This window comes from Macrotis lagotis, chromosome 1 (assembly GCF_037893015.1).
Source record: "Macrotis lagotis isolate mMagLag1 chromosome 1, bilby.v1.9.chrom.fasta, whole genome shotgun sequence".
NCBI classification, from domain to species: domain Eukaryota; kingdom Metazoa; phylum Chordata; class Mammalia; order Peramelemorphia; family Peramelidae; genus Macrotis; species Macrotis lagotis.
Window position 1 is genome coordinate 515260343 of NC_133658.1, and position 72089 is coordinate 515332431.

At 37.0% G+C, this 72089-nt stretch overlaps 1 long non-coding RNA gene across 1 annotated transcript; it reads left to right on the forward strand.

The window, feature by feature from the left end:
• The first annotated feature begins 16604 nt into the window (after positions 1-16604).
• Positions 16605-53202, forward strand: LOC141520851 (uncharacterized). The gene is made up of 3 exons (XR_012477773.1): positions 16605-16691; positions 20923-20999; positions 52757-53202. It is a non-coding gene; the product is annotated as an uncharacterized LOC141520851 (long non-coding RNA).
• The last annotated feature ends 18887 nt before the right edge of the window (positions 53203-72089 follow it).

The window sequence follows — 72089 nt, forward strand, 5'->3', positions numbered from 1 at the left end:
GAGAGGGACAAGCAGTATCTGTAACTGCTTCAGTTGGGTAATCTCCACTATCTCTATTAGTGATATTAAATGAGAATGGTATTTATCATCTACCACCACTTAAATAGTTTAGGGGGTTCAGAATGAAAGCTGCTTCCTTGACCACTTTCATGGATAATCATTAGCTTACACGTGACAGCTATCATCAAGTGCTGGTTACCTAAAAGATCATAATCAACAAACCTCTATATCAAAGAAAGTAGAAAAGAGAAATCATAGATGTTATGCAAATTAGAATATGCCAAAGAACACACAAGAGTAAATGAGCTCTGCAACTGGGAGTAAGAGAAAACCCCTTCAAGCTCAGTCAGGAAGAGAGAGAGAACAATCACAAAGAAGTCTGGCTTCAATATTCAAGGGAAATGATGGTGTTGATGACTTTCCCCATAGGTCTGAATTCTGGAGCTCCAGGTTACTACTCAATAACCTGTACATCATCTTTCTTTAACCATATCTCTCAAAATCCTCTCTTGATCTTTTCATCTCCAAATTCAATATCATGGCTCAACATTTTCTTTCCCAATCAGGTGGTATGCCTCTAAACACATACACATGGTGCAGCACTTTCAGGGCACTGTCCACAAAGTAGGTAGACATATTGCACATTAAAGTATAAACAAAATTAGTGCAGTTATTATTAGAAGGGAAACACCTGGGGAAAAATCTTTGTAATAAATATCTCTGATAAAGATAGGATATCCAAGATTTAAGATCTATAAGGTCAATAAACAAATGGTCAAAGGACATGAATAGGTTGTTCCCAAAAGAAGGGGAAGAAATAACAATCATGTAAATAACTAATAATGTAATAAGGGCCAATCAAAACAATTCAGGTTCTTCCTTACTCCCCTCAGATTAACAAAGATGACAAGGAAAATGACATTATTGGAGGGGTTGTTGATAGACAAAAACACTTATGCATTATTAGTGGAGTTATAGATTACTCCAATCATTACAGAAAGCAAATTGGAAGAATTCCACCCTACCCCCCCCAAATCATGGTAGTCTTCATACTATTTGACTTAATAATATGATGAATAGTCATAGACCTAAAAGAGATCAAAGAATGGAACAGGACATATATGTGCAGAAATTTTTGTGACCACATTGTTTTGTTGTAACAAAGAGAAATCAAAAAATTTAAGAGCTGAAGATGCCCTTAGCTGCCATCTTGAACCCAGTTCTTCCTAAAGCCCAGTCTGTAATTGACTATGCCACCTATCCCCTTCTGGGAACATAAAAACCAAATCCATTTCCTTCTCTATATAACAGTCCTTTAAATACTTGACCTCCTTTGTCTTCTCTTGACTAAAATATGGTCAACTTCTTCAACTGATCCTTATATACCTCTTACCTTCCTGTTTTCTCTCCTCTGGACAACTTCTAGATAAACAATGTCCTTCTTAAGTCATGTTGCCCAGATCTTAGTCTGACAAGGTCAGAGTATGATGGGACTATATCCTCCTATTCCTATGCCCCCCTTAATGTAGCCCAGGATTATATTAACTTATTGTTACTACTGTTGTTGCTGATTGATTGTAATCTCAATTCACTACCACCACCTGTATCCTTTTCAGAACAATTGCCATCTAACCATGCCTCTCTTATATTAAATTTATGAACTTATGTTTTTGTACTCTATTGCAAGACTCTGTATTTATCTATATTGAATTTCATTATATTAGATTCAGTCCAATGCTCTAGCCAGTCAAAATTCTTTTGGATCCTGAATCTAATGTCTAACATGTTACCTATCCCCTCCCAGCATGGTATCATCTGCAAATTTCATGATTACACTTTATCCAAGTTACTGATAATGTTAAGAAGCTCTGGATGAAGCATAAATCCCTAGGAGAACTTCACTAAAACATCCTGACAAGTTGATATTAAACCATTAACAACTATTTTTTGAGATTGGCTAATCTAACCAGTTCTAAATCCATCTGACTGTATTGCCATCTAACATATCTTTCCACCTTCTCCACAAGAATGCATAAGATTATCTTCCTAAACAAATGATGATTAGGTGTAAGGAGTATACTATGGAACCACTTTCTCAGGGCCAGCTTGCTACTTTTCCCCTCAGAATCTTAGGGTTACCCTGATTGTTTAAAGTATTCCTCTCCCCCCACTAGAAGTTCAACTTCTACTAACTATATGTTCAGTTTGTAAGGGATCAATGATTAGCACTCCAATATCATTCAGCCCTGTAACAAAGGGACAACTAAATGGTAACTTAAATAGAGTGCCAGACCAGGAGAATGAAAGACTCATCTTCTTGAATTCAACCTTGTTTGCCTCAGTCCTTTTCTGTAAAATGAGCTGAAGAAAATGGCAAACCACTCTAATATCTGCTAAGAAAACCTCAAATGGTTTAAAATTTATTTTGATTTGTTTCTCCCCCATCATGGTTTTTTCCCCTTTTGTTCTGATTCTTCTTTCACAACATGACTAATAAGGAAATATATTTAACATAGTTATATATGTATAACTTATATTGGATTATTCATTGTTAAGGGGAGGAAGGAGGGAAGGGAAGGGGAGAGGAAGAAAAATATGGAACTTAAAAATCATACAAAAATGAACATTGAAAACTATATTTGCATGTGGTTGGAAAAAATAAAAAATAAAATTATAGAAAAATAAATATTAAAGGATATGAACAGTAAAAAAAAGTAAGGAAGGAAAGAAGAAAGCCCCAAATGTGGTCACAAACAGTTGGATGTGACTGAATTGGCTGAACAATAAAAATAGCACATAGTAAGGAATATGATTCTGGAAGAATTGTATCATATTATGAAGGAAATGCCTTGAAAAGACTTGACTTTTTCCAAACAAGCATGATGGACTTTCTTTAATTGATTTCATCTGGTATTGTAAACATAAGTGATTAGGCTATGTAGTATTGTATATATTATCATATATGGTTCATGTATAGGATGAGATATTGAACTTTTTTCAAATTTTTCTTTTTAAAATCTTTATTACAAGGAGGGGCTTGCTAGGAATGGGTGGGACATATGGAAATGAATGTGATGTAAAAAGACAGCATCAATTAAAAATTTCTAAAAGAATTCCATATTGAAAATAAAAGGAAAAATAAGTGACAAGCATCTGACAGGTGCTCTTCTGAGCTAGGATTTTGTTCAAAATGTTCTTTAAGTATATATAATTGAAAAACAGACATTTTATCTAAAAAATCTGACAAATATTTGTGAAATTTTTTTCTTCCAGAATAATTTCTCTATTTCTTCCACCAAAAATTACTTCTATAGCAAATGCATTTTTAAAGATTTTGAATAGCCCTACTACTTTTAAATCTTAATGAATACTTGATAGGCAGGGGGCCTTACTGAAAGCTTCTTTAGTATCCAATTTTTTTTAAAATTAATGTAAGTAGGATACAAATTTAAATGGAAAAAACTGCTAAGAGAAATAGACAAAAAGTTTGACAAAAATACAGTTTAAACCAATGGAACATTTGTGCTTTTCTATGGGTTTTTTTTTTGGGGGGGGTCATATTTCCCAGTGCTATGGATATGAGGCAAAAGTTCAGAGTTGCTTAAGTTTGATTTTCTCCATATATTCATCATTTGAAGTAGTTTTTTCATAATCCTATAAAGTTTGTATTTCTTCCCTTGAAATTACCTATTCTTATCATTTCACCATTTTTATCTTGGGGAATTCTTAGGAAAATGATCTTATAAATGTGAATTAATTCCCTTATACATCCAAGAAAAAAGGCAGAAAAATTTGTAGTGGATTTTTCTCTTTTTTAACATTTCCTTCTCAACTTAACTTCTTTAGATTTGTTAATACCAAAAAACTTACAGTATTTTGTAATCAAAATTAATCATTTCATTGTTTATATATGAATTTTCCCCCAAGGATCCCAAAAGCAATCCCTCCCTTGTGCTACTTTGTTTTTGAAATCACTATTGATAGCTGAGTAATATATCCATTTGCCATATTAGTTTAAACATAATTTTTGCCAAACATTATCCTTCTCTCTTAACAATTATCTTTACCCTGGTATCTGGAGATCATTAAATACTATACTATATATAAAAAAAGAAATCTCTGACTTTATCCCACTCATTACTATATCCAGAAAACTTAAACTCTTGGGAGTCAGCAAACACACATCAACTGAATTAACTTATTTCTTATTAAAAAAACAAACTCAATGCTTTATTCTCCCTATTTTGCTACTATAATGCATGCATGCACAATACAGAGATAAAAATATATAGCACCAAGGACTCAATTGTGTTATAAAATATTAAGAATTACTATTATAATGTCTTCTAGGTCTGAATCCCTCATTCATAAAATCAAAATTCAAATGAATTTTGAATAAAAAGCTCAATAAAGTTCAGGGAAAGATTTATAATCCTTGAATAAGATTCTTAGACTTTGTCTTATTTATGGTGACCCAATTAAGAGTAGAAAAGGATGTGCTTTTTGATTTTTTTATTCCTACATTACTTGCTTAATTCAGTTAAGAAAGGTATCATTTTGTTCAGGATATTGTGTTTATCCTGAATTTAAAACACTCAAAGTTATTTTCATATAGAGAAAGCAGAAAAAGATTATTGAAAACTTTTTACAACTTACTTTTGTTTTCTTTTTTTGAGTGAGTCAATTGAGGTTAGATTACTTGACTAGGATCACACAACTAGTATACAATTTACTTTTTTTTAAATTTTTTTAGGTGTTTTTTTTTTTGCAAGGCAAATGGGGTTAAGTGGCTTGCCCAAGGCCACACAGCTAGGTAATTATTAAGTGTCTGAGACCGGATTTGAACCCAGGTACTCCTGACTTCAAGGCTGGTGCTTTATCCACTACGCCACCTAGCCACCCCTACAATTTACTTTTTAAAAAGTATATAATAAATGCAACATATTCCTTTCAAAAATAATTAATGTAAGTAGGAACAGACTAGTCTTTCATTACATTTCTATTGAAGACTCATCTTGTGCCTCTCATATGGATACTGGTATTTGTATCTGCACAGAGAAAGCTAATATAGAACCAAGAGAAACTTTATGAGTCTAGAGGAGTATGACTTTCATCTAGAAGTGTCTAAGGGAACCAATGGCAGATTTTGCAGCGCTCCCCATCAAAGTATCAACCAGGTGGAATTAATCTTTGTAATATAACTCATTCTTTGTTAAAATTCACCAGAATATACATAAATTTTGTACCTTTTAGTGGTGCAGAGGGTAATATTTATAATGTGACTATAAAATGTTTGCTGCTAAATGATGGGAGATGGATAAGAGAATCCAACTCCTGGAATTAACCCAACTCAATGAAAAACACAAGGACTGAATATCTTTGAATGAAGCTTCTAATCAGATCCTAAAGCAACAGAACCCACCAAAAAAAACCCCAGTGAATTAACTTTTCAAGGAAATATCTTGGAGGAATTTTGGAAAAGGTCTGTCAGGTGGGTCAAAGGGGAGTTTATCCCACTGTAGGTGGGAGTGCTAGGAAGTCAGCAAGAGCCTTTTAGCCATAGTGTAGCTAAGGCCCTGGTGCTGCCCTGCCAGCAGTAAGGGTCCCAACCCCAACTTGGAGAGCAAAGTTTCAAACCCTGAGAAACTGGTGATGTGCTACCCTAGAACAAGGAGCAAACCCGGAATACCAGAAATGCCAGAGCAGAAAGCCAGGAACCAGAACTCCTTGTCCTCAGGAAAAAAAAAAAAACTTAGGACTATACACCCTATACCTCAGAAATAGAGTTCAACTGGCAAAATGACTGGAAAAACAAAAAAGTGTGAACCATTGACAGCTACTATTTTAATAGGGATCTCTGCAAACCATCTCAGAAGAGGTTATCTCAATGACAAAATGCTTACATGTGAAGCCTTTAAGGGATTCTCAATTCCAAAAATGACCTCTTGAAAGAGCTTAAAAAGGATTTTAAAAACCAAAGAAGAGAGGAAGAAAAAAATGGAGAAAAGAAATGAGTCATGCAGAAAAATTATGAAAAATTAACTGAAGAAAGCAATAATTTTAAAAGTAAAATTAACCAGCTGGGGAAAAAATTGGAAAAGAAAATAAAAGCACTAAATGAAGAAACTAAAACCTTAATAACTATAATTGCACAAATGAAAATGAATGACTCTATGAGACACCAAAATTCCTTCAAAGAAAACCAAAAGGCTGGGGGGAAAAAGGAAAATGTAAAGTGCCTCTTAGGAAAAACTGACCTGGAAAATGGCTCAGGAGAGATCATTTATGAATTATTGGTCTGAAAGCCACAATCAGAAAAACAATTTGGACAATATCATGCAAGAAATTATCAGGGAAAACTGCCCTAATATCCTAGAAGGAAGATAAAAGTCCTTGAAAGAATCCAGCGATTATTCTCAGAAAGAGATCCTAAAATAAAAACTCCAAGGAATATTGTAGCCAAATTTCAGAATTCTCAGCTGAAGGAGAAAATACTTCAAGCAACCAAAAGAAACAATTTAAATATCAGGGAACTACAATTAGGATTATGAAGGACTTATCAACTTCAACATTAAAGGATCAGAGAACCTGAAATATGATAAGCATATTTCAGGAAAGCAAAGGACCTTGGATTATGACCAAGAATTGACTATCTTGCATAATTCAGCATATTATTTCAGGGAAAAAGATGACTTTTCAATGCAATGGAAGACTTTCAAACTTATATGATAAAAAGATTAGAACTGAACAGAAATTTTGATCTTCAAATACAAGACTCAAGAGATACATAAAAAGATAAATGGAAGGCAGGGGAGGAAAGTCAGTTAACTCTTGAGAACTTTATTTCTCTTAGGACAATTGAAAGGAACATATTTAGACAAAGTACTGTGATGTGATCAAACTTTAAGCTCTTAAGTAATTTTGCTTTACATGATACTTTAACTCATGAGGGTTGTATTTTTTTTTTTAGATTTTTCAAGGCAACGGGGTTAAGTGGCTTGCCCAAGGCCACACAGCTAGGTAATTATTAAGTGTCTGATGTCGGTTTTGAACCCAGGTCGTCCTGACTCCAAGGCTGATGCTCTATCCACTGCACCACCTAGCCACCCCAACAATTATATTTCTAATGGTACAGTTGAGGAGATTGTACTTGAACTGAGGTTGTAGATATAAAGTGACTCAATCAATCAACCCCTGAGAACTGTAATTCTGGGAGCAGCTGGGTGAAGCACAGGCCCTGGAGTCAGGAGGACCTGAGTTCAAACAGGACCTCAGACACTTAATTATCTAGCTGTGTGACTTTGGGCAAGTCACTTAACCCTTTTGCCTTGCAAACCCTACTTCTATCAGGACAGATAAAAGGAATACATTTTGTTATAGATTTTCTTCTGGGAGAAGACAAAGGATTAGGCACAAAGCAGAGGGAAAGAAGGGAGGATGTGAGCAATGAGTAAATCTTACTCTCAACAGATTTGACCCAAATATCATACATTCCCAATTGGATTTAAAAATTTGTCCAACCCTCTATAGGAACTAAGGGAGAAAGGGAAAGAAAGAAGAAGGAACCAATAAAAGAGAGAACAAAGGTAAAAGGTAAAGTTAAAATTAAAAAGAAAAGTAAAAAGGGGAAAAAAAGGATTAATAAAAAGGACTGAGATAGAGGTAGAAATCAGAAGCAAAACATTAGTAAGGAACATTGGTAAGAGAAAGGAAAGAAAAAAGCATAAACAAGGGAATGGAGGAAAATACAGAACTAATAATCATAACTGTAAATGTGAATGGGATATTTTGTTCTTTCTCACGGTTCCCCCTGCCTCTTTGCTCTAATTCCTTTTTCACAAATATGACTAATATGGAAATATGGTGAACAGGAATGTACACATTTAACTTTTGCCAGATTGTTTGCCCCCATGGGAAGAGGAGAGGGGAGGGAGGGTGGTAGAATTCATAAATTTGCAAATGGATGAATGTTGAAAATTATCTTTGATGTATTTGGAAAAATTAAATTAAATTAAAAAAAAAAAGGAAATCATGAGACCCCAGAAAGCCTAGCATGAACTGATCCTGAGTGAAATGAGCAGAATCTGAAAAATATTGTAAACATTAACAACAACATTGTGTGATGATCAACTGTGATGGACCTGCCTCCCAGTAGGTCAATAATCAAAGACAGTTCTAAGGGGCATGTGATGAAAAATACTATCCACATCCAGAGAAGAAACTATGGAGTCTGGATGCAGACCAAATCTTACTATTTTCAATTTTTTTCAATTTGTTTTGTTTATTATAAGTTTGGTTGATTCTACTCTCACAACATGATTGATATGAATATATGTTTAATATAGTTATATAAGTATAATCTATATTAGATTGCTTTCTATCAGAGGAAGGGGAGAGGTAAAGGGAGGGAGGGAGAAAATATGAATCTCAAAACCTTCCAAAAATAATTATTGAAAACTATCTATGCATGTAGTTGGAAAAATAAATAAATAAAACATAAATGATTATCCAAACAAAAAACAAAAATACAAGGAACATGACCTTAGAACTAGAAAGAAGTGAACAAAAAAGTCTAACAGTAATAGCCAAGTCAGTAAGAGAACATCTAGTTGTATTAAATAAATTCAAGACAAATTGACCAAGTGAACCCAAAGAATCTGCAGATATGATTGCTGAGCCACTGTCTATGATATTAGCAAAGAGGAATTTTTGAAAAAAGGGAAAAAGCAAAATATCTACAAACTATTGTGAGCTTGACTTTGATTACTGCAAAAATTCCAAAATGTATTAGAAGTAACAGGAAGAGCTTGTCCAGATTTCTTCTTTCCTCACAGATTATACAGAACATATTCACATATTCCTTGCCTAACTTCAATCTAATATCTGGAGCTTTGAGTTTCTGTCTATGGTATCTCTGGACTTTATATATAAAAACATGGATGATGATAAAAACAATTTTTTCTAATTGCTGTGGAGATGAAAGAATTAAAGATTCAGGAAGGAATTAGCCAAAACCTAGCTGTATATGAAAGATGCAAACACAGATAGTAACAGTACCTACTAGAATAGTGATGGCCAGCACAGAAGAAAGGTGTGAAGGGACTGTAATTCTAGGATGGCATCAGCTTCAGAAAGCATGAAAAGAGAAGGGCCAGCTAATCCAAAGCAGTTTGGAGGGAGAAGAGTCAGCTATAAATTTCTTTTCTTTTTTTTTTTTTAGGTTTTTGCAAGGCAAATGGGATTAAGTGGCTTGCCCAAGGCCACACAGCTAGGTAATTATTAAGTGTTTGAGACCAGATTTGAACCCAGGTACTCCTGACTCCAAGGCCGGTGCTTTATCCACTACACCACCTACCCGCTCCTAAGCTATGAACTTCAAAAAGGTGTCAATACTCAGCCCAGAAAAAGGATACTTTTTTTTAGGGGTTTTTTTCTCAAGGCAATGGGGTTAAGTAGCTTGGCCAAGGCCACACAACTAGGTAATTATTAAATGTCTGAGGCTGGTTTTGAACTCGGGTACTCCTGACTCCAGGGCCAGTGCTCTATCCACTGAGCTACTTAGCCACCCCTAAAAGGATACATTTAAGGGAAATTTCATAAGGATTCCATTTTGCCTCCCTAAGAAAGTGGGTGGGGGAAGACCTTCTGGCTTTAAGTCAAGAGGTATATTTTTGCCATTTATGTTCTCTGCATGTTAGTCTCACTAGTGTTGTATTTTGAATCCATTCCCTCAGGGATCTTGCATATGGAAGGAGAAAGTAAACTTCTGGTTTGGGAGGATTGTTTTGTCCCAACTGTTCTTACTATACCTTCTTAGTACATCCTTTTTCTAAAAGCATAGGACCTCTGAATCTCCTTAATTCACATGGTTGCCTGAGGACTTATTTTTTTATTAAGAAGATGATTATTTGGGACAGCTAGGTGGTGCAGTGGATAGAGTACCTACAATTTACTTAGATTGTAGCATAACATTTGAGAAAGTAATCTCTTCCTATGAAAAACATGGAGAAATATGGGCTAGGAAAATGATTTGGAATTGGTTAGATGAATGCAAAGAATAGTTATCCATGCTAACTTGTCAGGGTATGTCTAGGAAATGCTGTTAAACATTCTTACAAATGATTTTAATAAAGGCTTATTTAACAGTCTTATCAGATTTGAAGATGATGCAAAGCTGGGGTGGTATCCTGAAGAAAGGGTATCCTGAAAAAACTTTTTAGCCTCATGCCCTTGCCTAGTGATCTGTTTCATAAATTATAAGATATTTCCATGTATTAAGCATTATATAGAATTTTAAAATGATTTTTAAGTTGTAACTTTTCAAAATCATTCCAGTTTTAATATTTTAAAAAACATCTTTTCCCCTTTGCAATTTTCTATTAGCCATCACAGAATCAAGAAGAGGATTACTACGTACTTGAGAATACCACAAAATTAAATCCTTCTCTGTAAACTTTATTTTCATGAGAAACTCTGATGGTCAATAGGTAGTACATTAAGGGTAGAGAAGAATCATCACTTAAATAGGATTTAATTCTATAACCTATCTGTAGGCTTTTCCACCCACTCAAACAGGTACCTGAGTTGGAATGTAGAAGACCATATAAAGATGATAGAGTCTGACTTGGATTAGAACTGCTGTATGTAATAAGTAGGAAGTTAAAGAAGTGATCATTTAAACTGAACTGCTTCTTTTCCTCATCATCAGAAGGTGACGTGCCCTAGTAACTCAGTCTAAGCAATTCCCAAACATTCCTTCAAAGGAACAGAAAACGGAATGAATATACTGAAATAAATTTGTGTTTATCTGTTAAATATGATTTTGGATAATGCAACTAGAGGTCAGGATGAAGATTTAAGACCAACAGTTGTGTGTTTGCCATACTTTTGTAATTCTAAAGTTTTGGTAAGAAACAAAACACAGAAGCAACAGCAAATGCAAAAGTAGAAGTATGGTGTTGAAACAGAACCAAGAAAGAAAAGAAAAATTCAGACAATTGATTACTAATTTATTGTCTTGCAATATGTTCAGGTTAAGTGAATATAAAAAACAAAAAACTGAAGAAGACTTGAAATGGATAGATTCTCTTGGATGGATAGAATTCTCTTGATTTCAAATGGTATGATGACTACTATATGAAAGGGAGCAACAGAACTTCACCTGCTCAGTCATGTAAAGACAGAAGAACTCTCTTATCTGTAATAATTGTTTAGATGAATTCTCTTATCTGTAACAATTGCTTAGATACCTAAGTGACTCTGGATTGCATACCTCAAGGTGGTTGAAATAAAAGGGATTAACTCTAATTTAGCTTTTCCAAGGCAATCATACAGTATGTGGGTAGTAGGATGCTTTTCAAGATTTTTTACTAGGATTTCCCTTTAGCTACTAGAAAAGTGTTTATTCACTTCTGTATTTGTTCTTTATACTGCCACTTTGTAGATCTTGTTCTCATGATTTGAACTCAGTTTCTCTGCTGGCTACATGGAATATGTAAATGATAATTGAATTAGTTAAATTTTAGGTCATGATAAAAGTAGAAAATAAGAAAAAAACTTTCTATTATGTGGATTATTATATAAAAGCAAGAAAGATGCTGCCAACAAACTGCCACCCACTCTTCTCTCCTTTGCTTGTTCTTTAGTTCTATACACATGCTACATGTCAAATAATTCAATCTGTTTCTTTAGGTGAGAAAAATTATCACCCACTCCTCTATATAGCCACCAAAGTAGTTCCTAGGCAAATGTAAACAGATCAATGGACCATATTCTGCTTTCAAACATTCATATATATTCCTAGTTGTAGTCTTTGTGCTATCTGGGTTTTGAGGTTGAGAATGAAAATGAAAGGGAAATGTCATTCACTCCCTCCTCTGGTTTCTTGGAATATGACTCTTATTGGCCAGTTCCACATATTCCTTTTCTCCCCCATTCAGGCATAACCTGACTTCAACTTCAATCCTGCAGAGAGTTATCTCTGTGTGTGCATTTAGATAGGGAGGATACAACAGAGAAAGAAGAATAACTACCCAGTGATTATGGTGACTAACACACTTTACCACCAAAAACCTAGGTACAACTTTACCTACTTTAGAATGTATATAAAAATTAATAAATCAATATTATTTTATCTCATAGTGATCCTGAGCATGGAGTATTCATTTTATTGATGGGTCACATAATATTAATGCAAGCATTATTTCTTCCTTTCTGTAACACCTTTTTTATGAATAATGAAGCAGGCAAAATAGTTATGACAATCCAGAATAAAATAGCTTCAGAATATTAATTAAATCAATCAATTAAAAAAAGAAGACTAATTAAAGCAGGAATTATGAACTGACTTAAAAAAAACAGAAAAAACCCAAATAGGGTAAATGTCTACCATCTCAGGCACAAAGAACAGTCATTATTTTTCATCAGATCTCCCAGAAAGAAAAACTCTATGAATCTTAGACAGCTAGTCATGCCCCTTCCTAGAGTTCTGCCAGGTTGACAAGTGCTTGAGTGATGTAGTAGTGGCTGCCTACTCTGATACTGGCTATCCAACCAGATGCCTCAGTGCTTCCCTTCAATTTATCAATGCTTAATTCTTCAAGTATAAAATCACTGAGTACTAGGAGCACCAAATGAGATATTTGTAAAGTGCTTCTTTTCTTTCTCTTTCTCTCCTTCCCCTATCCCCAACTCCAGGCCTCAACTACAGTTTTTATTCCATCTCTTCAAACTCTCCCTGGTTTCTGGTACAAAGTTGGTGTTGGGTTTCTTCTCCAGTCTTTTTTTTTTAATTTTATTTTTATTTATTTAAGGTAATAGTGTTGAGTGACTTGCCCAAGGTCACACAACTAGGCAGTTATTATTAAGTGTCTGAGGCCAGATTTGAAATCAAGTCCTCCTGACTCCAGGGCTGGTGCTCTATCCACTGTGCCACCTAGCTGCCCTTCTTCTCCAGTCTTGACGGCAGAAAGATGCCCTGATGTCCTAGTGTGCTTCACCTGAGGCTAGCAAGTCAAAAGATTCATCTCTAGTCCAAAGAACTTCAGTTTTCAGAATCCAACTACTTGTAAGTCATGGCATCACCTAATCTTCTTCTAGAATGAAGGATAAACAACAACTACCACAATGAATAATAATGGCTGAGCTGTACCAGATGATAAAAAGGAATTTCAGGGAATCTGGAAACACTTTCTTCTGGACCACTTCTTGACTACTTTCCTACCCAGGAAAGTCTTAACCCAAATATGTAGGTTCTCCACTCTGCTAGGCATTTTACCTTCAGCCACAGCTGACACTTCAACCATCAGCTGACACTGTAGTGTTATCCCAGTATACATTCATAGACCAGTCAGTAATCCTCAAGAATGCAAATGAGGAACAATATTCAGGACATATTCATTGAGGCTGTGCTTAATGAAAGATCAAAAGGTGAACCACAAGGAGGACAGGTTACTAATAGAATTGAATGGAAAGCTATTTATTGAAAGTACCTTGGGCTGGGTCCAAGCAGACTCCAGCAGTGGTTAGTGGGGAAAGCAATCCTTTTTATAGGGTATTGGATATAGGAGGCAAGGTGGCATAGTTTCCATAGGAACTGAGAGCCATTTAGGGTCTCCATGGAGAATGCATGGGGGGGGGGGGTTCCAAGGTGAGATTGGTAGTTGTTTGAAGGAGGTGAGGATTCATGTCTTCAGGAAAGGATAATCAACAGGGCTCTACTGGATCCAGGCCTAGATCCAACATTCCAGCCTTTTTTGTTTCAATTTTACTAAGGGGGGGGGGGGGATTGGGGTCAGAAGTCAGTTCTTCTGGAGCTGCTTCTAACTGAATGGGGGCAATGATGTCTTCAGGTACAACAAAGAGTAAAGTGGTGGAACTGTTGGTATCCTTGGGCCAGAAGTAGTATCATGGATTTGCCATCTGGGATGTTGTAGCATCATGGATTTGCCATCTGAGATGTTGCAGTCTTTCGGATGTCTTTTGGATGAAGGAAGGACAAAGGTGGACCTAAGAAGAGTGCCAAAAAGATCATGATTAGTGGAAATAATATGAGAAGGAGCCAGGGGAGTATGTGGGAAGACTGAAATCATCTTGACCAGGTTTCAGCTGATTTTTCCCTAATATATTGAAGTTCTATCATTTTGCAGTATTCTGAACCACTCCAGACTGATTCACATAGAAAAAACATTCTTTGATCAGGGACAAACAGAGGATTCCCTTCTCAGTGGTTAGTAGGTCCAGGTTCCATCTGTTTTGTGAGGTCACAGTTGCTCGGGAATCCAGTTGCTCTTGAATCTGTGGAAGGCTTTTGGCTATGTCTTCAAGACTTTCCTGAAGGTCTTGTGATAGTTGCTGAAAGTAATACAGAGAAGTTGTGATGCCTCTTACCCCCTATACCCACTCCAGAAAGGATGCCTATAGCCACTAAGAAAGGAATGAGAGTGTGGGACTTCTTGCATGTGTCTTGTGGATGACAGGAAGGGACTGGTTGTTAGAGGTTACCTCAGTATGGGCCATTGTCAGCAACAGATGAAAGGTCAATGAGTGAACCCAAGATACAAGGAGAACAGGCTACTAATGGAAGTGAATGCTAAGCTATTTATTGAGGGAAAGTACAGTGGACTGGAGCAGTGGGTGGTGAAAGGAGCAATCCTTTTTATAGGGTATTGGATATAGGAAGTAGGGTGGGGCTGAGAGCCATTTGGGGTTTCCATGGAGAATATGTTTTGTTTAGGGGTCACCAAGGTGCAATTGGGAGTTGTTTGAAGTTTCTGTGGAGGTTAGGATTACTGTCCTCAGGAAAAGATGATCAGCAGGGCTTTGCTGGGCAAGAGTGGAACAGAGGCCTGGATCTAACACTCAGATCACTAAACTAGCCTGAACTTGGCTTTGTATATCTCTATTCTATATTCTGAACATTCTCTCTTTTGCTTCTCTCCTGCCTTTTATTGCAGAGACATATAGTGTAACCCAGCTGAAGGAATTATATTAATTCAGAATGTTATTTAAAACCTATGCACATACAATGATCAGATTTCATTTATCTAACAATAAGGCATACTGTAGCCTCAGGAGGGCTGAGGTAATCTTATTCCCTCTCCTTAAATATTCAGTCCTAGAGAACCTGACCTGGCAATGAATATACATTGACAACAATATAATCTAAATGTAGTGTTACAATTTATTGGGCAACTGAAACTTGAACTTTATCAGGACATAAAGCAATCTGACAAAAAGGCATTTTATATTTCATTTAAAATCCATGTCTTCAGGTAAGCCAGTTCAGGATCATGGGTTTCTTTAATTGTTCATAGTATTTTCTTCAATGTAAAGTTTTCCCTTACCACTAGTAAGGGAATCTCTAGGATCTCTCAAATTGAGTCTTTCAAACTTTATAAGCCTAGACTTGTGCAGCTTGAGAAAAATGTAGTTACCTACCTAGGAAAGGAAATAAAAAGCAGAGAAAGGCAGCCAAGGGCCAGGTTGAGTCCATGCTTTATATGGAAGCAGCTGGGAGGAAAAAGAGCAGCAATCATTCCCTCTCTGCCACCTTCATGGAGAGTCCAGAGAAAGTGGGTACTACTTGACCCATGGGAGAGTCAAAGGAAGAGAGTGAGTATCAAGTTCTCTTCTTTTTAAAGGTCCTCCAAGTGAGTCATTGGCTCTTCCAGCTCAGTAATTTTGAGGGGATTGCTTCATCATTTCAAAGTGCCCAAGTCTTCCAGGGTTGAGTCAGGTCATCCCCTAAGCTCACAAGAGCTGAGCTGGTGCATGTGGTTAACAAGAATATCGAAGGGCAACTTTGTGTCATCCTAGTGGGTGTGTGGGTGTGGATGTGTACACACAAATATAAACACACACACATATACTCACACATATACAGACAGGTTCCACTATAATTGCCTTGTATTATATAGGATTAAAAGAAGCATAAAATACAGTCCCTGCCCTAAGTGGGGTTAAAGTCTAATTAAGGAGACATGGTGCACACAGACATTGAAAAAGTGATGTGTTAATTTTGAGATAAAATGCTTCAAATACAAACCAGGTGATCAGCGGTCTTTTGAAAACCAGGCTAATCCATTGTCTCTTTGACAGATGATTGGGTACCATGCCTGTGCCATAGCAATTTATAATGCTATTAAATAAAGAATGGAGAGGTTGTAAAATCAGTGGTAATATTACCAGTGTAACCATACTTCTGGATGTATCCAATTATGATAAATAACAAATGAATTCTATAAACCAAAAAAGTGCTCAAAGAATGGAAGGGTTGAACTAAGATGACCTCTAAGATTCCTAAGAACTTCAAATCAAAGTATTTTAGAGCTACAAGAGACCTTTAGAGATAATTTATTTCATACAATACTCTTATGTGAGAATGAGGAAAGGGGAGAATCAGAGAGATGTGTGACTTACTAAATGCCATCCTGCTAGTGAGTGGTTGGCTGGTTGTTGTTGTTGTTGTTTGTCCTTCATTCTCAAAGAGGATCAATGACATCACAAATGTGATATCTTGAATTGTCTATGAATTGGATTCTAGAACTACACAAAGAACTACACAAAGCCATCAGCTTTGTTCTCTCCCCCAGAGTCATCAGGATTCAGTGGCAAGAAAAAGGTCAAGATGACTGGTGATGTCCAGGATATACTGGGTGACCTTGGCCTTTTAAAATTAAGGTCTTTCCCAGGTCTGTTTATTTGTCACAGAGCCTAAACCAAGAGCCCTGGTTTCTTGAGTCATATTTGAATGCTCTCTCCAATGCTACTTTTCTTAAGACTGTGAGATCCAGTCTATTGGGTGGGGTTTGAGAAGTCTTAGAGAAGATGGATTTTGAAGAATGCTTACAATTCTGATTCTCTAAAGAGGAAATGGGGAAAGATAGAGGCAATGTTTGGAGTAGCTAGGTAGCACATAAGTTAGTGGTGGATAGATCTTAATTCAGGAAAACATATTTGAGAATTAAAATTTGACCTCAGATTCTTAGTAGTTGTGTGACTTTGGGCAAGTCCCTTAACTCTAGTTGCCTTAGTTTCCTCATCTGTAAAATAAGCTGGATAAGGAAATGGTCAAGAAAACTCCAAAAGAGATCACAAAGAACCAGACATGACTGAAAGTTGAACAGCAACAGAGGCAGTGGTCAATGAGAAGATTCTGATTAAGATAAATATAAGAGTACCCAAGACATGTTTGGAGAAAAATAGTCCACTTTTAGTCTGACTAGAGTAAAAAGGTTTGTTTAGGGATGTAATTTCGGAGGGGAGATGGAAAACCTAAATTGAAACCAGATTAGGGAAAAATAGATATTTTAAACTTTATTTGGTAGATAGGAGATCATTGGAAGTTTGAGGTAAGGGAATGGCATAATGAAAACCCTATTTAAGAGAGCTTAAGCTAGCAGTAGTATTCTTTCTCTTTATAATATTTTTTAATCACAAAGGATGAGAAAAACTTGATGGAGTGCATTTTGTGGAGGAAGAAACCACCTTATACAAAATAAAGTAATTTGTCAGCAAGTATGTAAAATGAATTAAGACAAGAAAAGACTTGAGACAAGGAGATCAGTTCAGAAGTTATTGTAATTTAAGTATGATTCTAGTAATCTTTTATATGGAAATAAAATGAAATGACAATGGAATGGAAAGGAAAGATTGAAGATATAGGAAAACAGAGTTCTAGGATTTGGCACTTGATTATATGCTCCTATTCTATCCCTACCCCCAAAGGGAAACAAAGAGTCAAAGTGACTAACTCCAGGTTTAAGTCTAGAATATATATACATATATAATAAAAAATTATAATTGGTCCAATAACATCATACACTTTAAAAAATGAGATGGCAAAAACAGAAACCTAATAAAATGATTCAATCCTTTCTTCTCTAACAGGCACCTCCCTTTTGAGAGGAAATTCTTTTACTGGTTAGCTGAGAAGATCAAAAAGAAGGTCATATCTTTTTTGGAATATAGTGCACCCTGTATTAAATCTTATCTCTTTTCTTTGGAGAGGGGTGCTGTGAAGATTTGTGAGTCTATAACATTAATAAGTGCTTTAGGCTTTTCACAGGAAAGATATTGTATTAGAACCAAGAGCTGTTACCAAGATGATCTCTGTCCATTTTTCCTGATGGATCTCCTCCATCCTCCCAGGGTATATTGAATCACATGTTGATATTATATTAATGTAGAAAGATAATGATCTTTTGTTGGGCTTAAATCTAGATTAATTTACAAGAGTTCAAATCTGGTATTCTGTTTTTAGAAGTTTCTAGAATGTAACTGGGAGAGATGTCTCTGACTTCCATGGGGAAGAGGTTAACCCAGATGTTAGTAGAGTAGGGGTTTTTTTTTAAGGTTTTTGCAAGGCATTGGGGTTAAGTGGCTTGCCCAAGGCCACACAGCTAGGTAATTATTAAGTGTCTGAGACCAGATTTGAACTCAGGTACTCCTGACTCCAGGGCCGGTGCTTTTATCCACTGCGCCACCTAGCCGCCCCGAGTAGTTTTTATAATATGGTTTTGTGTGTTTGTTTCTTTGTTATTTTTAACTAGGCAATGGGGTTAGGTGACTTTGCCCAAGGTCACACAGCTCAGTAATTTTTAAGTGTCTGAGGTCAGATTTGAACTCATGTACTCCTGACTCCAGAGCTGTACTCTATCCACTGCACCACCTAGTTGCCTTCTGTGTGTTTATTTTTATAGCATTGCTATAGGGAGTTCTCAATGAGGTACTCTCCTTTAGCAGAATAATTCTACAAGATCATAGGGTCAGCATGTTTCAGAGGCAGCACTTGAGCTCAGATCTTCCTGGTTTTCTATTCATTATGTCATATTTCCTCTTGAAACCTGCTTGTAAATCTCATTAAACCATTTATTTTTCCCAGGAACAAGTTATACAGTGCTGTTATTTCATTTGATGCCTTCTCATTAATCTCTGTGATAGAAAACTATCACCTCCATTTTACAGATGCAGACACTGAAGCTAAGAGAAATTACATGATTTGCCCAGGAGCTCACTACTAATAAGAATCAGAGACAGGAGTGGAACCCTGTTCTCTGCACAACCCCACATGACTTTTCCATGATATTTGAGTTTTACAATTTGAACTTTTCAATGACACAAACCAATCCTGATTTAGTGTAATTTAGAAAAACAGTGTGATAGTGTTTTAGTTATTTTAATTTTAGTTTTTGTTTAGGTTTCTTCAAATATTTTTCTAATTTCTTGTATTACATAAATAATTAACATAATATTGAAGTTTACTGCATTTCCCCATATATAAGACGCACCTTAATTTGGGGGCCTGAAATTTGAACAAAAAAAGTGCAACAAAAAAGTATTGAACTCAAGTTTTATTCATCATAAAATTCATACAACTCCTCAACATTGTCAAAACTCCCATCTCTTAGCTTGTTCTCATCTGTGTTTGATGACAAATCACTGCCTTAGGAGAGACTCTTGACTGCTCTCCTGCCTGTGCTCTGGTCTGTGGTTGACCACAAGCACTCCCTGGGCAAATCTGGTGATGGACATACACTTAGTCCATTCTGTTTCAGGAACCTGAAGCAACATCAGTCACTTCTTTTTCATCAACAATTCTTCTTGCCTTCTGCTGAACCATCTTTGTGGACAAAGGAATTCCAATGGCCCTTTGCTCTTCCATCTATAGCTTCAATTCCTTCTAACTCAGGCCATTTGATTGATTTGCCTCTCATGGACTTTTGCCTAGACATTTTCAGTTGGATTTCTTCTTCCCACAACCAGTCTTGGATAGTTTTCTCAGTTGAAGGAAGACCAAAGTTAGGTTCAGCAGCATGATTTCCATTTACTTTTGCAAACTGGATCACTTTGAACTTGAATTCAGCATTGAACGAAAATCTTTTCTGAGCTATTTCTGGGAAGACCATAGCAAATCAACCTAATCAATATACTGGCAACAAATGCAGAAACAATGAATGAAAAGATAACAAGCTCGGAAAAGCAGGAAATGCAAGTAAAAAAAATCTATAACCACTGACTAAAGATGCTCCCAGTTTTTAGACCCAAAATTTTTTGAAAAAAGGCTGTGGCTTATACATGGGGAAATATGGTAAATTGGTCAATATAATATTGTTTCAGAACCTTTTTTTTTGAATAGTGTTTTCATCCAGGTCCAAATCAATACCTGTCTGGTGTTTCAGATTCAGAACTAAAATGAAATAAAACCATAATGGACCATATAACAGTTAACAAAAACCATAACAAGAAAAGGATATTTAGCAAAGAAACAGTGCTGATTCATATGGGCACAACTTCTCTGCTTTTGTTGACAATGAGGGTCTAGTTAAAAGCTGAAGGAGGGGGTTTTGACTCCTCAAGGAAGCTATGTCAATGTTTTGAGCCTTACTCCCTTGGACTCTTGGTGACAGTTTCAATTCTTTTTTGAGGGAAAATTAACCTTACCTATATGAAGTAGGCCCAAGAAGAGTCTAGGATATATGTATCTTTGGTCCGAATAGGGGGATAGGCAAAGCAGTATAATTGTTTTCCTTACTCTTAAAGATAAACTAGTCATATTTTATATTTATATTAATAATTATATTTTAAATTATATTGATAACTTGCTTTTTCCTTTTCTTTTGAAAATTTGCCTATGAAAGTTAGAGAGAAGCCTTGGGAGAAAGGAAGTTCTGCATTGTAGCAGGAGTGTTATCATGTTGCAATTTAAAGGGAAGTAGAATAGACATCTCTAGTTTCTTCTCTTTAGGACAGAAGTTATATCTCCAATATATCAATTAGAGAATGATTCTTTTTCTTATATATTTATATCAATATATATCTATATATAGATATATATTGAATAGGGAATGGCTTCATTGCTTTAGTGAATTCTTAGATGAGGAAAACTCTCTATCATTGAAGTTTTGTACCTTCTCTTCATAGCAGAGAATTGACCAATGATTGCTCAACCCTTCTGACCTCAAAGCAAGCCCTCTCTTGGACTTTTGGAACATGTGCAGGTAATTCTGTGATTGATTTCTGTCTGCTTATTATAGAGAGAGCTGATTTGATTGACTACTGAAATGAAATTAGTATACATATAAAGGTGTCTCTTGGGAGCAGCTTTTTTCCCCTTTTTCTTGGTGGTAATTGAGACAATAATAGTAACAATCTGCTAAGAGGGGAAATGGGGTACTAATAATGGTAGAAACAGCCTCCTGTTGCCAGCTGCTCGTCTCCCCACCAAAACTGACAAGGCACTATGAATATATAGTTCATCTGTTCTTTGTCTCTTTGCTTTTTCCCCCTTTTTCTCTGTTCCCCTCCTTTCCCCCTGCTCTCAAGTGAATGAGTATGGGAGATGAAATGGTCTAGCTTGTGGTCTTCTGAATTTTGAAAGGTTGGAAGAACTAACAGAGACAGAAATTTAAGTACATACCAGATTTGCCAAACTAGCCAAATCCACCCTTGCCATGAATCAGAAACAGTAGCCTACTTTCTGTAAGCAAGTGAACTTCATCAATTTTATTGCATTCCAGGTGAACCTGAGGGTTTATACTTAGTATCAGCCCTTTTAAGTTTGAACTCACTCTCCCCAAGGACTAAGGTGATAGGTAAATATATTATTATAGGATCTAATTGCTGTTGTTTTAATTAATTTGTTTTCAATGAACACATTTTATTCTTTCCCTCCCCATTTACCCTTATTGAAAAAAAAAGCCAACAATCATTTTAACAAATATGAGCAAAACAAAGTCCTTCATTGGCCATATGTGTCTCAATCTGTATAGCCTAAATCCATCACTCTCTACCAAGAGATGAGTAAAATGTTTAAAGTTAATTAATGTTAATTGCTTACATGATACTAAGGCATTAATCACTTGATTTAGCAATGATATAAAGGAGTACTAACTGTAACAGGCAACTGATATTGGTAATTCACCAGAATGGAGGCTCAAATCAATAGTATTAGAAATATTTCCCAATATCTCATGGGAACCTCATAGGGAGATATGATTAGCTTTGCTTTTAGGAAATCCAGCTTGTCAAAGTGAGTGTGACTTGGGTTAAGAATCTCCCAAATAGGGGCGGCTATTGGATAAAGCACCGGCCTTGGAGTCAGGAGTACCTGGGTTCAAATCCGATCTCAGACACTCAGACCTAGCTGTGTGGTCTTGGGCAAGCCACTTAACCCCGTTCGCCTTGCAAAAAAAAAAAACAACCTAAAAAACAAAAAGAATCCCCCAAATCCAAATGTGTTATAGTTGCTACTTGCAATTTTAGAGAGCTATTTAGAATACTGATACTTTTCCAAGGTCACACAGACAGTATACGTAAAAGATGGAACCTGAATCTAGATCTTTATCAGAAAAATCTGATGCAAACTTTTGGATTTTTTTATTCCCAATTAAGTATTTCCTTTCTAATCCTAACCATACTTCCTTTGGGCAAATCTAATCAATTTTATGGAATTAAAATTATCCCTTTTATCTTTTACAATCAGCTCTATTGTTTGGTAAAGAACTTTCCCTTATTGATAGTTGTGAAAAGTTATCTCCTTCCTTTGGTCTCTAATTTGTCCATCTGGATGGTGTTTACCTAACTTGTTTCACTAATGAACACTTAAATTTTTAAATCAGATATCAACCTTTTGTTCTACTAGTTGAATTTTGTTGAAATTTTTTAGCTCCATAAATAACCTTTTGGTAGTTTGATTGTTTTGGCACTAAATGTGAAATTAATTTAGACTTCTGTCATTTTATTACATCGGCATTTGCAAGCATAGACAATATTTCTAAAATTATTTGAATCTGTCTTTATGTCTTTAAATGTTATTTTGTAGTTGTATTCATATAATTCCTATGTATATCTTGGTAGCTGGAATCATAAATATTTTTATGCATTCTGTTCTTATTTCGCATATAATTTTTTTCTATTTCTTCCTGCTTGATTTTATTAGTAAGTAGAAAAGACAAATTATTTTTGTCATTTTATTTTATATCTTGCAGCTTTACTGAATTTATCAGTTTTTAAATTAATTTTAGTTTACTCTCTAGGGTTCTCCAACAAATCATATCATCTGGAAAAATGATCATTTTGTTTCTTCTTTGCTGTTACTTATTAATTCAATTTATGCTATCTTGTTGCAATAGCTAGTATTTCTAGAACTACAGCAAATAGTAGTAATAAAATTGGATTTTTTTCTTTAGCCTTGAACTTGTTGAAGAGCTGTAGTATTTTCCTTTTCCAGATGTCAACTTTTGCTTTTTCTGCATCTATGGATGTAATGATGTTATTTATTTTTTGCTTTTTCTATTAACACTGGCTATTAAATTTACAATTTTCCTGATATTGCAGTCATCCTGATATAAATCCAACCTGGTTTTGGGAAACAATTTTCTTGATTTTAATTTCCCTCTTTGCAAATGTTTTATTTAGTATTGTTACATCAATATTTATTAGAAATACTGATATATAGTTTTCTTTTCCCTGATCTCACTCTTCCCAGTTTAGGTATCAGAATTATACATCTCCTCTCTTTCATAAATAATATATAATTAGTTACCACTAATTCCTTTCTATATTCCTATAAACACCTAGGGTTTCCTTAATCCTACCAAAAAAAAACCCACTATATGCCCTGCTCCCTTACTAAAAAAAGAAAAACAAACAAATTGAACTTCCTAGGTACTATCCAGTATTACCCACCAGAAACAAGAAATTCTACTCTATATTTTCCCACCTGTCTTAAATAATAATCAAGCATTTGTCTTTTGTTCTTCAAAGTAATATACTATTTGTGTATTGCTTAATGCTGGAATATTTAGCCAATAACTTGTCTTCATTGGACTTTTCCTTTCCCTGGAATGATCTTATCATGCACTTTGATGCACTTTACCATTTCTTTCCAGATCTGTGCAAGATTTCTTTTTCCTCTTTCTTTCTTCTTTTTTTTTTTTTTTTAGTTTTTTTTTTGGTAAGGCAACGGGGTTAAGTGGCTTGCCCAAGGCCACACAGCTAGGTAATTATTAAGTGTCTGAGGTCAGATTTGAACTCAGGTACTCCTGACTCCAGGGCCAATGCTCTATCCACTGTGCCACCTAGCCACCCCTCTTTTTCCTCTTTCATGGTATTTTGTGTCATTGAGAGCTCTACTGAACTTGAAACAACAAAATTTGCATTTTCTATGAATTTATAATCTTATTCATGTGAGTACTCCTTTACCAGTTTAATTCACATTCTTTTGACACCTTGTCATCCAGTTCCATTTTTGTTCTAAGTTCTATCAATCCTTTGTAAAGCATTTACTCAATATATTGGATACTTTCATCTGCTTGGATACCATTGCAGCCCTTGGGTTGTTAATAGTCTGGAAAGTAGGTCAGAGTTAGGTTTTGAGAGACTTTAAATGAGCAAAAACAGTAGTTTGTATTATCTTAGGAGTGATAGGGAACCACTGGAGTTTATTGAGCAGGAGAGTTTTATGTAGGTATTTGGTAATATTTGGAGAATGAATTGGAGAAGGAAAGATAAGATAGGAAGACCAATTAGGAAGCTATTGCAAAAGTCCAAGTTGAAAGTGACAAGTTTCTAAATAGGATGGTGGCTATGTGACAGAAGAAAGAGTGGAGCAATAAAGGTGACAAGATTTGACAACTTATTGTGTATGTGAGGTGAGGAAGAGGGAGGATGCAAGGATGACACCTAGTATGTGAACCTGGGTTCCTAGAAGATAGTGATGCCCTTAATAGAATTAGGAAAGTTCAAAAGGTAGAGGGAGAGGGAAAAGATAAAATATTTTATATTGGATTTGTTGAATTTAGAAGCCTTTAAGACATTTAGATCAAATCATTCAATTGGCAATGAAGGATTGGAGATCAGGAAAGAACTTTTTTAAAAAATAATTCAGACTGATACTTGTACCTGAGTTTTTGATCTCACTCCCTCTCCACTTCTCTAGGACTTCGCCCCAGTCATCATCTCCTCTCTTTCATAAATAATATATAATTAGTTACCACTAATTCCTTTCTATATTTCTATAAACACCTAGGGTTTCCTTAATTCTACCAAAAAAAAGCAGTCCCTTAATCCTCATAGTTTACTAAGTTACTGTCTATTTACTCCTCTAATTCATGGCTAAACTTGAAATAATTATCTATACCCAGTGTTTTACTTTCTCATTACCAACTCTGTCTCTAAGTCCTTAGAATTTGAGTTTTCATCTTCACCACCCTATTAAAACTATCTCTCATCTTAAAAAAAGGAAAAGGACCTATATGTACAAAAATATAGCAGCTCTTTTTGTGATGGCAAAGAATTGGAAATTGAGGGGACATCCATCTTTTGAGGAATGACTAAACAAGTTGTAGTACATTATTGTGATGGAATACTACTGTGCCATAAGAAATGATGAGCAGGCAGATTTCAGAAAAACCTTGAAAGACTTATATGAATTGATGCTAAGTGAAGTGCACAGAATCAGGAGAACATTATTTATAGCAACAGCAACATTGTGCAATGATCAACTCATGATAGATTTAGCTTTTTTCAATAATACAATGATCCAAGACAATTCCAAAAGACTCATGCTGGAAAATGTTATCCACATCCAGAGAAAGACTATGGAATCTGAATACAAATCTAAGCATACTATTTTCCCTTTCTTTTGTTTTTTGGGGAATTTTCATGGTTTTCCCCTTTTGTTCTATTTCTCTTTTGATAACTAACTAATGTGAAAATATGTTTAACATGATTGCACATGTATCATTATATGAGATTTCTTGCCATATTGGGGAGGAGATGGGGAGGGATGAAGAAAAATTTAGAACTCAAAAGCTTATAAAAATGAATATTGAAAACTATATTTATTTGGAAAAAATACTATTTACAAAAAAAATCTATAGTAATATTTTCTGGGAGGCAATACAATGGGGTTAAATGACTTGCCCAAGGACACATAGTTAACTAAATATTAAGTATCTGAGGCTGGATTTGAACTTAGGTCCTTCTGATTCCAGGGCCTGTTCTCTATCCATTGCACCATCTAGCTGATCCTATAATAATACTTTTTTTAAAACTGTTCTCCACTTTCAGAGACTGAACTGATGAACTCTGGGTGCAAATTGAATGATAATTTCTCAATTTACACATATTTTGGCGGATGGAGTCAAGATAGTGACAGGAGAAGAGCCTCTCCTAGGTGTTCTCTCCAAAATATTTCAAAAATCTTAAAATTGTGACTCTAGCTAAATTTTCAAGAGGCAGAACCTACAGAAAGATCCAGTGAGGCAATTCTCTAGCCCAAGGTAACCTGGAAAATAGTGGAAAAACTCCGCTCCATGGGTTAGAGGGGTGGCCCCACCAGAGTGAAGGAACTTCAACCTCCTGGAAAAAGCTCCAGGATGCCTGGGAGCTGTGGTTCCCAGCAACAGAAGCAGTTTCCTGATTTGCACCCCAGGGAGCACTGGGCACAACTTGGAGGATCAGAGGGAAGACCTCTGCCAGAGCAAGTGCAAAGCCAAGGCCCTCAGGGAAGTTGCTGAGGCATGGAGGCAGTGACCATGGCAGCCTAGATACAGGAAACGGAAGCAGGTGCCTCCAGGCAGATACACCCTGAGTGCCCAGCCCACTGAAGAAGGTAAGGGAGTGGAGGGAGACTGACAAGGTCTGTCCTTTGTCCCTGGAACAGGACTCTGGGGCTTTGACCACATTCAAATCCTGATAGTAGTCTAGGCCCCCCATAGATCAGGATCTTCCCCCTTCCCAGCCCTGTGGCAGAGGGATACGCTTGTGGTCATTCACAGACCAGGAGAACAGTCAGAGCCTCACACACTGAGGTCCTTGTGGGGGTGTCCCAATTAAAACTCAAAAGTTCAGGAAGCACCACCAAGCCAGGCACAGCCGGGTGAAATGAGTAAACAGAGAAAAAAGAGGAACACCATTGAGAAATATTTTGTCTATCATCCCAAGAGGGATCAAAATACTCAATCTGAAGATGAGGAAGTACAAGCTTGTGCATCTAAAGACTCCAAGAAAAATGGTAGTTGGGCTCAGGCTATGATAGAGCTCAAAAAAAAATTTTGAAAATCAAATAAGGAAAATAGAAGAAAAATTGGGAAAAGAAATGAGAGAAATAGAGGAGAAAGATGAAAAAGAAGTCAGCAACTTAGTCAAGGAGATCCAAAAAAATGCTGAAGAAAATAACATGTTAAAAACCAGCTTAGTTCAAATGGATAAAACAGTTTGAAAAGTTATTGAGGAGAAGAATGCTTTAAAAAGCAGAGCTGGCCAGATGGAAAAGGAGATAAGAAAGCTCTCTGAGGAAAACAAATCCTTCAGACATAGAATGGAGCTAAAGGAAGCTGATGACTTTACAAGAAGTCAAGACATAGTACTTCAAAACCAAAAGAATGAAAAATTAGAAGAAAATGTGAAACATCTCTTTGAAAAAACAATTGATCTAGAAAACAGATTCAGGAAAGATAATTTAAAAGCAATTGGGATACCTGAAAGTCATGCTCAGGAAAAGAGCCATGACTTCATTTTTAAAGAATTCCTACAGGAAAATTACCCTGATATTCTAGAAGCATAAGGCAAAATAGAAATTGAGAAAATCCACCGATCTCCCCTGGAAAAAGATTTTAAAAAAACAAACCCCCAGGAATATTATAGCCAAGTTCCAGAACTCCCAAGTCAAAGAGAAAATATTACAAGCAGCCAGAAGGACACAATTCAAATATTGTGGAGCTGCAGTCAGGATCACACAGGACTTAGTAGCAACTATATTAAGGGCTTGTAGGGCTGGGAATATAATATTCCAGAAGGCAAGAGAGCTTGGAACACAAACACAAAACAACTGCCCAGAAAAACTGAACATCTTCCAGGGGAAAAGATAGACTTTTAATGAACCAGGGGAATTCAAATGTTCCTGTTGAAACGACCAGAGTTGAACAGAAAGTTTGACCTTCAAATACAGGGCTCAGGTGAAGCATAGAGAGTGGAGAAGGGCAAAATACGAGGGACTTAATGATGATGAACTGCAAGTATTCCTGCATAGAAAAATGATACTGTTAATACTCTTATGAAGCTTCTCATTTAATACAGCAGGTAGAAGGAGTTTTTATAGATGAAGCAAAGGAGAGAACTGAATTTGAAGATATAATATATTGTAAAAATGGAGTCAATGGCTAAAAGGGAAATGTACTGGGAGTAAGAGAAAGGAGAGGGGAATAGGCTAAGATATTTCATATAAAAGACATTTTTCTTCTTTTTACAATGAGCTTTTGCAATGAAATGGGAATAGGGAAGTCGAAGGGGAATGAGGGAACCTTCACTCTCATCAGAAATGGTTCAGAGAGGAAACAGCATACACACTCAATAGGGTATAGACATCTAGAGTAAAAAGGAGAGAAGGGGGAAAGGGGGAAGGGGTGGGGTGTGGGTGATAGAGGAGCGGGTAAATCATTGGAGAGAATAGTCAGATATATATCACATTTTCTTTTCCTTAATTTTTTACAAGGGAATGGGATCAGGTGGCCTGTCCAGGACCATGGGGTGGGGTGGTTGCTGGGTCTCAGGGGTGGTATGTGGACTTAGGGCCTCTTGGCCCCAGGACCAGTGCTCAGTCTGCTGAGCTACTCAGCTACCCTACAGCACATTTTAGAAGAGGGGCAGAGTGAAAGGAGAGAGAAAATATATATGATAGTGGGGAGAAATGGATGGAGGGAATTACAATCAGCAACAGCAACTGTGGAAAAATATGCAAATAACTTCTGTGATGGACTTATGATGAAGAATGTGATCCACCCAAGACAGAGCTGATGGTATCAGAACACAGACTGTTTGGTCATTTTTTTCTCTCTCTCTTTTACTTTATTTCTCATGAGGCTCTATATTTTTTTGGGGAAGGGGCATTATGTTTATTCTTAAACAAGAATATTTTAGCGATGTATTAAAAAGCCATTACCTTATTATATAATTTTTCTATCTCTTATACTTTATTTTTCTTTCTTAAGGATATGATTTCTCCCCATCACATTCAATTGAGATCAATGTATACAATGGAAACAATGTAAAGTCTAACAGACTACCTTCTGTTGGGGGGGGGAAGCAAGCTTAGGGGAAAATTTGTAAAAAAATTTAAGACAAGAAAAAAATTTATACATATTTTTTGCTATATGGTTAATAAGCAAATAAGTTTTACATGATTTCATAAATATAATTAATATAAATGGGTAGGAGAGGGATGAAAGGGAAGAAGAGAAGGTGGAACTCAAATAGAAAAAAATGTTTAAATAGAAAAAATTATTTAAAATAAGTAATATTTCTCCAGGGTTAACAATGACCTAATCATCAAATCCAATGGTCTTTGTAAAAATCCTTAATCTTCTTGATATTTCTGTAGCTTTCAATACTTTGACTATCCCTGGATATTGGATACTTTTTCTTTGTTCACATTCAGGAATATAGTATTTCCTTGGTTCTCTTTGCCACCTTTATACACTCATTTATTTCCTTTCATGCTTCCTCATACTCTTTTCTAACCCCTTCCTATGAATGTTTCTAAAGGTCTATCTTTGACTCCTTTCTTTTTTTCCCCTTTTTTGACAATCTCATTCATTCCTATATTCATCTACCCTATTTATGCATGTGGCTCCCAAATCGCTATCTCCAGAACTGAACTTTTTAAAATTATATAAATATTTTATTTGTTTTCCAATTATATACAATAGTAGTTTCTACCCATCATCCTTTGGAAAAGTTTTGAATTTTACACATTCTCCCCCCCCCCTTTTCCCCTCCCCCCCCACAAGGCAGTCTGATAAATCCTTACATTGTTTCCATGTTACACATTGCAGATCTGAACTTTCTTCTGATGTCCGCATCCACATTTCATCTGCCTCTAGGACAGTATTACTTGGTTTTCTTTTTTTTTTTTAAGTTTTTTGCTAGGCAATGGGGTTAAGTGACTTGCCCAAGGCCACACAGCTAGGTAATTATTAAGTGTCTGAGGCCAGATTTGAACTCAGGTACTCCTGACTCCAGGGCCCATGCTCTATCCACTGAGCCACCTAGCTGCCCCATATTACTTGATTTTCATGACTTTACCTTAGACTCACCATGCCCAAAACTTAATTCATCTTAATTTGCCTTAACTTTGTTTCTTTATCTATTTTTATGGTCCTGCCATTGTTCTTGTTCTTCATATTTATAATCACATTCAATTTGTCTCCCTTTCAATATCCAGGTCTTATCTAATCCATTTCTTATCATCTTTTGCATCTATTCCCATTATCTCCACTCCATCATAGGTCTTCATTGTTCTTGCTTGTACAATTGTAATAGATTTCTTAGAGGCTGTCAATCTCTATTCTCTCCCTCTTCCAGACTATCTTCACATCCTTGGCAGAATAACCCTTACTTTGACTAGATCTGACTATGTTACTTCCCTATTAAAAATAATCAGTGAGGCAATTTTAACAAGAAATGGAAAATGATGGATGATGGAGATACTGGGGAAACAGGTACATTAACTATTAGTGGATCTATGAACTGGTCCATCTATACTAAAAAGCAATTTGTAATTATGCCTGAAAAATTATTAAACTGTACATATCCTTTAACCCAAATAATACCACTATTCCAAGGAGATTAAAGAAATAGGTAAAAAGAACTATATTATAATATTAATAGCAACTCTTTTATGGTAGTAAAGAACTATAAAAGTAAGGGAGCCCCACAATTCAGGAATGGCTGAACAAATTAAAGTGAATGTGCCATATAATACTATTGTGTCAGAAAAACCTTATCTGAACTGATGCAGAGTGAAGTGAACAGTGAAGAGAACAATATAAACAGTAACAACAGCGTTGCAAAGACAAACACCTTTGAAAGGCTTAAGAACTCTGATTTAATACAATGACTAACTACAATTTCAGAGGACTCATGATGAAACATGCTATATACATCCTTTGACAAAGAGATGATGAATTCAGAGTACAGACAGACAGCTTTTTGCACACGAGCAATATGAAAATTTGTTTTGCTTAACTATGCATATTTGTTTCAAGGGTTTTGTTTTTCACTTTTTCAATGATAAGAGAGATTAGAAGGAGAGAAGGTAGATTTTTGTTAAGTAAAAATTTTTTTAAAAAATTTTCAGTTATTCTATATTGTCTCTAACTCATCTGATACAGTATTTAACGATTATTTGTGTTTATGTCTCAACCCACCACTAGACTATAAATTATTTGAAAATAGCTACCAAGTCTTACACATCCTGTGTACATCCTGTGAGTACTTTTAATAAAATATTTTTAAATTGTGGTAAAGGTTGCATTCTGTCTATATATACCTTGCTTCTTTCCAATGGCTTTGTATTACCTGTAATTTTGAGTCTGCTGATATCATGATATTCCATGAATTACAGTTGTATAGTTTTGTTAGAACTATACTGATTTTTTAAAATGGGTTTTTGTGGCAGTGAGAAGCTTGAAAATTGCAAGGCATTTTCCCATCAAACCCAATCTGATTCCATCAAACCCAATTTTCTCCTCCTATTTAGTCATGGACCAGGCTCATTTTCACCAGGAAGTATTTATCCAGGCATTATATACTGATGGACTAACTCCATAGACTTCCTATCAGTTCTAATGTTAGCAATACACATTTTTATTCATTTTGTTTTTTCCAATTTGTATCACTGGACCTGTCTCTTTTGAGTAGTCATTAACTTCATTGAGTAAGTCAGTGCTGGAGGACATGATGTCATCAGCAAAATGTCATCTGGAAACCTAAGTTTCTGGTAAACTTTGATTAGACATTTCCTTTTATTAGAACTATGCACAGGACATCCTCTATGATGATGACAAATATCTTATGTTCATGTGTCTCTGTTTTATACTTTGCTTGATATGGGTATTGAGTAGATCACTGAACAAAATGGTTTATTTGTCATTGAAAAATATATTATTTTTAATACATCTGGGGAAAGATGTCTTGTTTGAAGAAAATCTTAAAGACTATGTTCTGTTGCTGTTCAGTCGTTTCAGTTATGTCCAACTCTTCATGACCCCATTTGGGTTTTCTTGGCAATGATGCTTTTTTCCAAAACATTTTATAGATGAGGAAACTGAGGCAAACAGGCTTAAGAGACTTGCCCAGAGACACAGAGTTGGTAAGTATCTGAGGTCAGATTTGAACTCATGAAGATGAGTCTTCCTGATTCCTACTGTGCTACCTAGCTGTCCAAATGTGTTCTGTAAATTCAAAAATAGTTTTATGCCTAAACAGTACTCATGGAATCATATGGGTTTTTTTTTTTACTCCAGGATTCTCAGTATTCTGGGGTCTATATCTCCCCCCCAAATTCCAAGGGATAGTGTCACCCTCTCCTCCAAATGATGTCTTCCTTAAGCCTGGTTTGTGGTGCTTGTCTCAGAACAAAAATTCTTAATTTGAGTTTATAAATCCATACAAGTGCCACAGACAATAGATATTTAGAAGAGGAGCTCAATACTGGGGTGATTAGGGAGGAAATGGGGTGATTAGGGAGAAAATGAGTAGGATATGGACAAATGGTAAGGGGGGACATTTTACGAATAATGTTTATAAAGACAGAAAAGGATAAGAGTGAATCTTTAGGATATTTGGAGGCTTCTGAGGAGTGGGGGGGTAGAATGGCGAGGAGCTAAACTCAGAAAGTAGGCTTGGGGAGATAATAAAGCTCTGCATAGAGCTTATTCCTGCCCACACATTTATAACCAGGAACTGTAATGCTTTCCTGCTTTTGCCAAAGCAGACATCTTATTTGCAGCTTGATGGTAGATGGTGTTCAATACCAATCAGACAAATTACATCCAGACTATGTGATGCTGGGCAGGTCACATAAACTCTGTGTGCCTCAGTTTCCTCAACTATAAAATATTTATCATAATAGCCTCCATCTCACAAGGTTGTTGTGAGGATCAACTAAGATAATATTTGTGAAGTACTTAGCATGGTAGTTGCTATATAGTTATTGCTTAATAAATGCTTATCTCCTTCATTTCTTCCTTCCCTTAGAATAGAAAGGAAATATGGAACTTGTTTATTTCAGTATTAAAAAAGAAAAAGCAAAAGAAGTGGAATTAAAGTTCTGGTTTTCTTGACTGCCTCCTGTAATAAGATCATATATTCTGATTATGAATATGTAATCTGCTGTAGAAAATCAGTATGGGACACTTTCTTTTAATTTTTCATGCTCTTTTTTTTTTTTACCTTTAGTGCATACATGGTCCATTTCTACCATTTTTTTTCCTGAAAGAAGAAAGTTGGCAATATTTATGTAGTAGATGATATTTTTTTAGATTTTTCAAGGCAATAGGGTTAAAGTGGCTTGCCCAAGGCCACACAGCTAGGTAATTATTAAGTGTCTGAGACTGGATTTGAACCCATGTGCTCCTGACTCCAGGGCTGGTGCTTTATCCACTATGCCACCTAGCCGCCCCTCTGAGATCAGATTTGAACCCAGGTACTCCTGACTCCGAGCAACCCCTAGTAGATGATTTCTTAATCCCATTCTCAACCCACTATTTACCTCTGGGATATCTTGAACATTGATCCCTGAATGCCTTTTAAAATTGTGTCTCTACTAGCACAGACTTGTATATGCTTTTGGTTAGTACTCTGTCATTCATTTTTCCTCAAAAATTAAATAATTTACTATTAGTGTGGTAGTTGACCTTGATACCATTTTTTTCCTCATTGAAAGTGTCTGACAGCATTGCTGAAAACATTATGCTAGGAAAAAAAAATAGGAACAAGCACATAGCCCTGCTTCACTCCAATTGTGACTGGGAAAGCACAAGAGTATCATCCACCATCCAGAACCCATGCAAGCATGCCATAATGGAGCTAGTATACAGTACTGATGAGTCTCTCTCTGGATAACCAAATTTTGTCATGTTATTCCATAAGCCCTCATAACTGACAGTACCAAAGACTTGGTCAAATTAATAAATGCTATGCATCGGCCCTGGAGTCAGAAGTACCTGAGTTCAAATCCGGCCCCAGACACTTAATAATTACCTAGCTGTGTGGCCTTGGGCAAGCCACTTAACCCCATAGCCTTGCCAAAAAAAAAAACCCAAAATAAAATAATTGATAAATGCTATGAACAGACTTTGTTTCTGCTTCTGGTATTTCTCCTGGAATTGTTGGGCATCAAATATCCTATCAACCATTCCTCAGCCCTTTCAGAAGTCACTCTGGTTCTTGAGCTAATGAGCATCTTCCAAGTAAAGTATTAATTTATTAAGGATAAATATGGCATGAACTATGAAAGATACCACCTATGACGTCACAGGGTAGTCACTATTTCCTTTTTCTTTATATAGTCAGAAAATAATCATCCTTGATTTCCTGGGAAATAACTTCTTCTGGTCACATAACCCAGAAGATTTCCATTAGCTTTTGTATGAGCAATGGACCCCCTGTTTTGTAGATTTCTGTTGTAATGGAATCAGCAGTAGGTACTTTTGTCACATAAGAGGAACCTAATGGCATTCCAAACCTCTTCTTCAGATGGAAATTTTGATAGAGAGGTATTGTAAATGGTCAATGTAAATGAAATAAATGGTCAATGGCTTCAGAATGCTATGGAAGAATTTAGCCCTTCTCTCAGATCATGTCCTTATCACTAATTAGTGTGCCTCCATCAGTGTTAAGTAGCTGAAATGCACCAAAAATCTTTGACCTACAAATGACTATTTCAGGCATTGTTAAAAAATGTTTTGGGTTGTTACTATCTCTGAAGAACTGAATTTCATCTGCCTTCTTATTGAGTCAAGAATCCTGCATCTCTCTAAGCTTTACTTACACTTTCCTTTTGATAGAGTTAAATGCTGCAGGTAGACCCGTAGAGTTCTCATTTAGTAGCTTCTGAATTTCCCTGTAATTTTCATCAAACCAAACCTGATGTTTGCTAGTGCTCCAGCTCACAGGAGTAAATGTGGTACATTCACCAAATCTCTGAAAGCTGCCTATTCTTTTTTTTTAAAATTATTTATTTATTTTGAATTTTATAATTCTGCCTATTATTTTTTGCTCCACTGTTACCAAAAATGTTGGCTCAGCCTTCCCTCCAAGTTAGTGACTGTTCACACAGAGAGAAGTACTCTAATCTTTGGATGTTGAATCTTCTGATTAGTTGCCATGGCTTGGGGCCACCATTTTTGATGAATGTGAATGTTTATCCTGTAGAGGATATGTTTATGACTTGTCCAGCACTCTGTACCACACATTGCCTTCTTCACTCACATCCTGTCTGTCTTTTCTTATAATGACAAAGTCGATTAAATGTCAATGTTTGCCACAAGGGTGCATCCAAGAAGTTTTGTTGCATTTATGTAAATAGAACATAGTATTGGTGATGAGATCATGAGATATACAAGTCTTCAATAATTAGTGACCTTTGCTGTCACTGTTTTTTGCTTTTTTTAAAAAATTTATTTTTTATTCTCATTTTGTACAAATGTGTTTCTTTACATTAATAAAATATACTTGTTTACAAGTAAACAAAATACCCCTCCCCCCATGAATATAGCTAGACTTGCTTGGGCAAAAAAGTAAAGGGGGGAGAAAAAAAATTAAAATTAACAAAAATAATAGTAATAATTGTAGGTATGGCCAGGTGGTGCAATGGACGAAGCACCAGCCCTGGAGCCACAAGCACCCGAGTCCATATCCAGCCTCATAAACCCAATAATCACCCAGCTATGTGACATGCAAGCCATCTGATCCCCACTGCCCTGAAAAAACCAAAAAGAAGAAAAAAAAAGACGCAAAATAAAATAAAATAGTAATAATAGTAGGGGTGGCTGGGTGGCAGATAGAGCATTGGCCCTTGAGCCAGGAGCACCTGGGTCCAAATCTGGCCTCAGACACCCAATGATCACCCTGCTATGTGGCCCCAGGCAGGCCACCCAGCCCCACTTGCCCTGCACCCTCCCCCAAATAATAATAACAAAAAATGTGTTTCAGTCTTCATTCCAACACCATCAACTCTGTCGTGAGTAGATCACATTCTTTATAAGTCCATCACAAAAGTTACTTCCATATTTTTCCAACATTGCCATTGCTGATCGCAACTCCCTCCTTTCTTATTTCTCCACTACCATGTACTATATTTTCTCTCTCCTTTCACTCTGACTCTGCTGTAGGGTATCTGAGTGGCACAGCAGACAGATCCCTGGTCCTGGGGCCAAGAGGCCCTGAGCCCCCATACCACCCCTTAGGCCCAGAATCCACCTGGCCCTATGGTCCTGAGCAGGCCATCCAATTCCAGCCCCTTGAAAGAAGTAAAAAAAGAAAATGTGTTATATCTGACCACTCTCCCCCCATGATCCATCCTCTCCTCCTTTATTCACATCCCCACCCCTTCCCCCTGCTCCCCCCTCCTTCTTACTCCAGTTGTCTATACCCCATTGAGTATATTTGCTGTTTCCTCTCCTAGCCATCTCTGATGAGAGCAAAGGTTCCCTCATTTCCCCTTGCCTCCCCCCTTCCATATCATTGCAATAGCTCATTGTAATAAAAAAAATCTTATTATGTGAAATAGCTTGGACTATTCCCCCTCTCCTTTTTCTTTCTCCCATTCCATTTCCCTTATTTTCTTATTGACTCCATTTTTACACCATATTTTATCTTCGAATTCAGCTTTCTCCTGTGCTTCAACTATAAAAGCTCCCTCTACCTGCTCTATTAACTGAGATGGTTCATATGAATATTATCAGTATCATTTTTCTATACATGCAGTTCATCCTCATTAAGTCCCTCATATTTCCCCCCTCTCTTCCAATCTCCATGCTTCACCTGAGTCCTGTATCTGAAGATCAAACCTTCTGTTCAGCTCTGGCCATTCCAAAAGGAACCTTTGAAATTCCCCTGGTTCATTGAAAGTCCATCTTTTTCCCTGGAAGAGGACATTCAGCCTTGCTGGGTAGTTCATTCTTGGCTGCATTCTAAGCTCTTTTGCCTTCCGGTATATTATATTCCAAGCCCTATGAGCTTCCAATGTAGCTGCTGCTAAGTCCTGTGTGATCCTGACTGCAGCATCACGATATTTGAACTGTGTCCTTCTGGCTGCTTGTAATATTTTCTCTTTGACTTGGGAGTTCTGGAACTTGGCTATAATATTCCTGGGGGTTGGTTTTTTGGGATCTCTTTCTCGGGGGGATCGGTGGATTCTCTCCATTTCTATTTTGCCCTCTGCTTCTAGAATATCAGGGCAATTTTCCTGTAGTAATTCTTTGAAAATGATGTCAAGGCTCTTTTCCTGATCATGACTTTCAGGTATTCCAATAATTTTTAAATTATCTTTCCTAAGTCTGTTTTCCATATCAGTTGTTTTTTCAATGAGATATTTCACATTTTCTTCTAATTTTTCATTTTTTTGGTTTTGAAGTATTGATTCCTGATTTCTGGTAAATTCATCAATCTCCCTGAATTCTATTCTTTGTCTGAAGGATTTATTCTCCTCAGAGAGTTTTCTTATCTCTTTTTCCATCTGGCCAATTTTGCTTTTTAAGGCATTCTTCTCCTCAATAACTTTTGAACTGTTTTATCCATTTGACCTAAGCTGCTTTTTAGCATGCTATTTTCTTCAGCATTTTTTTGGATTTCTTTGACTAAGCTGCTGACTTCATTTTCAAGTTTTTCCTGTATCTCTCTCCTTTCTTTTCCCAGTTTTTCTTCCAACTCCCTCATTTGATTTTCAAAGTCTTTTTTGAGCTCTGTCATAGCCTGAGCCCAATTTCTGTTTTTCTTGGAGTCTTTAGATGCAGGAGCTTGTGCTTCCTCATCTTTAGACTGAGTATTTTGATCCTTCTTGGGCTCATTTGCAAAATATTTCTCAATGGTCTTCCTCTTGTTTCTTTGTTCATTTTCTCAGCCTAAGCCTGTTTTTGGGGGGTGCTTCCTGAGCTTTTGGGACACTCCCACAAGGGTCTCAGTGTGTGAGGTTCTGTTCTCCCTCCTGGTCTGTGAATGACCATAAGCGCCCCCCTCTGCCACGGGGCTGAGGTGGGGGGGTCCCTGCTGTTCTATATGGCGGGGCCTAGACTGCGATCAGGATCTGAATGTGGTCAGAGCTCCTGAGTCCTGTTCCAGGGGCAGAGGACAGAGCTCTGCAGTCTCTCTTCACTCCCCTCCCCTCAGCTCAATGGGCTCATGCCCTGGGGGCTCCTGCTTACTGGCTCTGCCTGCTTCTGTTTCCAGTTCTAGGCTGCTGAAAGACCAAGCTGTTCCCTGTGTGCCCTGAGTGCTGGGCTCCACGTGCTTGCTCTGGCAGAGGTCCCCCGCTGTTCCCCCACTTTGTGCTGGTGCTCCCCAGGGTGCAGCTCGGGAGACTCCCCCGCTGCTGTGAGCTGAGGCTCCCAGCACCCTGGGGCTGCCTCCAGGAGGCTGAAGTTCTTTGGCTCTGGCGGGCCACCCCTCTGGCAGGCCACCCCTCCAACCCCGGGGGGAGCAGAGCCTTTCTGCTCTTTTCCAGGTTACCTTGAGTAGGAGAACTGCCTCACTGGGTCCCTTTGTGGGTTCTGTCTCTCGAAAGTTAGTTAGAGTCCTTAGTTTATGAGTTTTTATCAGAGAGCTCCTAAGACTGGATCCCTTCATGTGGACATCTTGGCTCCGCCCTCCACTGTCACTGTTTCTGACTCCATTCCTCCCAGGGACTCCCTGCCATATCTAATAGTCTGTTCTTACTCTTTCATTAAAGTCATTCAATCACTTATCTTCTTTTGGCACATTGATGATGAGGGTCTCCAGGTCTTCATGAAATTGGGAGTGTATGTACTGAAGCTGGTGGCCTGGTGCTTTCCTGCAAATGGCAATTGCATTGTCATGAACCTGTCATTCACTGCTTTTGGGAGGCATACCAATTTCTTGACTAGATTATTTTTGATTGCAAAGTTTCATGGTGCTACCCAGCATCAAGGCTACTTGAGAAAAATGTGTATTCATAAACTAGTCTTACCAGCTTTGTTTCATTCAAGACAATTATTTGGCTGTGATACCGGTTGATTTTTCTTACAAGAGCTGTTCATCTTTCAGATCTGTTGGAATTTTTTGTTGTTCATAAGTGTGCATATGTTCCGTGTTAAGTTTTTGAACATGTTTTTGTGTTTTGACTTAGAACTTATATCTTCCTGTTATGGAAAGAAGGCCATGGACAGGTAAAGCAGAAAAATTTTAGGGCACCTTTTCTAGCCCCTTCCTTTCACTAGGAGGTGAGCTTTGTCCTTAAAAAAGACTGCTCAGGGGGCGGCTAGGTGGCACAGTGGATAGAGTACCAGCCCTGGAGTCAGGAGTACCTGAGTTCAAATCCAGTCTCAGACACTTATTATCTAGCTGTGTGGTCTTGGACAAGTCACTTAACCCCTTTGCCTTGCAAAAAAAAAAGACTGCTCAGATACCCAGGGACTTCCTAGTCCTATCACTGCTTCAAATAAAGCATGATCCTGGAGTCTGGGCCACCTGTAAGCAGGTTTTTCTACAGCATTCATTGTATTTGCACCTGCTGCTTTGTTACTAGCCAATCATCACAGAACTTTGAGGTTGGTAAAATGGGAAAAAAGGAATATAATGAATTGTAAAATATAAAATGATAAAATTATTAAATTATTGAGTAACAAAATAATTAAATAGTAAAGTAGGAAAAATGGTACGGGTTATGCCTTTTGACTTGTATGTAAAATAGATTTAAGTGAGACAGAGTTGCACAAAGTTGTCAGCCTAGTTCTCTCATGAGTTTTCCAGCATCATCGCTAGTGATTTTGAATACTAAATGATATAGTGAAACAAATGATATTCCTACTACTCAAGATCAAAAATAGCTCCCATGATATGCCTTCTAATTTGAAAGTCAAACAAGTACTCTCAATTTAATTTATTTATATACTTGGCCAGGCTAGTGAAGGGTGGTGTCTTTTTGTGGTTGATAGAAACAAACATCTTCCCTTAACTAAATTCAAGATAATTGAAAGATTTTGGGAAAGAGAAAAGAAGGTAAATAGAAAGGCATTAGAATAGTACCTTGTTTTCAGAGCAGAGCCATCAACTAAGAGGAACTTCCTCTGAGACTCTTTGGGAATCTTTCATGATCTTCCCTATAGGAAAAAAAAACCAGAACTTGGAGTTTGGCAGTGAACAGATGTGCCCTGGGTAAGCTCTGATTTAAACGAGGCCTTTAAACTTGGATTGCTGAGCTTGCACTGCTAAGAGCTCTAAAAATAAACATGCCAAATCAGAGGTGAGTAATTATTTTGACTACAGGGGTATCTGAAGGCTCTCACTAACTCCCAAGGATACAAACCCATAATCCATCCCCATTTTGGATCAAAACACACCCTATCACCAAAAATGCCAGGTTTCTTAACCTTTTTTTTGGGGGGGGGGGGTCATGGAATTATTATTAATGCACAAAGTTAAGGTTCAGGTTAATCGGACTATTTATCCACTAACCTATCTGGCAATAAGTAGTTTTGCACTTTTTTGGGGGCAGGGAAGCAGATGTTATCAGCCACTGAATATTCATGTCTTCCCCACCCTAACTTCACTCCTTGGCAAGGATAAGAGCAACTCACTTGTGAGTGGTGTTTAAAGGTTTCAAAGTACTTTCCTCAAAACAACCTCTGGGGGGACAGCTAGATGGCAGCCTGGGTAAGGCAACAGCCCTAGGAATCAGGAGGATCTGAGTTCAAATTCGACCTCAGACACTTAATAATTACTTAGCTATGTGACCTTGGTCAAATCACTTAACCCCATTGCCTTGCAAAAACAAAAACAAAACAAAAAACAAAACAAAACAAACCTTTAAGGATCATATGAGTTAACATATGAAAAGTGTTTTGTAAACCTAAAAGAGATAAATTAATTCTAATTAATTGATTGAAGCAGTGGATTATTAGTACTATTTTGAAGGTTCAGGAAACAGAGACTCAGAGAGGTAAAAGTAAGTTAGTGTCAGAGCTGAGATTTCTGGACTCCTAGTCAAAGTGGTCTTCAAATATTTCTCCCCACACTCCTCTTCTAATCCTATTGGATTATATTTGGTTTGTCCTAGTGCCAGAGAGAATATTGACCTGTTAAAGCCAAAATGTCTAACATCCCTTGGTTTACTCACTTCAGTGCTAGGAAATTTTTTTTTCAACTTTGAGATGACTTCTTTAAAGTTTGATTAATTTTTCTGGTGAAGCATAAGGTTCTATTAATCTTACTTAAAGTTCATTCTTGTCTAATTTATGAGTTAATTTTTCATTTGTAGTATAATAGAGAAAGGACAGCTAGGTGGCACAATGGAAGGAGTGCTGGGTCTGGAGTCAGGAAGATAGATCTTCCTCAGTTCAAATCTGACCTTAAACATTTACTAGCTCTTTGGGTAAGTCACTGAATCCTCTTTGTATCAGTTTCCTCATATGTCAAATGAGTTGGAGAAGGAAATGGCAACACACTCCAGTATCTTTGCCAATCCCCAAATCCTGAAGATACTGATACAACTGAAATGACTAAACAACAACGGTCATTAATAGAAGTTCCCAGATCCAAGTGTATTTCCCAGCTCATGTGTTCTGACAGAAAAATATCCATCTACAACAGAATTTTTTTGACCTTTTTAGAACATGAACCTTTTTCACTGTTTGGTGAAGCCTATTACAGACCCCTTATCAAAATGATGTTTTAAAATGCATAAAATAAAACATATTCTTTAAAAATAAATCTTTTGGGGAGCAGAGCCAAGATGGTGACAAGAAGGGATCCAGTCTTAGGCGCTCTCTGATAAAACTTGAAACTAAGGACTCTAACTAAGCTTTCGAGAGACAGAACCCACAAAGGGACCCAGTGAGGCAGTTCTCCTACTCAAGGTAACCTGGAAAAGAGCAAAAAGGCTCTTCTCCCCAGGGTTGGAGGGGCGGCCCACCAGACTGAAAGAACTTCAGCCTCCCAGAGGCAGCCCCAGGGCACTGGGAGCCGCGGCTCACAGCGGGGGGGAGTCTCCTGAGCTGCACCCCAGGGAGCACCGGGCACAAAGTGGGGGAACAGCGGGGGACCTCTGCCAGAGCAAGCACATGGAGCCCAGCCCTCAGGGCACAGAGCCAGCAGCTTGGTCTTTCTGCAGCCCACATACAGAAACAGAAGCAGGCAGAGCCAGTAAGCAGGAGCCCCCAGGGCATGAGCCCATTGAGCTGAGGGAGGGGAGTGCAGAGAGAGAGACTGCAGAGCTCTGTCATCTGCCCCTGGAACAGGACTCTGGGGCTCTGACCACATTCAGATCCTGATCTCAGTCTAGGCCCCCCCATAGAACAGCAGGCCCCCCCACCTCAGCCCCGTGGCAGAGGGGGGCGCTTATGGTCATTCACAGACCAGGAGGGAGGACAGAACCTCACACACTGAGACCCTTGTGGGAGTGTCCCAAAAGCTCAGGAAGCACCCCCAAAAAAAAGGCTTAGGCTGAGAAAATGAACAAAGAAACAAGAGGAAGACCACTGAGAAATATTTTGCATATGAGCCCAAGAAGGATCAAAATACTCAGTCTAAAGATGAGGAAGCACAAGCTCCTGCATCTAAAGACTCCAAGAAAAACAGAAATTGGGCTCAGGCTATGACAGAGCTCAAAAAAGACTTTGAAAATCAAATGAGGGAGTTGGAAGAAAAACTGGGAAAAGAAAGGAGAGAGATACAGGAAAAACATGAAAATGAAGTCAGCAGCTTAGTCAAGGAAATCCAAAAAAATGCTGAAGAAAATAGCATGCTAAAAAGCAGCTTAGGTCAAATGGATAAAACAGTTCAAAAGTTATTGAGGAGAAGAATGCCTTAAAAAGCAAAATTGGCCAGATGGAAAAAGAGATAAGAAAACTTTCTGAAGAGAACAAATCCTTCAGACAAAGAATAGAATTCAGGGAGATTGATGAATTTACCAGAAATCAGGAATCAATACTTCAAAACCAAAAAAAAATGAAAAATTAGAAGAAAATGTGAAATATCTCATTGAAAAAACAACTGATATGGAAAACAGACTTAGGAAAGATAATTTAAAAATTATTGGAATACCTGAAAGTCATGATCAGGAAAAGAGCCTTGACATCATTTTCAAAGAATTACTACAGGAAAATTGCCCTGATATTCTAGAAGCAGAGGGCAAAATAGAAATGGAAAGAATCCACCGATCCCCCTGAGAAAGAGATCCCAAAAAACCAACCCCTAGGAATACTATAGCCAAGTTCCAGAACTCCCAAGTCAAAGAGAAAATAATACAAGCAGCCAGAAGGACACAGTTCAAATATCGTGATGCTGCAGTCAGGATCACACAGGACTTAGCAGCAACTACTTTGGAAGCTTGTAGGGCTTGGAATATAATATACCAGAAGGCAAAAGAGCTTAGAATGCAGCCAAGAATGAACTACCCAGCGAAGCTGAATGTCCTCTTCCAGGGAAAAAGATGGACTTTCAATGAACCAGGGGAATTTCAAATGTTCCTTTTGGAATGGCCAGAGCTAAACAGAAGGTTTGATCTTCAGATACAGGACTCAGGTGAAGCATTGAGTTTGGAGAAGAAGGGGAAAATATGAGGGATTTAATGATGATGAACTGCATGTATTCCTGCATAGAAAAATGACACTGATAATACTCATATTAATCTTCTCAGTTAATAGAGCAGGTAGAGGGAGCTTTTATAGTTGAAGCACAGGAGAAAGCTGAATTCAAAGATAAAATATGGTGTAAAAATGGAGTCAATAGGAAAAAAGGGAAATGTAATGGAAGAAAGAAAAAGGAGAGGAGGAATAGGCCAAGATATTTCATATAATAAGTTTTTTTTCTTTATTACAATGAGCTATTGCAATGATATGGAAGGGGGGAGGCAAGGGGGAATGAAGGAACCTTTGCTCTCATCAGAGGTGGCTAGGAGAGGAAACAGCAAATATACTCAATGGGGTATAGACAACTGGAGTAAGAAGGAGGGGGGAGCAGGGGGAAGGGGTGGGGATGCGAATAAAGGAGGAGAGGATGGACCATGGGGGGACAGTGGTCAGATATAACACATTTTCTTTTTTACTTCTTGCAAGGGGCTGGGATTAGAAGGCCTGTCCAGGACCATAGGACCAGGTGGCTTCTGGGCCTAAGGGGTAGTATGGGGGCTCAGGGCTTCTTGGCCCCAGGACCAGGGATCTGTCTGCTGCACCACTCAGATACCCTACAGCAGAGTCAGAGTGAAAGGAGAGAGAAAATATAGTACATGGTAGTGGAGAAATAAGAAAGGAGGGAGTTGCGATCAGCAATGGCGACATTGGAAAAATATGGAAGTAACTTTTGCGATGGACTTACCATGAAGAATGCAATCCACCCATGACAGAGTTGTTGGTGTTGGAACAAAGACTGAAGCACATTTTTTATTATTATTTGGGGGAGGGTGCAGGGCAAATGGGGCTGGGTGGCCTGCCTAGGGCCACATAGCAGGGTGATCTTTGGGTGTCTGAGGCCAGATTTGGACCCGGGTGCTCCTGGCTCAAGGGCCAATGCTCTGTCCACCACCCAGCCACCCCTACTATGATTACTATTTTATTTTATTTTGGGTCTTTTTTTTTTCTTCTTTTTGGTTTTTGCAGGGCAGTGGGGATCGGGTAGCTTGCATGTCACACGGCGGGGTGATTGTTGGGTCTGCGGGGCTGGATGTGGGCTCCGGTGCTTGTGGCTCCAGGGCTGGTGCTTCATCCATTGCGCCACCTGGACATACCTACAATTATTACTATTATTTTTTTAATTTTAATTTTTTTTTCTTTCCCCTTTACTTTATCACCCAAGCAAGTCTATATTCATGGGGAGGAGGGGTATTTTGTTTACTCTTAAACAAGAATATTTTATTAATGTAAAAAAATTTGTACAAAATGAGAATTAAAAAAATAAAATTTAAAAAATTTAAAAAAATAAATCTTTTTAGTATATAAAAGGAAGAAATTCTATTGTAATATGCTTACTGATTTATATATGTGTGTGCACATTTGTTTAAAGCAGGTTCACAGATCCCAGTTGAAGGACTTCTGATGTACAGATCATTTAGAACTGGAAGAGATCTTAGAGATCATTTAGTCTAATATCCTGATTTTAATTTAATAATCAACTTGCCCAAGTTCACATATCAAAAAAGTTAAAGTTAAGATCTTTTCTTTCCAAATCCAGATTCTTCACACTGGCAACCTTCCTATATGTAATTGTTAATGTTTGTATAACCTCTAAACAGATAAGTTCATTAATGTATCTATTTTATCTTTACTTCTTCCATCTAGAGCTGTCCCTAGAACCATAGCATCTATCACCTCTCTTTGATGCTTAGGTTTCAGTTTCTAGAGTCAACTTCACTTTCCTTGCTGATTGTAAAACAAAATCCATTTCATTCAATTCAATTGAACCCATATTAATCAAGGTCCTGCTATGGACAAAGCACTGTGATAATTGCAAGAGCTATAAGGACAGAAATCAGACTGCCCCAGGAGTTTTCATTCCATTGGGGCATGTGATATATGAGCAGCTAAATAAATATAAGGTAATTTGGAGGAGAAATTAGCAGCTGGGAGACTCAGAAGAGCCTTCACAAAAAGTCCAGACTCCTTAACCAAAGGTTTAATAACTTGAGTTTCCCCTGGACCCAAAAACAGATAGTAGATAGATTTCAAGGGATTCATGAACATAAATGAGAAAATTTTATGCTTTTATTTTCTTTTATAAAATATAAAACTAGCATTTCTATAACATATAATAAAATAGATGACTGCACATGAAACTACAATTATATTATATAAAACTTGCTATTCCTTTTTTTTTTTGCAAGGTAATGGGGTTAAGTGGCTTGCCCAAGGCCACACAGCTAGGTAATTATTAAGTGTCTGAGGCTGGATTTGAACTCAGTATTCCTGACTCTAAGGCCAGTGCTCTATTCACTACACCACCTAGCCACCCCATTGGTATTACTTTTAAATAAAGGTATCATGTGGTGCAGTGGATAGAGCACTGGCCCTGGAGTCAGAAGTACCTGAGTTCAAATCCAGCCTCAGACACTTAATTATTACCTAGCTGTGTGGCCTTGGACAAGCTACTTAACCCCATTGCCTTGCCAAAAATCCCAACAAAATAAAAATAAATAAATAAAAGTATCATGTAAATTTCCTTTATTTTCCTTTTTTATTTCCTTTCCCCATCCCACACAAGCTAAGACTACCATTAGACACAAATAAGTATGTATTTATAAGTATTCTGTACATACTTCTGTTTATCAGTTCTTTCTCTAGATGCAGGTAGCTCTTTCTTCATATATATCTTTTTTCCTTTATTTTTAATTTGTGTATTTAGAATAGACAAAGTAACATATTCACTCAAAGTTGTTCTTAAAACATGAAAACAGTTGTAAACAAGTAACATTCTTATTTTCCCTAACCTTTGGTTTTCTTTGTTGTGCTATGTATTTTATCTTCTGCATTTAGAGGCACTATTCTGAGATTTCACCAAACTGCCAAAGGGATCCATGAAACACAAAAAAGTTTTAAGACCTCCTGACTTTTAAGGCCCTCTATTATCTGGTTCTAATCAATTATTGCAACATTGTTATCCACTCATCTCATATATTTTTCTTCCACTCCAACTGCCAACCATTCCCCTAACACATTATATGTTTTCTGTCTTGCCTCTTTGTCTCTGTTCTAGCCAGTATGCCCTCCCCACTTTCTAGAAAGCATACATCTTCTCTGTAACTTCCCTGGCTCTGGTACAAGAAGAGGGGGAACAAACTAAGAACACTACTAGCAAAGATCCTGCCTCTTCCTATCAAAACTTTGATATCCACTTTGCATTACTGAGCTCCCCTGTAAAGACAAGACCCAGTCTATTCACATGGAATAAGGAGGAGGGATAGGAACTTGGTTGTGGGTACAGGGGCAGCCACTCTCAGGATCACTTTCCCTCTTCATTATGCTTAGACCCAGATGCTCCTTGATTGATTGAGTTCGGGATCTTACCTGTCCTCTCTGACACCTGTACCCTGGTTGTATTCCTCTGGAGACTCTTAGTTCCCTCACTTTCCCTCCTGCCCCCAAACCCAAAACGTGTCCTAGTTCTCTCATCAAGGCCTCATGTCTTCTGTTTTCTAAGTTAAAATGTATCTTCTATCAAGACCTCTTGGTTTAGGTATCACTGGCTGATATAAAGATGAAAAATTATATAGTACTTCCCCTCAAAGAGCTTACAATTTATTGGGGAGAATAACACTTTCCATACATTGATATAATCCAAGGGAGAGTATAAAAAGGTAAAAGCAAGAGTCAGACCAAGCATAAAAAAGAAATTGGAGGAGGAAGAGATCACTTTCAACTGAGAGGTTTAGAGGAGGCTTCACAGAATGAATTTAAGTAATTTACTCCTTTCTTCTAAATTCTGCGGTCAGTAGGACAGTTGGATAGCATTCTTTACATCAAACAAGGCTCCTCCACCCCACCCCATTTTAATTTCTCTTCATCTGTTTAATCCAAAAGTACTGAAGAAATATTCCTCAACTGTTCCATTCATCAAACTACTTCCTTTCTCAACAACAAACCATGTTTACTCTCTTTCAGTGAATGCCCTCTCCCAAAATTCCTCCATAGAAGAGTCACCCAAAAGCTTCCAGTAGGTCATTTACTATTTAATGAGCGCTACTATAACAGTTTCATTATATGACCAGTTCTCTTCCTTTTCTGATCACACATGTCCTAGTGTTCTTGCACAAATCATCATTGGCAACATGCTACAGCCTTGTACTCACCCATCTTACCTAACTCCATGGCAGTTAGTACTGTATTCTGTATCTTGTCTTTGTTGTTCACTCATTTTTCAGTTGTGTTTGATTCTTCATGACCCTACTTGAGGTTTTCTTGGCAAAGATAATGGGGAAGTTTTTCCATTTACTTCTGCAGTTCATCTTATAGAAGAGGAAACTGAGGCAAACAGGGTAAAGTGACTTCCCCAGGAAAACACAGATAGTAAGTATTTGAGGTCAAATTTGAATTCAGATTATTTTTCTCTCTTCCAGACCTGATACTGTTTCCACTGCACTACCTTGGCTGATACTTATGTAGCCATGCATTTGTTTCTAAATCTTTTTTGTTTTTGCTTTTGTATCACTGGGGACTAACAGGCTTTGCACATACATAAAATAGCTGTGATTCTATTAGTGTAGGTAAGGAGCCCCCGTGTGGGAACTTGTTCCCCAATAGTAGATATTTAGTTCAACAATTATTTATTAAGTGTTTACCATGAGTCTGAGAGATATGTGCATACAAAAGCCTCTTTCCCCAAGAGATAAGTAAATACTAAATATTTGCAAAGTGATTTATAGAAATCAACAACTGTGGGGACTCACAAAGAGGCTAGAAAAAAACCAAGGCAAAGATCCAGTGAAATTACTGATGGAATAGATAGATTCCGGGGATACACAACTTGCTCAGGGTCATCCAGGAACAGGATCAATTAACAGAAGTGAGATCTAAGTAGTAATAATTTATATTTACAGATTACTCAGTCTGGTCTAAATTGTAGCAATTATCATCTCATTTGAACTCCACCACAACCTGGAAGATACGCGCTATTATTATTATTCCCATTTTGCAGATATGGAAACTGAGGCAGAGAGGTTAAATTATTTGCTCAGGTTCCGGCCATTGTAACACCTAGCTCAATTGTTCTGACTCTAAGCACAACACTGTTCATTGTTGCCATTCTATCTCTCACAGTATTATTCATTATTGCCCACTCATTTCTCCCCTTTTTGTCCTTTCAGTCCTATCAGACTCTTCAAAACTCCATTTACTGTGTTTTCTTGGGGTCTTCTTGACAAAGATACCATAGTGGTTTGCCATTTCTTTTTCCATTAGATTAAGGCAGGCAGAGATTAAGTGACTAATCCAGAGTCACCCAATTAAGTAAGTGTCTGAGGCTGGAATTGAACTCAGGTCTTCCTGCCTCCAGACCCACTTTTCTATCCTTTGAGCCATCTGCCTGCCCTTTATGCCTCACATTTTTAGCACTTAATTGACTTAAATTTTTATGTTTGTCTGTATTTTAAGTTTCCTGGAAGGCAAGATACCTGCCTGCTTAATTTCACTTTGCACCCATCACAGCATCTTTTGTTCACAAAAACTATAATGTGATGAAGGATTGATATGGTGGAAATATTCCAGAGGCCTCAAAATAAAGTCCTAGTCAAGTGACTGAAGGATGAAAATTCTCAGACTTTCCAAGCATTCTTTGCTCCCTGCTCCAGAACAAAGCAAGGTCCAATGAGCAAAGGAGGCATTAATAAGGATTTTTATGGTTATCAGTCACTAAACTTAAAGCTGATTCTAATCAGAGATTACCCAGATTTGGGGCATAAAACTTTCCCTTTTTCAGACTTCTATTCTGCAAAACAGCTGTTGGGGAAAATGACATCAGAGAATACTTTAAGAGGACTGGACTGTTTGAAATTAGAAATACTTTGAGTATTCCTAAAAAGGAAAAGTATCTCATTTCATTTGTGGGGTTGAAAAACTCAGAACTTCATAATTTAAAAAAATGCTGCTTCCCTAAGGATTAAGAAGAGGTATTATATAGACGAAATTACTGTGTTTGGGGGGGAAAATATGTGTGAAGGAAGTGTGCTTTATACTATTAAAAGAACATAAATGGGGGCAGCTGGCCCTTAAGTCAGGAGGAATTGAGTTCAAATTTGGTCTCAGACACTTATTAGCTATGTGACCCTGGGCAAGGCACTTAATCCCCTTGGGGAGAGACAGAGAGAGACAGTGAGAGACAGAAAGAGACAGAGACAGAGGAAAGAGAGCATAAAAAAAATCTTAATTTTAATTGAATCCAACTCAAGCATTTATACATAATCCTTTATATGCATAACACTATCCTAGGAACTTGAAATTCAAAGGAAAAAATGAAACAAGGCATACATTCAAAGATCTTATGTTCTATTAGAAGGCTATAAACTGTATTCAAATTGGAAAGGGAGGGGAGGGGAGGGAAGGAGAGGAGAAGAGCCCACAGGGATTCATTTCTAAGTTTGACATCACTGGGCTAGAGTAGGATAAGGAATTTATTCATTTATGTTTATTAATTATTTGTTTTATTATTTACATGTGCTAATATACTGTGTACATTATAAAACATTTATAAAATAAAAACTTAAAAGAATGAGCTGAAGTTAAATAAACAATAATTACACAATTATTTTATTAAGATACAAAAATATTTTTTTATGAGTGAAACCATTGAATAAGCTTCATTATTTTTGAAACTCTTGATTTCCCTGTGAAATAGCTATTGGAAGGTCTGGTTCTAAATACTGCTTATTTTATTTCTTTGTTGTTGTTGTTTTTTGCAAGGCTGTAGGGTTAAGTGGCTTGCCCAAGGCCACACAGCTAGGTAATTATTAAGTGTCTGAGGCTGAATTTGAACTCAGGTCCTCCTGACTCCAGGGTCAGTGTGCTATCCACTTTGCCACCTAGCTGCCCCTAAATTCTGCTTCTTTTAATTCTTAATTTCAACAACCGAGAGAGTTGAAAAAGGTACTTCAAAAAGATATACAGATTCAAATGATAGCTGGTCATGTTAAATTATATTACTCATTTTTCAACTCCGTCCATCAATTAAAGAAAGATTTTTGTTTGAAATTCACCTACCCTCCCTGATGTCAGTCAGTTCTTTAATGTTGTTTTATTTTATTTTTTCAATTACATAGCAAAGATAGTTTTCGACATTCATCTTTTTTTAAGCTTTTGAGTTACACATTTTTTTACCCTCCTTCCTTCCCCCCCTCCCCTGCCCCTAAGTGATACAGGTTATATATCTGATATAGGTTATCAGATATATATATCTGATCTGATGTAGGTTATATATGTACAATTATGTTTAACATATTTCCATTTTAGTCATATTGTGAAAGAAGAAGAATCAGAATTAAAGGGGAAAAAACATGAGAAAAAGAAATAAAAACAAAACAGATTTTAAAAAATAAAAATAGTTGGTCTACATTCAGACTTCATAGTTTTTTCTCTGTACGTGAATGCATTTTGCATCATAGATCTTTTAGAATTGTCCTTGTTCACTGAACAGATGAGAGGAATTAAGTTGCTCATCGTTGATCAATATTCAATGTTGCTGTTAATGTGTACAATATTCGCTACTCACTTCACTCAGCATCAGTTTGTTGTTGTTGTTGTTTTGTTTGTTTTTAGGTTTTTTCAAGGCAATGGGGTTAAGTGGCTTGCCCAAGGCCACACAGCTAGGTAATTATTAAGTGTCTGAGGCCGGATTTGAACTCAGGTCCTCCTGACTCCAGGGACGGTGCTCTATCCACTGTGGCACCTAGCCTCCCCATCAGCATCAGTTCTTGCAAGCTTTTCCAGCTTTTCTGTACTCAGTCAGTTCTTAAAAATATTCAGAGGGCATTGTAGTTTTCTGTCATTAACAATTAAGTTCAAAACCCACTGAAACTCATTTTAGAAGTTTTTTAAGTTGTTAGAAAATTCTGTTTTTAAGTTTTTAAAATTGTGCAAAAAGAGTTGTAATAGTAGAAACATTGTTTCCAAGAACAAAACCCCCAAATTTAGTTTTTAACTATCTTATTGATTGAGACAATTTCATACTATCATTAATTAACACCACAAGATACAATATATACTCTTAGGACAAGGGTCTTTATTAAGCAAGTAGAAGTGAATTCATAACCAACTTAATAAGTTTAAACATGTTTGTTCAAATTCTTATAAGATCTGTATAGATAAACTCTGAGGTACCACCACACATCTATCAGACTGGCCAATATGACAAAAAGGGAAAATGATAAATGTTGAAGGAAGTGTAGGAAAACTGGAGTTGTGAATGGATCCAACCATCTGGAGAGCAATTTGGAACAATGCCTAAAGGGCAATAATGTGCATACCCTTTGATTCGACATTACCACTATTAGATCTGAATCTCAAAGAGATGAAAAAGGGGAGATGTACATAAAAAAACTATTTATAGCAAGTTTTTTTGTAGTGGCAAAGAACTGGAAATTGAGGGGATACCCATCAATTTGGGAATGATTGAACAAATTGTGACATATAAATGTGAAGGAGTGCTATTGTTCTATAAGAAATCATGAATGGGTAGACTTCAGAAAAGCCTGAAGATTTGCATGAACTGATGCTGAGTGAAGAGAGCAGAACCAGGGGAATGTTGTACAATTAACAGTAACATTGTGTGATGATTAGCTATGATGGATTTGACTCTTCTCAGCAACACAATGATCAAAGACAATTCAAAAAGATTTGAAATGGAAAAATACTAGCCCCATCAAGAGAAGGAACTATGGAGTCTGAATACAGACCACAGCATACTATTTTCGATTTTTAGAATTTGTTTTATGCTTTATGGTTTTTCCCTCTTATAGTTTTCCTCTCTTTATTCTGATCTTCTTTCACAAAATGACTATTATGGAAATATGTTTAGCATAATTATACATGTATAATTTATATCAGATTATTTGTTATCAAGGGGGGGAGGGAAGGGAGGAACACAAAACCTTACCAAAAAAGTGAATGTTGAAAATTATCTTTGCATGTAATTAAAAAAATAAACAAATGAATAAATTAATAAAGATAAGATTAGATTAGATTATTTTCACCTCCTGATGCAACTGAATAAAAGTGTTAGCTCTGTCTTTTCCCTTGTCATCTGCTTATATGTTCAGGACATTGAAGACTGTTCTCTGGTTGTCTTTGATGGCTGTTTACATGAACTTCTGGGATGTACATCACTGAATCTGTACTTGAGAAGACTGAGGACTCTTCCATTCATCTTAGCAGGAGAAGGGAAGCCAAATTTTATAAAAGATGAAAAGTAAGCATGTGTTTGGAAAAGAACAGAATCCCTCTACTTCACAACTAAGAGAGAAAAATGTGGGGAGCCTCTGAGGAATCAATCAGCTGCCAGCAAGCCCAGGGCTACAACTAGGGGGAGAAGGTGAACAATGTGGAAACCAGATGGAATCCATACTGAAAAGATCAGTCATATCTGCCACAAATGACCATGGTAACATTTCCTCTCTCCCTTCTTTCCCCTCTTCCTCCCAAGGAGAGTCTTTCAAAGTTCATCTCTGTTTATTTAAAGTTTATTTTTTGAATTATTATTTACCTAGTCTCCCTAAAAAACTCTCGTTACAATAAAATCTGTTTTACCCAAAGAATTAGGTGTCTGTGTGTATTTTGTTTGCTCATACATACAAAAAAAGCATACTAGAAGCTCTCCTTCTAAATCACTTGGGGAGGGGTATAGGAGAGGGGGTTCCTTGATTAAGGGCTCAAAACTAGCTTATAAATAGTAAATAGTATCAGGGAAAAGATTGAGCTACTGAGAATCTGGATCAACAAAGATTACCTTGGGCAAAGAATATGGTAAACAGTTGTATTAAGGTAAAGGAAGCTTGGTAAGTAAAAGTTGGAGTCACTTCTCTAAGACTGAAAATCTTAGAAGGCTCCTATTGTTCTATTTCCCAAAGCAGGTTCAAAGGGCCACAGCTGCACTGAGGTTAGAGTGAAGGCATTGAATCAGGGAAAATCATGCCCTTGAAAACTAGAGCTGGGAAAGAGAATCTCTGTCTATATGAGCATGGTTGTTAGTCCTTTTGGTCTCACTCTTTGTGAGTTTAGTTTCCTTGGAAAAGATACTACAGTGGTTTACCATTTCCTTCTATAACTCATTTTACAAGTGAGAAACTGAGGCAAACAGGATTAAGTGACTTACCCAGGGTCAAAAGCTAGTGTCAAATGCTAGATTTGAACTCAAGAAAATGAGTTTTCCTCACTCCAGTTCTGATGCTCTATCCATTGTACCACCAAGCTGTCCCCCATATGAGGGTGGGGACCATCTAAGAGGGAATAGTAGCTTCCTGGTAAACCAAACATTAACCTCCAAACACTTTTATACTAATATCTTCCTCAATCCGTAGTCTCTTTGAAGGAAGTCTTTTAAACTACATCATTTTGTGAGGGTTAGTCTAGTTAAAATTCAATAACATAAGCCATAAGTTCACTTCTTTGGGTACATGTAAACTGTAATATATCACAATATATTGAATCTGAATGAATGATTGAGGGTGCCAAGGTCAATACTTCTACATTGTGAGACTTCCATTCTTCTTTTAGGATACTTCTTATACAAATATCACAGGATTATCTGACATATGGACTGAGTGAAAACTAAATATCAATAATGTTTCATTTCTTTTTTAAAGAAAAAAATGAACAGAAATACAAATTCTAATATTTTTCCATAACCCAATCAGTTACTTGTGAACTCTGAAGAGCAGAAAGGGTGAAAGATGTTTATTTCTTTTTACCTCTACTGGTCAAGGTGAAACTGAGACAGTCACCTTAAAGACAATGGAGACTTGGGCTCCCCCCTCCTTCCCCCCTTTCCCTGCCTAATTCTGAAGGAGTCTGTGGTAGGTAACTATGTTATAGATAAATTCCTATTACACAAGTCTATATTATCCTCTCTAATTACACCAAAGTGGGGATAGAGAGAAAACAAAACTCTTTCCATATAGAAAATCTGAATTACAGGGTGTCCCTCCCTTTGAAAGATTCATCTTTTAGCTGCTTATGCTACTTTGTTTCTTTTTTGCCACATCTCCTAGTTTCTTTTACTTTTATCTCAATCAATCAACAAGCATTTGTAAAAGACCTACTATATGTGTGGCATTGCTTGATGCTGAGAATAAAAAAAAAAGTGAAACAGTTCCTATCCCTCGGGTTCTTACTTTCTATACAGGGAATATACATATTTACAAAATATGCATAAAGTAAATACAAGGTAATTTGGAGCAAAGGAGAGAATCCCCACTGGTAAGATCTAGGAAGACCACATACAGGATGCGGTCATGAAGCTGAATTTGAAGGAGGGTAGGAATTTTAAGAGGCAGAGGTGAGGAGGAAATACATTCCCGGAATGGGGCTTGTGGGAGAGAGGAGATGGAATGTTACAAGTGTGAGCAACCATAAACAGGCCAGTTTGATTTTGCATGAAGGGAGATAATTTATACTAAGTCTGGAAAGGAAGGCCAGAACCAGTTGTGAAGGGCTTTCATCCTTTTTGTGGAGGGAAGAGAGAGTGGAAGCAAAGTGGCCTAGTAAGTGGAGAGAAGCAAAAAGAAACCATTGAAGGTGAGTAGGAAGGCCCATCAAAGAGAGTAGAAGAAAACCACAAAATAGTATGATTCAGGTAACAGCAATATTGTAGACATGGTCAACAGAGAAACTCTGATCAAGGAAATGATCCAATACAACTGCAAAGGACCCTCCAGAGAAAGAACTGATAAACTCTGAGGGAAGAATGAAGCATTCTCTTTTCACTTTATTTTTCTAAGGTTTTTGTATGTATTTGTTTTCTTTTGCAAGATGGCTGATATGAAAATATTTTGCATGACTTCATATATCTAATCAATATCATATTGCTTGCCTTCTCAAGGGATGGAGAGGGGCAGGAGAGAGAAAGAGAATTTGGAAATCAAAATTTTAAAAAATGAAGGTTAAATAATGAAGAAATATTGAATGAGATAAATAAAAAGAAATCTAAAATTTTAAATTTGATTTAAAAATAGCCATGACTTCACCAGACCAGAAAGAGTAGAAATAACTTTAAAAAATGAGGTTTCAATTACCAACAGCCATACAGAACAATTACTATGCACTGGCAAAAAGCCAGAGTCTCAGGAATATCAGCATCCTCCACAAAATTAATGCAGCTTCCAATATGACCCTACATCTCTCAATCAAGAAATCAACCTCTATGGAAAAGTAGCCTCCATCATCCTTGCCAAATTCAACCACTGACAAACAAGAAAGTCAGCCTATCCAAAGCAACAAAGGATCTTAAGAGAAAGAAAAGATGTGATATGTACTAAGTGGGTCAATAATGTTTGACCTTCATTCTTGAAGAAGACCATGACATCAGGGGAGGTGATGCCATGACAAGCACATGAATTGGATTTGAGTGAGGAGATGCTGTGCTAAGTCACCAACCTCACTTTTGCTTCCAGAGCCATCTGGGTCCAGTAGCCAGATATGGATCAGGATAAATGGAGATACCCCTGAATGAGAGGCAATCATGGTTAAGTGACTTATCCAGGGTCACACAGCTAGTTAGTGTCAAGTGTCTGAGGCCAGTTTGAACTCCTGTCCTTCTGACTCCAAGGCCAGCGCTCTATCCATTGTGCCACTAGCTGCCCCCAAGGTGGGTCAAACTATCTCATTGGCTATAGCTACCATTTCTATTTATACCCTGAATAGGCCAGGATTCTGAACCAGGAGTCTCAGGAATATGAACCCAAGAATACTATTCTTGCTCCCAGGAGAACCTCCCAAGATATTAGTTGGGAAGCAGCTCCTGAGGAAAAGGGCTTTGCTATCTCTGCCATCCAAACCAACTTCTGATCCCAAAGACCACCCCTCCCCTAGAACAGTAGCTCCATGTCTAGGCCACTGCTCAGGTTTCCTGTGACATCATGCAGGATGCAACCCTCATAGAGTTGCAGCCTCTGCTTCTTTATTCCCCCCCACCCCCACTACCAGCAAAGAATTTTTAAAATTTGATTTTTAATGTTTATTATTTATTTTAATTTTATGTAATTTTTAATTTTAATTTTAATTTCAATATTTAACATTTACTTTCAAAACTTTGAGTTCCAAATTCTCTCCCTTCCTCCCACCCCACTCCCTGCATTGAGAAAGCAGGTTCTAAAGGTGTAGATTAAAAATGTGTAGCTATGAAAAACATTACTACAATAGTCATGTTGTAAAAGTAAACATAACCCTCCCCCCCCAAGAAAGAGAAACCTCAAGAAAAATAAAGTGGGTGGGGGGGAAAGTATGCTTCAGTCTGTATTCAAACTCCATCAGTTCTGTCTTTGGGATGGATAGCATTCTCTATCATAAGTCCATCACAGAAATTGCTTCAATTCCCCACCCCATAGTTGCTATTGCTAGCTGTTTTCCCCCCTCTATACTATTCCCCCTACCCCATTTATTCTATTCTCTCCTTTCACCCTGTCTCTCCTAAAAATATATTACATCTGACTGTCCTCTTTCTCCTATCCCTTTCCTCTCCTATTTTCTTCTAGAGTAAGATAGATTTCTATACCCAATTGAGTGTGCATGTTATTTCCTCCCTGAGTCACTTGTGATGAGAGTAAGGCTTTCTCGCTTACTCCTCCCCCCTTACCTTCTTCCTCTTCCACTCCACTGCAAAAGCTTTTATGTGAAATAATTTACCTCATTCTACCTCACCTTTCCCTTTCTCCCAGTATGTTTCTCTCTCTCCCCCCATAAACTCAATCTTTTTAAATATATTTTACCTTCAAATTCAACTCCCTCCTATGCCCTGTATATATGTGTGTTTGTGTATGTGTGTGTGTATGTATAGATGTGTGTATGTATATATGTGTGTGTATGTATGTATGTATATGTATGTATGTATAAGTTCCTTCTAACTACCCTAATAAATGAGAAGGTTCATAGGATTTATCAGTATCATCTTCCTATGCAGGAATACAAGCAGTTCAACATCATTAAATCCCTCATAACCTGAATCCTGTACTTGAGGATCAAACTTTTTGTTCAACTCTGGTCATTTCACCAGGAAAGTTTGAAAGTCCTCTATTTCATTGAATATTAATCTTTTCCCTTGAAAGAGTATTTCAGTTTTGCTGGGTAGTTAATTCTTGGTTGTAATCTAAACTCTTTTGCCTTCTGGAATATCATATTCCAAACCCTACAAGTCATTAATGTAGAAGCTGCTAAATCTTCCTAACTATAGCTACAAAATATTTGAATTGTTTCTTTCTGGCTACTTTTAATATTTTCTCTTTGATTTGGGAGTTTTGAAATTTGGCTATAAAATTCCTGGAAGTTTTTATTTTGGGATCCCCTTTCAGGAGGTGATTGGTGGATTCTTTCAATTTCTATTTTACCTTCTGCCTGTAGGATATTAGGGCAGTTTTCCCAAATTCTTTCTTCCTTTTTTTTTTACATTGCAGTGGGGTTAAGTGACTTGCCCAAGGTCACACAGCTAGCTAATTATTAAGTGTCTTAGGCCTCCTGACTCCAGGGCTGATGCTCTATTCACTGTGCCACCTAGCTGCCCTGGATTATTTCTTTTTTTTTCAGAAAGAGAATGAAAAGTATTCAGTTTAATGCTAATTTTCAGCACTTTGAATGGAGGCTTTCTCACACAGTCTTGGCAAATGAAGGGCAAATGACAAACCTCTCAGCAATGTGTAGCTGAGAATGGCAGGAACTAGAGGTATCTGGGAGAAAGATGCATTTCAGTTCATGTTGAAACTTAAGCAGACTCAAGTTCACATCGGCTTCTGATGTCAGAAAATAGCCATAAAATTAACAAGTCCATAAACGTCAATGACTCAGAAGATTATAGAATCCAGAGATGGAAGGAAGATTACCTGGATTATTTCTTGAAAAATGAAGTGTGGGCTTTTTTTTTTGGTTATGACTTTCATGTAGTCCAATAATTTTTAAATTATTTCTTTTGAATCTGTTGTTTTTCCAATGAGATATTTCACATTTTCTTCTAGTTTTTCATTCTTTTGGTTGTATTTATTGTTTCTTGATTTCTCACAAAGTCATCAGTTTCCTTTAGCTCCATTCTACATTTTAAGAAATTATTTTCTTCAGAGAGCTTTTGTATCTCCTTTTCCATCTGTCCAATTCTGCTTTTTAAGGTATTCTTTTCCTCATTAACCTTTTGGATTTTTTTTTTACTTGACCCAAATTGGTTTTTTAAGATATTATTTTCTTCAGTATTTTTTAGTATCTCCTTCACCAAGCTACTGACTTGTTTTTCATGATTTTCCTGCATCACTCTCATTTCTCTTCCCAATTTTTCCTCTACCTCCCTTACTTAGTTTTCAAAATCTTTTTTGAGATCTTCCAAAATCTGAGACCAATTCATATTTTTCTTAGAGGCTTTAGACTCAGAAGCTTTATCTTTGTTATATTCTGAGTGTATGTTCTGATCCTCTATAGGACCAAAGTAATAGTCTATGGTCAGATTCTTTTTTCTTTTGTTGCTTACTCATTTCCCTAACCTATGACTTAATTTTGTTAAGGTGGCACTCTGCTTCAGGGTGGAAGGTGCACTATCCCAAACTTTTGAGGGTTTTTGGACCTGTTTTTAAGGACCCCCCCCTCAGGAACCTACAAGTTCTCAATTCCTCCAAGGTCTTTTGAGAGGCTCTGAAAGATCTCTTGGCCTGTGTTCTGGTCTGTGGATGACTGTAAGTACTCCTTTCTTCCCTAAAACTATGAGGAGAGTCCCTGTTCTACTGCAGGCAGTAAACTCTGTTGTGTTTCTGCTCCTTTTCTTGAGACTGAGGTCCCAGATTGGGACCCAGATCTGAGTATGGAAGAAGAAATAGAGTATTGCCTTAAGGATAGCAGAGACCTCTTCAATCTCCCAATCCCCTTACCATCTGTGGGTTGAATGCTTTGGAAACAGCTGCCACATGGCTCCCCAAGCCTGCTCCTGGACCCCTGGGACTGGGTCTGTGCTGAGGTCTGCACTGGATTGATCTCCACTCTCACTCTCATGCAGTTTTCCCATTGACCTTCCCAATTGCCCTTAGCAATGCCTAGTTTGAAAGGTCTGGAAACTGTCCCCTCTTCCTCAGACCCAGATGTCCCCAGGGCCCCTCACTGTCTGTACCTGGATGACTGGAGCCAGTTTTCTCAAATACGGTCCAGGCTATGCTCTGGGCCCTTTCTAGCCCCAATATAGCAGACCCTTCTCATGGATCTTGGACTGAAAAATGGTTTCATCAGTATTTTGTAGGTTCTGCCACTCTAGAATTCGGTTAGAGCCTTTGGTATTTGGAGTGGTCTGGGTGAGAGATTATGGGAGTCCCTGTCTTTACACTGCCATCTTGGCTCTGCCTCAGCCTCTGCCTCTTTTGCAACTACAGATACTGAAGACACAGGAAGAAGATTTCTTCATCCAGAATCTTTGGCATCAAATGATTAAGTGTCAGAAAACACCATAACTTTATTATTAATGGAAATAACAAAAAAGAAAATTCATTATCATTTGTCTTCATGCTATATCCTAATGACTACTGGGACTTTTCATTTGCTCTATAGCTAAAACCTCTTATTTATGTTGTCTACCCCTATTAGAATGTGAGGTCTTTGAGATTAGAGATTATCTTACTTTTTCATGTCTATATTCAGTGCCTAGTACAAGACTTGCTCTTGATAAATGCTTTTTCCTTAATTCATCTATGTGCTAAGCAAGGAATTTGTATTTTTCTAAATAGCAATAGGGAATCACTGGAACCTTTTGAACAAAGAGGTGATACACCAAATAAAAGTCCTTTCTCTACTGCTGAAATGTCCCAAGGGGTAGAGATGCAGGTAGATGAGGAGAAGAAATCTGGGAGGAGGAAGATAAAGAAGGAGGGGAGAAAATACAAATTGGGTCCAGGGAATAACAAAATGCATCAGTGTAAGATTATGCTATCATAGATTCAGATTTGGAAGAAGTTCTGATTATCATTTAATCCAAACTTCTTTTACTGAAAAAGAAACTGAGGCCCACAGAAAACTGATGTTTGTTCAAGGTAAACACAACTAATGAACTCTAAATCCAATGCTTTTTCCACACTGTACCACTACTCTTAGGGTGAGCAGGGAGTTGGAAATTCAGGACTGTCCAGAAATTTGGTTAGTCTGATTGCATATGACTCACTCCTACTTTTCAAATGAAGCTAGTCCAGTGATTAGATCCCCTGGAGTAGAAATACTTTTAATGCCACCATTTATTCAACACCGAAGCAGCCTGCATAACTGTGGATTTTAGTCCCAGAAGCTGTTCTCTCTATTGCCTTTGGCCCTGGATTTGTAATGTTCTTTGCTTCAGTGTTCTAATTTATGAATGTTTCAAGTATAGCTCCAGTTCCAGTCCTTACCACCCTAGAAAAGCTGGAGGAATGACTTTTCTAGCTAACCTGTCTTGAAAATCCTCTCCTCTTACATAATGAAATGGCACTTTCCATGCACATGTTTCCATTCTATTTTCTTCTCCATTTACCTTTGGTAGTATGGTTATTTTTTTTCCTGCACACGGAAAATGAAAATAGCAAAATAGCATGCCTTATGCTTTGGTTTACCAATTTCCTGTGTGCTCATTTAGATGCAAGGATTTTTTTTTTTACCTTTAGCTCTAAACTCAATAGGGGAAGGAAGTGTTGATGGAGGAGGGGTTGAGTATGAAGTAGTTACAATTTTAGAAGACATGAAAGACCCACCCAGTTATTCTGTGCTTTGAAAGATTCAAAGGAACAGGACAGAGGCCCAGATAGATGCAAACACGAGAGAGCTTATGTCTGTTAAAGGTAGTTTACAAGACTGAGGACATCCTTTATCCTATGGTTGGCCCCTGTGAAACAGTCACCAAACAAATACTGTTTATCAGTCATTAGAGTGATCCTTTTTGGTCCAGTAGGAAATACAGAGGGGGAAAACATGGCAATTAAAAATACAATTCATAAACCATACTGGGTTAATGTTCAAATGAACACATTTTCAATTGTCTGCTTAGATCACAAGAGAATTCTCAGATAGCTTAAGCCAACAAGTCTATAACTCTTTATCATTTCTTCCTTTAACTTCTTTCAGTTTTCTTCTCTCTACCTGCAGGGATAGATCTCTTTGATAGGACCCCCAGGTTAAACTCCCAATGCTATCTTGAATATCAGTGACTCTTGGATGTCAACTTCTGTTAACCCATTTTTGTTTAATCCACTTCTCTAGAAAATAACCACTCTTCTAAAAAGAAGAAAATAAGCCAGTAGTATGTGAAAGTCAGGGGATTCTGGCTTTTAGTCTTGCCTTTACTATAACCAGCTGATTGACTTTGGGCAAGTCATTTAACCATTCTTGGCTTCATGGGCCTCAGCTATCAAATTAAATGGGCAGATAATAGATGATTTTCAAAGTTCATTCCTGCTCTAATAATCTATAATTTCTCCCATTTATATAGGGCTTTGTTAATTTCAAGCACTTTCCATATATACTTTTTCTCATTGAAATCCTCCCAGAGATAATATATCAGTAGGTATCATTATCTCTATATTGTTAGAGGTGAAAGCACTGAAGATCAGAGTGATTAAGTAATTTGCCCTAAATTATTCAGAATTAATAAGTGGTAGCATTCAAACTAGAATTGTGTGAGTCAAGAAAAGAGGACATATGCAAAAGGTGTGGAAAAGGAAAGAATGTGTATATGAGATGATTGAGAGTGAAATGACCCTGGGATTGTAAATTTTGGTGTCTGAAAGGATAATGGTGATCTTGATCATAATATACAATAATATACAAGTTCAGAAGAGGGTTAAGTTTGAGGGAAAAGATAACAAATTCTGTGTGGAACATAAGTTTGAAATTCTCAAGGGATATCTGTGTAAAATGTCCAATAGTCATTTGGTAACATGGAAGTTTGGTGTAAATTGAATTTTTATAAGTCAATTCATGCTTTAAGTACTTAAAGGAAATTTATTATTTGAATGAAATTTGTGGTCCTCTTGTAACCCAAACAATTACTCTTTAATTTGTTATTTCTTATATGTCTAAATGCTCACATGTTGGGTTTCCTTAAAGCAAGGTATATTGGTATTTCAGAGTTAAAAAAAATCTCCCTTGAAGTATGAAGTTTACCCATGGAGGTAATTCAGTAAAGTATTTTAACATTTCCTACTTTCGTTGCTGTCTTGTTCTTCTTAGCTTCAGGGTTTTATCACATACTATTGAATGCTCATATAGCATGGGTCTATAAAGAATAATGGATTGGGAGTCAGGACCTTGAGCAAATCACTTAATCTCTTTAAATTTCAGTTTCCTCATCTATAAAAATGAGGGTAGCTAGATGGTAGAGTGGGAAAGAGCTGGGTCTGGCATCAGGACAACTCTTCTCCCTGTGTTCAAATTTGACCTCAGACACTCACTAGCTATGTAACCCTGGGCAAGTCACTTAACCCTCTTTGCCTCAATTTCCTCATCTATAAAATGAACTGGAGAAGAAAAGGGCAAAACTAGTCTAGTATCTTTGCCAAGAATAGGGTCATGAAGAGTCAGAAACTACCAAACAGCAACAACAAAAATGAGATTAATAAAACTTCTACCACTTTAGAGAGTTATATAATGCCAGTTCCTTGTCAAATATACCTTTAGTTTTTTTCTTTGACAGTTTTAGATGATAAATGTGTGTATATATTTAGGTATACTTACCCAGAAGAAAATAAGTATTTGTAATTATTGCTTTCCAACACTATTCCAATTGGAATTCAGGATTCAGGCTGGGAGTCTTCAGGGTCTATTTTTCCACAATAGACATTATGAAATTTTTATTTATTGAACAGAATGACATTTGATAATGTTGGAGAAAGACCCATGAGATCAAGAAATTGTTGAATGTATTTTTCAGTGAGTTTTATAATTTAATATCATCCATGTACATAAAGTGATTAATAAGATGTTTTGATGTGACTCCATATTTAAATTTGAAGTCATACTTAATTTGCCTTAGGAGATCTGATAACAGATCAAGATGAAGCACTATTAAGGGTTCAAACTGTTTCCCTGAAAGGTGCTACATTTAAATGCTTGTATCAATTGTTCTTAATATTGTGCTGTCAATAGCAAACAGTCTCCTATGTGGACATGAAACACTTTAGAATTCTTATTATCTTTTTTGTTCAGTTGTTTTTTCAGTTGTGTCTGATTCTTTTATGACCCATTTGGGGCTTTCTTGGTAACAAGAGTGGTTTACCATTTCCTACTCCATTCTGACTATACTTGAATATATTATATATGTTCTTGGTACTAATGCACCATGAATGTGGGCCTGAGTCAAAGGTTTTGCTGTTCTTCTTTGCACCTGTGGACTTTTGGATACACTCTTTTTACTCCCCAGACACTATGTTGTTTTTTGTCTTTATTATTATTTATTTGTGCTTGTTATTATTTTTTTTAATAAGAAAAAGCTCTCAAGTTCTATCACAATCTCTTAAAATACTCAGCCAGCAGGGGAAAAATCATTTGTGCTGTTTTCAGGTTTTCCTATAATTATAAAGAATGCTGTTATAAATACTTTTGAATAAGTAGCTCTCTTTTTGAAAATTCTACCAGCATATATGTATATATAAATATACATATATATATGTAATTATCAAGTTAAAAGAAATTATTGTTGTCGTTGTTGTTGTTGTTTCAGATTACCAGATTACCTAGTCGTCTAGCAATTTTTCAGTACAGTCCAAATAGCACTGAATTTTTATGACTTTTGGTGCTTTTGGTCTATAATTTTATCTCTTTGATAATAATTGCTTGGTATCCACCCAATCATCAACAATTCTCTCCTCTCTCCAACAAATACTCTTTCCTATTATTTAGTTCAGCTCTTTGTGTGCCCCCTTTGGGGAGTTTCTCTGAAAGATATTGAAGTGGTTTTTCCATTTCCTTCTCCAGTTTCTTTTACAGATGAGGAAATTGAGGCAAATAAGGGTAAATGACTTACTCAGGGTCACACAGTAGTATGTCTGAGGCCAAATTTGAACTTAGAGAGATGAGTCTTCATGACTTCGACTCCAGCATTTCACTCTCTTTAACACTCTAGGTGGCCTAAAGTATTCTCTGCCTTTCACTTTCCCTTAATGTGTTATCTTCCCCTATTAGATTGTAAACTCCTTGAGGGCGGGAATTATCTGTATGTTATTTGTATATCTAGTGCTTAGAATTGAGCTTAGCATATAATAGTTGTTTAATAAATGTTCATTGCATAAGACATGCTTTTCAAATAGTTATAAACAATTTCCTTATTAAAGTATTTCCTGTTTGATAAATTTTTGTTCACAATCTTTGTTCTCTTGTCCCCTGGGGTCTAGATCATACTACCTAGAAGCAGGCTAGTCCAGGAGGAGAGGATTCCACATTCAGGAGATGAGCATTCCAGACCCTTGAGAGGAAAGAGAGAATACCTCTGGCGTCTTCTCCACCAGTTTAGCGAGACCGCATTGTGAAAGCATCTCTACCTAGCAGTAAAGACACACTCTGAGCAAGGACTTCAAAGAAAAGGCAAACAATTGTTCAGAGACAGAATTGATGCTATTGGATTTGTGAATTAAGAAAAGTCAATAGACGTGGAAGTACTGTCAGCTGAAACTAGCACCAGCAACAGGAAGTAACTGCAACTTTTGTATCAAGATCTAAGAAAGACTTTGAAAAAGGGTGGGGGGGGGGCGGCTGGGTGGTGCAGTGGATAGAGCACTGGCCCTGGAGTCAGGAGGACCTGAGTACTAATAGGCTTGTTATATTTTTGTATATAAGATAAATTTAGATCAAAGAAGACAGGATGTTACAGTGCCTATTAATGGATAAGTACTGAGAGCAAGTTGGGGAAAGAATAGATCCTCCTTCAGTTGGTGAACACTCCTTCCTTCAACATTTTTAAGACTGACAGATTCTCATTTACTTTTTAGTGTATAGAGTTAGTGTCTGCATTGTATTCATCATTGTCTTCTTTGTTGAAAGCATTTTTTGTTAGATATAATTTTTAATCCATCATATATGCCATATCTATTTTGTTCAAATCTGTTATTTTTCTTTCTTTTGATTATATAGGGTTTTATTGTTTAGCATTTTAAATATATATATTTATTATATATTTATATATATATTTATATATATATATATTTATATATATATAAATATATATATAAATATATATATATATTCCTGACTCCAGGACCAGTGCTCTATCCACTGCACTATTTAGCTGCCCCCATTATAGAGTTTTAATGGCAAGTCTGGGAATGTAGATCTACCTCATCACTTGTTTCCCCACAGAGTGCCTCCTTTATATTCTTGCTCATTTTTCTTTCCATATAAATTTCGTTATGACTTTATATTATATATATATATTTAAATATATATATATTTATGGAAGGCATCTTTCTTGCCTTAATAATTTCTTCCTTGTTTAATGTTAAAAAAAGTTTTTCTTCAAAAATTAAGATAAATATGTTATCTCTTTTCCCTTCTTAAAAATAGTTCACTTTTTTCTATACCTATCATCCAACTGAATCTTGCTATGTACAGTATACGACGTGAATCTATTTCTTACCATATTGCTAAGCACTTTCTAACAAGTGCATTTATCAAGTAATATCTTTTGCTATAGATTTATTAAACATCAATTTTCTGCATAATTGGATGAGACATAGATCATTTCTATTGTTCCATCAATATATTTCTTTTTTATTTTGTCCACAATCATAGAGTTTTTTGTTTGTTTGTTTTTGTTTTTGGCAAGGCAGTGGGTTTATGTGACTTGCCCAAGATCACACAGCTAGGTTATTATTATTATTATTATTATTATTATTATTATTATTATTATTTAGGATTTTTGCAAGGCAATGGGGTTAAGTGGCTTGCCCAAGGCCACACAGGTAATTTTTTTTTGTTTTTTTTTTTATTTTATTTTATTTATTTATTTTTCACACAGGTAATTATTAAGTGTCTGAGGTCAAATCTGAACTCAGGTATTCCTGACTCCAGGACCAGTGCTCTATCCACTGCACTATTTAGCTGCCCCCATTATAGAGTTTTAATGGCAAGTCTGGGAATGTAGATCTACCTCATCACTTGTTTCCCCACAGAGTGCCTCCTTTATATTCTTGCTCATTTTTCTTTCCATATAAATTTCGTTATGACTTTATCCACTTTTATGAAGAAACTCATCAGTATTTTCAGGTTTCATTTAATTATATATGTAAATGAATTCATTTTTTAGTATTGAATCCATTCAATCATAAACACTAAATTTCTTTTACCATCTGATTATTTTTTCTTGCTTCTGTTATCTTTTTTATTGCCAATCTCATCATAGATCTAGGGACTCCGAAATATTTCAGGAATTCACAGAATTTCAAAATTGGAACAAGATTAAGAGGTGTTAACTATAATTTTCTTAGGCTAAAAATGAAATAACAAAAACTTAGTTTTATCTATGAAGTTTTATTCTCTAGACTCTTACTGAGCCTATGAAGTCATGTAATGGTGTCATTAAAGATACCAACCAAGAGCTTAATGGAAAAACGATATTTATAGAAATCTCACAAAGGATTATAAAATTAGTGGCCAACCAATCAGGTTACACATTAGTGATAAAAATATCATTGATTGGGGCAGCTAGGTGGTGCAGTGAATAGAGCACTAATCCTGGAGTCAGGAGTACCTGAGTTCAAATCTGGTCTCAGACACTTACTAATTACCTGACTGTGTGACCTTGGGCAAGTCACTTAACCCCATTGCCTTGCAAAAAAAAAAGAAAATAAAAAATGTAATTGATTATCTAGTTCTATGTCAGAAGAACAGAGATCCAATAGAAACAGGATTACTGTCTCCTCTTCTGACTTGATGTTTTATGTTATCAGATATAATACAGACATAAAACATTGGGATTTCTCCCTCTTCAAAATGTCCTAAGTATAAGAATTTATTCAATCTCTTATAGAGATTACCAGACCAGTTTCCTGCCTTCTCAAGATGATCTTTACTTTGATTGTTTACACAACTGTGAAAGTCAAACTTGCAGATGCAATTAGAGGGGGATCAGGCTGTTTCACACAGACAGAGTCTGCCTTTAGATTTATAACAGGAGAGACACAGATTTTGTGGAGGGCAGAGGCTAGCATTCAGATTTATACATCTCAATTAGAGGCTGATAGAACAAGTTTTGATCAGAAATGTAGAATTAAAAATTATCAGACTTAGACAGAGCCCAACTACTCAATTTGTACCTGAACAAGAACATCTCCTGCAGTAGAAACCTTTAAAATGGGGTCTGAATTTTTTTAGTATGTGAGACTTCTTATGCTACAAGGTCTTGGCATTCTCATGTAGCATGGGAGTGTCATTGTGTGGTTCAAAAGGAGGTAGAATAGACATCTCTAGCTCTTCTCTTGTCACCTTTCTCCAAGGAAGACTTTTATTCCTGCCAAAAAGGGAAGTAGGCAGTTAGGAGCCACTTTGCTCTCCTCAGAGAGAGGGGGCACTGGACTAGTAATATCTCTATCTGCTCCTTTAAATATTATAGTATAGAAGGATATGATTGGATTCCATCTAACTTTTTACCAGTGCCATTATTATTTGGGGAAAGGTGAATTCCATGCCCTATTTCTAAGCCTTGACCCCTTTCCCATCAAATGCCAGTTCTACAATGAGCACACATAATAAATAACAAAGAAACATTTATTCAAATTGTAGCAAAATAGAAATCAGAGAAGGTATATGTATACTATGAAGGAGCTCTTCAAATGGGAATGAGATAATTCAATTCAATCAAAAGATAGAGTCCTTGCAAGTGGAAACTTGCCACATTCTCTAGTAGCAAGCTGGGAATAGGGATATGATGAAGACTGCCAGCTCCTCTCATGTTAGCTTCTTTCCTTCAGTTACTTGAATGGGGTTGGACTCTTCCATCTTTTCTCTCAAAGTTGGTAGCCAGTACTTTGAAGTCACCTGAGTCAGACTCAAAGCTTGAACTCCAAGGGACTCTCTTCTCTTTTGTTCTAGACAACTCTATTCCACTCTACCCCTTAGACAAATGCAGGGTATTATTCTCCACAATAAGGAGAGAGTCCCATGCCAATGAACTTTAGGACGGGGATTACATTCCTCTACTGGACTCCATCTCTTTGCCATTCCTCTCAAAGATCAAGTCAATTTTTAAAATTTATTTTATGTATTATGTTTTTTTCCTTCTCATGATCCCCCCCTTTTTGATTTGATTCTTCTTTCACAACATGATTGATATAGATATATGTTCAGCATAGTTATACATGTATAACCTATATCAGATTGCTTTCTGTCAAGGGGAGGGGGAGGGAAAGGTAGGAGGGACAAAAATGTGAAACTCAAAACCTTACTAGAATTATTGTTGAAAATTGTCTTTGAATATTAATTAAAAAAATAAAAAATATCAAAACAAATCTTCTTTTTTCAAATTACATTTAAAGATAGTTTTCAACATTGATTTTTTAGATGTACATGGTATTTTCCATTGCAAGTCTTTTAGAATTGTCTTTGATCACTGTATTTCTGAGAAGAGCTAAGTTATCATATTGATCATCCCACAATATTGCTATTAATATGCACAGTGTTCTCCTGGCTCTGATCACTTCACTCAGGATAAGTTCGTGTAAGTCTTTCCAGGTTTTTCTGAAATCCAAGAATTTTTATAGAACAACATATAGAACAATAGTATTCTATCATATTTACACACCACAATTTATTCAGCCATTCCCCAGTTGATGGTCATTCCCTCAATTTCTAATTCTTTGTCACCATGAAAAGAGTTTCTATAATATATTTTTATACAGGTGAGTCTTTTCTTCATTTTTATGATCTCTTTGGAATACAGATCTAGTAGTGGTATTGCTGGATCAAAGGGTTTGCATGGTTTTATAGCCCTTTGAGTGCGGTTCCAAATTGCTCTACAGAATGGTTAGATCAATTTACAATTCCACCAAGAGTGCACATAAGTATCCCAGGTTTCCCACATCTTCTCCAACATTTATCATTTTCCCTTTTTGTGATAGATGTGAGATGGTACCTCAGAGTTGTTTTATTTTGCATTTCTCTAATCAATAATGATTTAGGTCATATTTTCAATGACTATAAATAGCTTTAATTTCATCTGAAAACTGCCTGTTCATATTCTTTGATCATTTATCAATAAAGATCTTTTTCACAAAAACTCCAATTTAGTGTCTCTTCCCTATTTTGTACTTGTAAAGTTGATTCTTTTAGAGTCAGTTATAGGAGCAGCTAGGTGGCTCAGTGGATAGAGCATTAGCCCTGGAGTTAGGAGGACCTGCATTCAAATCTGCCATCAGACACCTACTTAGCTGTGTGACCTTGGGCAAGTCATTTAACCCCACTGCCTTGCAAAAACTAAAACAAATAAAATAAAGTCATTCATAAAGTTTCATATTTATCTCCATAAAATCTTACTAGATTCAGTACAACATTCTAACAAATCAAAAAGTCTTTTGGATTCTGACCCTGTCAGTCAAAAAAATGTCTATCCTATAATTTAACTCTCTGATAATGCCTACAATACCAAGTCCTGATCCCTGAAACACTTCACTAAAGGCTTATTTTCTTTTTTTTCTTGACTTGATTCTTTTTATTAGTTTTTATACATTAATAAAATATTCTTGTTTAAGAGTAAACAGAATACCCCTCCCTCACAAAATATAGACTCACTTGAGTGATAAAGTAAAGGGGAGAGACAAAAATTAAAATAAAAAAATAATAGTAATAATTGTAAGTATGGCCAGGTGGCGCAATGGATGGAGCCCCAGCCCTGGAGCCAGGAGCACCTGAGCCCATATCCAGCGCCATCCACCCAACGATCACCCAGCCGTGTGACATGCAAGCCACCCCAACCCCACTGCCCTGCAAAAACCAAAAAAAGAAAAAAAAAGACCCAAAATAAAATAAAATAGTAAAAATAGTAGGGGTGGCTGGGTGGTGGACAGAGCATTGGCCCTTGAGCCAGGAGCACCTGGGTCCAAATCTGGCCTCAGAAACCAATGATCACCCTGCTATGCAGTCCCAGGCAGGCCACCCAGCCCCATTTGCCCTGCACCCCCCCAATAATAATAATAATAATAATAATAATAATAATAATAATAATAATAATAATAATAAATGTGCTTCAGTCTTTGTTCCAACACCAACAACTCTGTCATGGGTAGATCACATTCTTTATGATAAGTTCATGGCAAAAGTTACTTCCATATTTTCCCAACGTTGCCATTGCTGATCGCAACTCCCTTCTTTCTTATTTCTCCACTACCATGTACTATATTTTCTCTCTCCTTTCACTCTGACTCTGCTGTAGGGTCGCTGAGTGGTGCAGCAGACAGATCCCTGGTCCTGGGGTCAAGAGGCCCCGAGCCCCCCTACTACCCCTTAGGCCCAGAATTCACCTGGCCCTATGGTCCTGGACAGGTCATCCAATCCCAGGCCCTTGCAAAAAGTAAAAAGGAAAATGTGTTATATCTGACCACGCTCCCCCATGGTCCATACTCTCCTCCATCACTCACATTCCCCACCCCTTCCCTCTGTTCCCCCCTCCTTCTTACTCCAGTTGTCTACACCCCACTGAGTATATTTGCTGTTTCCTCTCCTAGCCACCTCTGATGAGAGCAAAGGTTCCCTCATTCGCCCTTGCCTCCCCCCTTCCATATCATTGCAATAGCTCATTGTAATAAAGAAAAATCTTATTATATGAATTATCTTGGCCTATTCCCCCCTCTCCTTTTTCTTTCTCTCATTGCATTTCCCTTTTTCCTATTGACTCCATTTTTACACATTTTATCTTCAAATTCAGCTTTCTCCTGTGCTTCAACTATAAAAGCTCCCTCTACCTGCTCTATTAACCGAGAAGGTTCATATGAGTATTATCAGTGTCATTTTTCTATACAGGAATACATGCAGTTCATCAACATTAAATCCCTCATATTTTCCCCCTCCCCTCCAATCTCCATGCTTCACCTGAGTCCTGTATCTGAAGATCAAACCTTCTGTTCAGCTCTGGCCATTCCAACAGGAACATTTGACATTCCCCTGGTTCATTTAAAGTCCATCTTTTTCCCTGGAAGAGGACATTCAGCCTTGCTGGGTAGTTCATTCTTGGTTGCATTCTAAGCTCTTTTGCCTTCTGGTATATTATATTCCAAGCCCTATGAGCTTTTAATGTAGTTGCTGCTAAGTCCTGTGTGATCCTGACTGCAGCTCCACGATATTTGAACTGTGTCCTTCTGGCTGCTTGTAATATTTTCTCTTTGACTTGGGAGTTCTGGAACTTGGCTATAATATTCCTAGGGGTTGTTTTTTTGGGATCTCTTTCTTGGGGGAATCGTGGATTCTCTCCATTTCTATTTTGCC